The sequence below is a fragment of the Procambarus clarkii genome, chromosome 65 (genome assembly GCF_040958095.1).
Source record: "Procambarus clarkii isolate CNS0578487 chromosome 65, FALCON_Pclarkii_2.0, whole genome shotgun sequence".
NCBI classification, from domain to species: Eukaryota; Metazoa; Arthropoda; class Malacostraca; order Decapoda; family Cambaridae; genus Procambarus; species Procambarus clarkii.
This window is the reverse complement of record NC_091214.1, coordinates 16793711-16865799: the sequence shown is the minus strand read 5'-3', so window position 1 is coordinate 16865799 and position 72089 is coordinate 16793711. Positions and strand designations below refer to the sequence as shown.

General features: G+C 41.6%; 2 protein-coding genes, 1 long non-coding RNA gene and 1 pseudogene across 6 annotated transcripts in view; 2 read left to right on the top strand and 2 right to left on the bottom strand.

Moving 5' to 3' along the window:
- The window catches only part of LOC123770999 (small ribosomal subunit protein mS40), a 10720-nt gene extending 2724 nt beyond the window's left edge, over positions 1–7996 (bottom strand). The window contains exons 1-4 of the mRNA XM_045763185.2: positions 7178–7996; positions 6086–6245; positions 1136–1233; positions 303–433 (exon numbers count right to left, since the gene is read on the bottom strand). Of these exons, the coding sequence (XP_045619141.1) occupies positions 303–433; positions 1136–1233; positions 6086–6245; positions 7178–7252 (464 nt within the window). The 5' untranslated portion in view covers positions 7253–7996. The remainder of the gene's footprint in view (positions 1–302; positions 434–1135; positions 1234–6085; positions 6246–7177) is intronic.
- Positions 7997–12598: 4602 nt separating this feature from the next.
- Positions 12599–28573, bottom strand: LOC123771000 (uncharacterized). Its single transcript, XR_006774427.2, has 3 exons — positions 28441–28573; positions 15356–15522; positions 12599–14285 (listed from the first exon to the last, which is right to left on the bottom strand). It is a non-coding gene; the product is annotated as an uncharacterized lncRNA (long non-coding RNA).
- A 2398-nt stretch (positions 28574–30971) lies between these two features.
- On the top strand, positions 30972–39363 carry LOC123763868 (folate receptor gamma-like; annotated as a pseudogene).
- Positions 39364–49620: 10257 nt separating this feature from the next.
- LOC138354936 (enolase-phosphatase E1-like) overlaps positions 49621–72089 on the top strand; it is a 117191-nt gene continuing 94722 nt past the window's right edge. For all 4 annotated transcript variants that reach the window (XM_069309453.1, XM_069309452.1, XM_069309455.1 and 1 more), the window contains exons 1-2: positions 49621–50022; positions 61693–61790. In XM_069309453.1, coding sequence (XP_069165554.1) covers positions 49963–50022; positions 61693–61790 — 158 coding nt within the window. In that variant the 5' untranslated portion in view covers positions 49621–49962. The remainder of the gene's footprint in view (positions 50023–61692; positions 61791–72089) is intronic.

Below are 72089 nucleotides of genomic sequence, written 5' to 3'. Positions count from 1 at the left end.
TACCGAATATATTTTTACCATCATATTAGAGATTATAAATTGTTATCAACAACACACTATTGTACACTGAAAAGCATAGATGATTATCAGGATGCAAACTTAAGCATACACAAAACATTTTGAGATGAATGGTCAAGAAGAGAAATTAGGAAATTAATTGCCCAATTTTTTAAATTAAAATGATAAAATTAGTTTAACAGATTAACTCCACAAATAAAAATTAATTGTAAAAAAAAAAAAATTACCAAAGAGGCAAACAACCTTACTGAAAAACAATTGATAAAACATGATGCAGTACTCACTGATAAGAAATTATTGCCCCAGTGTGTTCTGCGATAAACTGATTCAACAAATTAACATTACGATAGTCCAAGACAAGGAATTCATCCCGACAAATTGGACATGGGTTTCCAGTAGAAATCATTTTCCCACGCTGTAAAATTAAAACAATTTTAGTTGGCAATTATAACATTTGCAATGTACTTCTAAGAATATCAGATATTCATCAAGTATATTACAGAAAAAGTAATGATAGGCAGACAGAAGTATCACAGTCATGTGCAGAATAAGTATTGTAACATGGATGAAAATATTAAACTGTCCTATACATATGAAAATGAAAGTGATGACATTTAAATCCGTCCTGGAAAAGGAAATTCATTTTCATATTCAAGAGGGAGGGAGGGGATGGGGTATTTATCAGTCACTTAGATACAAAAAAAAAACAAGAAACAGCCTTTGTCTACATATCAGACAGCATATCTGAACCCAGCTCTCTGAACCTCTAGAAGGGGAGCCAGTTTCTTGTTCTGGTCCACAGTAGGATAAATGGAACTCCTGCAACTGCTGTGAGCCAGTAGTGAGAGGCCACCTCAGCAAGACAGCATCAGGGAGCCACCAACTGGCTCCCCATAAATGTCCCATTTGGCAAAAAATTATATTTGTAATTCACATTTTATAAGAGGACATAGGAAAATGCCATCTCATTGAAAGGCAAGGGCCTTGCCAAACTAATTATTTTGGCAGGTGATACAATTACCTCTTCTATAAAATTAGATAAATCGTATATTAACAAATTATGTTAGCATATCAATGCAACTATCCTAAGATATACTCTATAAAAAAAATAACTTACTATACATGTCTTCCTGGTTTTTCGTGGAGGAAGGCCACCCTTAAAGTTTCGACGATACTTTTTCCATACCGGCTCAGAACCATACGTAGTTTGATAAGCTGAAAGAAGGAAATATCCAGTACATTATTTTCCTTGGAATACAGTAACAAGGGAAAAAAAGGGAAAATGTCCACATTTCTACATTTTACAGAAAAAGAACCTGCATACCACACATTTATATAAAATACATAACTACTCTAATTGTCTCTGGAGGTAGCGGATCATCTCTTAGTGCATCCATAATGTCCTCCTGCTATGGAGTTGTGCAAGGACAGAGAACAAGAATAAATCTCTATGTGTGGTTAAATCTAATGGAGGAATTTCAAATGAGATTAATTACACGAGAAAGTAATCCAGAAAGAATTTTTTGTGCAAGAACTTGGATACAGGAAAGTGGCAAAATATATCGAGGAGCCTACATTATGCATGAAGTGTTCTCGCTGGGGATATACGGCTTGGAAATGTCAATTTGACCCCAGATGTCATTATTGTGGAAATAAGCGTGACTCACGACAGTGACTGTCAGGATTGACATAGACAAAACAATTTTGTCATCTTGCTACAATTGTTGAGGCATCCACAATGCTGGTTCCTCTCTGTCCTATGTCCTACAAATTTGTGCGATTCCAAGCCGGTAACTATAAGCAGGGTAAATGAGGCTCCGAAGGAAGGCAAGATCGTACAACAGGAACAAGGAAGAAACAGTGGAAAGACAACGTTTGCCTCTGTGACCAACTTTTGGGAGAAAGGCACGGCAACGATTAAAGATAGCCTAGTGGCAGTAAGAAACGAAGTCAAAAAAGTGTACCCTCATGGTGATGAGGTGCAGGGCAACGTCATGGATTTTGCGGTCGGTACATAGATCTTGGAATACCTAAAAAAAAGTTGGACAAGAGGATTGAAGCTCTTGAAAAATTAGCTATGGTAAACAGATGGTGTGTAGTGGGGAGTGATGTAGGGTGTGTAGTGGGGAGTGAAGTGGGGAGTGATGTAGGGTGTGTAGTGGGGAAGTGGGGAGTGAAGTGGGGAGTGTAGTAGGGAGTGAAGTGGGGAGTGTAGTAGGGAGTGAAGTGGGGAATGAAACGGAGGGAAAAGAAAGTAAGGAAGAGGATGGTGTATCACAGATGGAAGAGTTTCAGGAAAATGAACTATCCACTAATGACGGCAGTGTTCAACCCTGTGTGGTGGAAAATGTTGATGGAGAAACTCAAGAAAAATGGTTTACAAAAATAGAATTGGAAGACATTGTTAAGAATAGAGTTACCTTTTATGGTAGAAGGGGATGTACAAGTGCTGAGCAAGAAGAAATTTCAAAATGTTGGGAGTCTCTGACTAAGTGGATATTGCTTCTCAGTGACTTAAAATGTGTGTGGAGGGTGTGGACAAGGTGATGATGTCGATTATCAGTGAATTGGCAAACCACAGCAAAGTTCAGTGTTGGAACATAGAGGGAAAAATTACTGCATCTATTTTGTATTCCTCCCATTTTGGTGTTAATTGTTAATCATGCTCTGTAACATTAGAACATAAGGATCTTATTATGCTTTCACATGCATTATTCATTTCGTCCCACCTTTTGAAGTGAGAGGATTAATTCATTAGCTCCCCCACCTCTCATTACTCTAATCGCCAAAGCTTCATTTATCTCTGAAATTCTATCCCCAATACTCTAAGTTTAATCATATCATCATTATCTCAGTAATAGCATTTCTTGGGTTATGATAATAATCTTGGTATTATTCTCATGGCTTCATGTTGAATCTTCTCCAACTTATTTAGTCTGCCTTTATCAACACAATACATGACGGGGACAGCATAATCAATAAGAGATCTCACAGTATGCCATGTGATTACCACTGGAATGTGAAATATAGAATATAATTAATAATTGTGTACTGTATGGGTTTGTGAGCCCCCTTGAGGGACCTTATATAGAGGGTAGAAATAAGAACATAAGAACAAAGGTAACTGCAAAAGGCCTATTGGCCCATACGAGGCAGCTCCTATTTATAACCTTGTTGTTGTTTTAGATTTAGCTACTCAGAACAAAGTGTCCATGTAGCACGGGCTATAGTGAGCCCGTAAACATATTTATAACCACTCAATCCCACTTATATACATGTTCAACCCACGCTTGAAACAATCAAGGGGACCCCACCTCCACCACACCACGTGGCAACTGGTTCCACAAATCAGCAACCCTGTTACCAAACCAGTATTTACCCAGCTCTTTCCGAAATCTAAACTTATCCAATTTATATCCATTGGTCTGTGTTCTGTCTTGTGTTGATACTTTTAATACCATATTAATATCTCCTTTGTTATGTCCATTCAACCACTTGTAAACCTCTATCATGTCAACTCTAACTCTTCGCCTTTCCAGTGAATGCAATTTAAGCTTTGTTAATCTTTCTGCATATGACAGGTTTCTAATTTAGGGGATTAACTTTGTCATCCTGCGCTGGACACGTTCAAGTGAATTTATATCCATTTTATAGTACAGCGACCAAAACTGAACTGCATAATCTAAATGGGGCCTAACCAGAACTATATATGAAATATATAATTTAAATGGTCATACATTAAATTATCACTATATTATGAAATAGCCTAAGCTACTCTATCCTTTTGAGATGTACTTCATTTTCTCAATAAACTTACTTGAACTTGAACATGTGTGAATGATGGAAAAGTAGGAGTATAGCTCATCTGCAGCTCATACTGGTTATATGACCCATTAAATATGAAAGTCTTGGAGTCATTTTTGGATTGTATATAAAATAACTGCAATTTTACATATTTTCTTCTAAATATAATACTGTACATCAGTTTACAATGAGCAAATCCACAAGGGCAGTGACGAGGGTTCGAACCTTCATCTGAGAGGATCCCAGACGCTGCCTTAATCGACTGAGCTACGACATGGTTAAAAGAATTGGAGAGACTGCAGGATCCATGGTAGGTAAGGATGATTTCCCAGTTGCAATTCTTTTAACCATGTCGTAGCTCAGTCGATTAAGGCAGTGTCTGGGATCCTCTCGAACATAGGTTCGAATCCTTGCCAAGGCCCTTGTGGATTTGTTCATTTGATGCATCACGGTATTGTGATTTCTGTGTGTAATGAAGTGGGGGCGAAGAGGTAGGAGAGCCTATTGACAGAGCTTGGGTGCATGGAGGAATTGTGTAAAACCCTGGTTTGTGTCTCAGAGAGACTGCAGGATCCGTGGTAGGTCAGGATGATTTCCCGGTTGCAATTTTTTTAACCATGCTGTAGCTCAGTCGATTAAGGCAGAGTCTAGGATCCTCTCGGACGTAGGTTCGAACCCTCATCACGGCCCTTGTGGATTTGTTCATTTGATGCATCACGCTATTGTGATTTCTGTGTGTAATCAGTTTAGAATATTACAGCACCATTAAAGATTTTGAAAACATGCATTTGTAGTAATATTATACATTACAGTATATGATTGTTTCTCACTATACTGTATGTACTGTATTATGTATTGTTTAGGTTGCTTATTTATAGGCAATTATAGCTCAGCCAATCTGGCTCCCAGTATTCCACCGTGAAACATATTTCTTAAAACAGATGGCTGTACCAAAGCATCTTTCCAAGAAGATAGAAAAGTTTTAAAGAATTGAAGACGGCAATACAGGTGAGTCAACACAGATGTAGGTAGAGTAGTAAACTCCAAGAAAAAATGGAGAGAAACCTTCTGTGCAATATATTCTTTTTGTGTTCAATACTTTCTTTGCTTGGCAATTTGAATCAACTTATTTGTGAAGTTAGTTTATATTTATGTACCTGTGAATTATTATGCCTTAGAGATATTTATCACTATTATAAACACCCTTGTCTCATGAAGTAGTGGACTGGTTGATGAATATTTAATTTCTCTGGTGCTATAACAAGATCACTGATGTCATGTAAACAATACGTATAGTACTCATCAAACCTTTGGCTAAGATTAACATATCTTGGCTCAATCCACCCATCCATCCCTTCAGTCATTAAGCAATAATTGTATTACTTGAGTGTTAAACAAAAACTTAATTAAGCACTATAGCACTCTTCGAACATCCCTAGCATCCGATTTTTTCCTCTTGAGTCCGAGCATCGGACTGTGCTGGTGTCCAATAAAAAAATATTTGTATAAAATTCATTTATTATCCAATTGACTTCGGGATAGTTTCAAAATGAGCACCTTTAGAGTGCACACAATTTGATACCAAAATGAAAGATGTAAAACGAAACTTGATGTTAGAACACTTGAAAGATTATGAATACATTTTGGTCAAAATTTTAAAATATTTGTTAAAATTCTATTTATTGTGTTGTTATTATGGGACTAGTTTTAAAATGCGCACCTTTAAATTACAAACAATTTGATACCAAAATGAAAGATGTAACATGAAAATTTATGTCAGAACACTGGAAAGGTATAAATAATTTTGTGATGATGAGTGTCCAAAATTAAAATATTTGTTAAAATTCCAGTTACTGCTCTATTATTATTGCTGTCTCTCTACCGACCAGCCCAAGTATAAGCGTGTGATTACTGTACAGTACTGTAATAATTTGTATTTATGCTTTCAAAGATCTCTATGCACTTGATGCACACCACCTAATTTTGTAGTGAATTCAATCTATAAAAACTATGGTAGCTGAGAAAAATTACTCCCACATATCTTCTGGATTTTATTTTGCTACTTTAAGTGAATCAGCTGGTGCAACATGTAGCTGGAACATTGAAATCTTCCTTGTTCATCTTTTTACAGACATAATTCTCTTACAAATAATGTAGCCATATCATCCCCTTTTCTTTAATTTTTCCAGAATATCAACAGAACTTACAGGCATGAATCACAAGATACTCGGATGCAAACATAACACACAATACATATTTATACCTTCACTCTTCATGTACTTCAAGCTTGTCTCCAATGGAATGACTCTTGAACGGTCTTTGGTCGGATCATGTTCTTCAACCATCGTCTCTTCCTCGCTGGCCTTGCACTGTAATTTTGTGCTGGTAACCAAACTACATCGTATTGGATTGCCATCTGTAACCTGAAAGTGTTTCAAATTTAAGCATGAAGTTAATTGAGGAAATCATTTTAATGACTGAATAAAATACTTTGACAGTTAAATGTACATACCTAATGAAGAGGTATCACTGTGTGATACCATGCTATGTTCATCACACAGCATAAAATAGTTTAAAACCTTATACAGGTTATAGCAAGCAGTATTTCTGAATTCTGTAAAACTGATTATGCACCAAACAACACTTAAATATATATTGTATTTGAATAGCTCAAGCAGAAAATATAGTAATGAAGATAAATCCCAATGCATTACAAGATACTTTATAGTGCTCATTACCCAAACTGGGTAACTCTGAGTGACTTTATAGGACTGCAGATGATATGCTCGTCAACCACTGAAACACCTTTCAGTCATTGTTGGCCAATTTTAATTTCAACCACTGGAAGTTGGCTGATTTTAATTGTTCCAATTTAATCGCTATGCGTACTAGTGGCGAAACGTACCGAAAACATACCGAAACACTATGCCTACTAGTGGCTATAGGTACTGTATGTACTAGCTCTATCTATAAATCATTCAGAATGTTTGTAACTCTGCATCTATGTATGTACTTTTCCTAAATAAAATATTATTATATTATTATTATTAATCTTTGGGGGCAGAGTCCAGGCGTTGGCTCGGCCGAGATGGAGGCTGATGCTCTAAGTCTCACTTGATGGGATACGCAGCCGCAAGTATTAGTGTTATTCCCGACAAAGGAAAGGCTGGGCTTATTCGACACCTGGGCCTTCGTAGCTCATAAATCAACACCAACAGAACAAGGTTGCTTTATAAACTAAACAAATTGTGATTTAACGAGATTGCAAAGTTATCGCTCACACACACGAAGTAAAGCTGTACAGCACCGTACACAAGTGAAGAGAAAACATGGACTCCACATTATATCTCTATACCTGTAATAATGCCCGATTTCTTACAAAATCGGTGGCTGCAGCCCTGTAGCCGGAGATGAGAGACCTGAGGAACATGGTGATGCTGCCAGTGTTTATGTCTCAGACCCTGTTGGAATATAACCAGTCTATCAATCGGGTCAACCCAAGTGTGGCGTTTCCATGAGCGGGCGGCGTCCTTACCAACTCCGGATTATGTCTATTACATTACTAAACTTCATTTAATAACTATATGCCTGTTAAATAGCAGATTTTAATTGTTAATAGCATTATATTGTCGTTTTAATATGGAACACGTACACATATGCGAAACGACTAAAGCTGGTGTCCGAAGTGGTAAAAATATTAGTGTGCGATGTTGTCAATGTACGGAGTGTCTTGTATCCTTTTCCAAAAGGGTCGCCCATGTTGGAATCGGTGAACGCCCTAGTAATATTGTTGAAAACATCTTAATAACTTATTAAACCAAAGGTCTTTTTATGTCAGAAGAACGGCAGAAACTGGATCTATATATGAAAACTCTTTCAGGGCAAAATTTAAAGTAAAACTAGATTATGTAAAACTAGATTCTAGAACAGTCTCCGTGGTGTAGTGGTAAGACACTCGCCTGGCGTTCCGCGAGCGCTATGTCATGGGTTCGTATCCTGGCCGGGGAGGATTTACTGGGCGCAATTCCTTAACTGTAGCCTCTGTTTAACGCAACAGTAAAATGTGTACTTGGATGAAAAAACGATTCTTCGCGGCCGGGGATCGTATTCCAGGGACCATAGGATTAAGGACTTGCCCGAAACGCTACGCGTACTAGTGGCTGAACAAGAATGTAACAACTCTTGTATATATCTCAAAAAAAAAAAAAAAAAAAAAAAAAAAGATTAAAGTAAATTTATGTTTCTATCTTTCTTGAGACGTATAAAAATCTTACGTTTATTAACGATTCTGCGTGAAATAAGCATTGTTCTGAGATGAATATTGCGGATTTCCGGCTCTACGACCGATGAAAAATGCAACTTTTATACAACTACAAATATCTTTAGTTTTACTTTAAATTTTGTCCTGAAAGAGTTTTCATATATAGATCCAGTTTCTGCCGTTCTTCTGACATAAAAAGACATTTGGTTTAATAAGTTATTAAGAAGAAAACACGTCAATTTCTACTTTCTAATTGTGTTGTACATCGGTATATAAGAATGAAGGTAACTGCAGAAAGCCTATTGGCCCATATGTACATGTATTAGCGTCCTCATCCTTCCTATAAGTACTATTAAAACAGGTGAATGGGCTGCAATATCTTATTAATGCCATTACCTGTCAACTTGATATTACACAAGTTACTATGGTATAACGAGTTTAAATTGAAATGGGGCAGTGTAGTTCTCTAGCGACTTCTTGGATCAAATCTTGTGCATATCTTCCCAAAAACATAGCCTAAGGGTATTAGAAGCTGTTACATTTGTTGTTTACCTACGTAATTCTAAGAGATACTGTGTAGCTGTCCTTGTTGCTCGGAAGATGCGCTGACAATTATTGTATATATTTACTGAATTTACCCAAGGGCCACTAACTATCTAGTGACCTCGAAGAGGACAGAAAGCCGGCGGCTTGTTAAAGGGCCCGCCAATTGTTTTAATGATATTTTTTAGCTGGAATTTGGCATTTACAGCTTCAGCGGGTAGGCGGTTCCATGGGTTTATAGTCCTCTTGGTGGAAAAAAACATCTGTTTTCAGTCCTACTTGAGAGAACATACTCTCCAACACTATATCTGTGATTGTCCTGTTATCAGTGACTTCATACCAAATGGTATGAGGTATTTTGAGCTCTGTAATTACTTCATTCACTCAGGAATATTGGAAGATATTCTTGTGCTGCACCCAGATTTTGTCAGTGGAGGCTAATAGATCAGCATTAAGTATTTTGTTCTCTCCTAATTCCATGTATGACTGGCCATCCTGTGAGGTGAGGATGTTGGGTGAGCTTGTAGCTGGTTTTTGATCTACACTGTGTGGTCCTTGTTACGACCCTGGGTTCTCCAGTGGAAACCAGAGGTCAAAATTGAGCTATTAAACTTCCTGGTAGCACAGTTGGGCATCTAGAATGTCAATTGTTTGTATCTTCCCTGCCAGACGTAAGACTATTATTGTTTCTCAAAGAGCATTTAAAGACTGAGCTGGGGGTTGATTATTAAATAATAACATAGGCACCAACTTTGCTTACTAATACTTTCTAATCATTCATAAAGTAACAATACGTTGCATAGGGGAAGATCTTTAATGTGCTTAGCTGCACGATCAATTAGGCTCCTCCCGGCACCACAACATGAGGGAGGCAGCTGGTGGCTAGCTCGGTCTTCTCTCTGGCTGGTGTGTGTGGATAAGACCTACTCTGTGGCTGCTCCCCTACTCTCCTTCCTTCTCCTCTTACTTATTTCCCTTACCTGAAGTTCCTGTATCCTTAAGCTAAGTACAGGGCATTAGTGAGTGTGCCTACTCTGGTAGTAACGATTGGTGAGACCTGGGGATAGTATTTTGCCAGTGTTTGGGTACCCCTAAGTGTTGTGTTTTGTATTAGGGTCCCACGTGGTTTCACTACCCTAAGCTGCATCCAGCTTCAGTGCTTATCCAGTAGTACTTTACCCTAGCTTGTTATTAGTGTAAACCTTGTATCCTGCCTACGTGGACCAAGGCTTTTAACGTAAGATAGTGTGGTAAAGTTATTATTATTATTGTTATTGGTGTGAGTGTATATGGGGGGTTGTTAAGGGGTTAATAAATAAGTACATGAATTACAGAGTATCTCTTCTTCCAAGGTGGGAGCGCAGTGATCAACTCTTAGACTAACATATATGGTCTTGTAGCAAGTTATTACTACTGTGGATAGTTTATTTTGGGGGCCGGGCCTTTTAGCTCTCCCATATTTGATACTCTTGTCTTCTAACTACCTATACCCCTTAATAGTACCAGTACCCCATAGAAGCCCTACTCATATCATTTGTAACAGTCCTTTATACAGAATAGGGAAGCAGCACATTGCTGTGTATACCTAAACATGTTTAAAAATACATTGTTTGAGAGGAGTTTTGTAGAAACTGGTATGAGTAATTATAATGTTTCCATGATTCAGTGCTTACCTCTTGTGAAAATTGCTTAGAGTTGTTTAGTCAGAGTTGATTTGTTTTTTGTATTGAGGCTGGTATTTTCTAAATTGATTCCATGTACAGTATGTCTAACCATCCTGTGAGATGGGAGTATTAGATAAATTTATAGCTAGTTTTTTATCTACACTGTGTAATATTCCATATAGACTAGGGTAGCAGCACATTGCTGTGTATACCTAATCTTAATAAAAAAAAATCAGTAATAAAGATTTTCAATTATAGTTTGTATTACAAATACAGTACTGTATTATCCTTATTAAATCATGTTGACCATGGATCATTAAGATCTCATGTTGTATTACATGATCTCATGTAATACAAGTCATATTTCTTTTGAACTGCTAATCATTCATTAAATTGTGCATTATGTCTCAATTTTTCACTTCCTTGGATATACTGTAATATTTCTTTCATTATATTATTCATTTAAATAACTGCATCAATATTTTTACAGCTGACAGGATTTGTTTTCCCATACAGGTGCATTATTTGTTAAAAAAAAAATGGTTTATTGTTACACACAATGGTGCTACATAGCCTTCCCAGCTTGGTGCCTTCTTTTAATACTTACTGATTAAAAAATAAATAATAAATACATTTTATTCAGGAAAAGTACATACAGTTGATTTACAAACATAATGATGGATTTATAGGCAGAGCTAGTACATACAATACCTAAAGCCACTAATACTCATAGCATTTCGGGCAAGGTGTGGGGAAAAAAAAACAGACTAAAACTTAATAGTAATCGGGATTAGGTATAAATTGTGTTGAAAGAAGGAATAAAAAATACAAAAAGGGGGTTAACATAGCATAAATCAGCAATTGCACATGTTGGTGAACAGCGTTGTTTAAAAAATAGCAAGACATGGGTTGACATTTAGGAGGTAAGTTAGGTTACATGGAGTTAATTTGGCAGTACTTAGTTTAACTCTTAAACTGGTTGAGAGAGGTACAGCCTTTGACATGATTCGGGAGGTCATTCCACATTCTGGGTCCCTTGATTTGTAGAGCACTTCTAGTTTGGTTACACACAGCCAAATTGAGTAACAGGAAGAGGTCTTGGACACAAATTTGTTCCATGCTAAATGTAGAGGAATCAGCTGAGTATTCCTCAAATAAAATAAGTTGCCTCAGCTTATAAGGTAAATAAAATAAGCATTTCTCAAATAAGTAGCTGCCTCACCTCACTGCCTTACTGCTACATAGCCTTCCCGGCATGGTGCCTTCTTTTGATAATTGTTCCACACCCAAATTATATAACAGGAAGAGGTCTTGGACCCCTACTTCCCTCTCTCTTTTTTAATAATCTATATAGTCATAATTATAGCTTTAAGTATTCAATGAATAAAGTTTTTGACATTTTTACCCTTTTCCTTACCTAACATCATTTGTGCAGCATATTTTTATTTTATGTCTCGCCCAGATTTAATTTCAAAATAAAACCAAACTAAATAAATTAGAAATGGGTATGTATAGCTAAGGTACACCCTTACTACTAGGTGAACAGGCGCATTTGGTGATAGTAAATGATCCCATCAGGCAGGGCTCATCACCTTCTCTCATATTTCATGTTCAGTGTTTATTTACTTAATAACTACTGGTATAATATCTTGCTATTATAAAACTAATTCTACTATCATCAAACACATATTTACTTCGTTTCAAGCAGAGAATGCATATATAACTAACACGAAGGATTCCTCTTCACTAGATTCACCAGCTATAATATTTTGGTCATGTTCCAATATCATAAATCGATCCCAGTGTTATGTAGTAGAGAAAAAATTACTTATATCCAGTTTACGTAAAGCTACGAGTGGTCGAAACCACACTTAAATCCAGGAATGAACTTACGAAGGTTTTTCCACTTAGGGTAGTTAATTGAATACGGACGTAGCCGCCACGAAGGCGCTAAGACGGAAAACGCTCTTGGCTAAGAGGAAAAACCTTCCTAAGTACCTTCCTGAATCTGGCCCCAGGTCGTGTAACTTTTTGCACATCCTAGTCCATGGGTTAAGGTGCACATCTGTGGTTATCCACAACATTGGTTCGATCGTGCTGTCCTGCTCTAAAGATTATATCATTGATTTATCACATTGTGTACAATATCTTTATACATTTAATATTTTTTATGTTCGACATACAATACTGTGGTGTAAATACTTTCTAATGAAAGGATTCTAAATGGGAAATTGTAAACAACGCCACACCTTAGGGATGTCATGTGACTGAAAGCTTTATTGTACAGATTTTAATGGACAACAAGATCCACAGCATTCACCCTTTATTTGTGCACATGATAGGACATACATTTGTGCATAATTTGATGCAGAAATCCCATGGAAAAAGCACTGTTTGAATTTTTTAGTAATATTAATTTAAAATTATCAGTCTTGGAGGAATTCTGCATTATCTAGATGCCAAATTCATTGTACAGGTCACTGGCTAGATTAAAATCCCTATCTTGGACCAGGTTCCCATGTAGTACAAAATCCACTGAATTTATATTCAATATAGTATTGTATAGTGAATATTCTTTGCTTGAGCCAGTGAGCCCAACCACCTTACTGATACATCTCAGCGTAATACTGTAATGGGAAGGAGAGATACTGTATACAGTATAGTAACGGGAGGAACACGCAGTCAACAAGGTAGTACCGATAAAATCCTGATATACCATATAATTCAACATGACAAATGCACTATTGAAAGGAGAAGATAATTATATATTATGGTAAAAGGTTTACTATGAAATACAAAAGTACATATTTAACAATAATACATATGGCCTGCATTAATATATATTTTATACACTAAGTATAGTACTGTATAAACTGTTATACATACTGTACTTACAACCTGTAACTATATTTTAGAAATTCTAAATTCTGATACAGTCAAAATAAGAAATTAAGGAATTATATGTTTCCTTTGTAACCATAAAACAACAACTTTGCATAACTAAGCAAAATGGAAGAGGAGGCAGTCCTAAAAGAGGAATTAACAATTTACTGTAGAATCTGTCTTTATCCCCATGAACGCCCCTCTGATGGAGTAACCACAACTGAAACCTATTCAGGTAGCCCTATCTTAACATGCTCTTCTGATTTGTCCTCTTTCCTTTATGTCTAAGAATTATTAGCCAGCAGTAACTGGTTGGAGTTAATGTAATTTCATGATCAAAAAGATATTATGCAGTTGATGTCACCTCGAAGAAAACTATAAAATCAGTGCTAGTGACTGATAACTTTGCCTGTCATCCGATCAGGTGACAGCCTGGCTCTACTGAATGGACAGCACTGTACTGTACTCCAAAAGTCTCCCTTTCCCCATACTGACTGCCTACCATTCCACTCCCAATTCCCTTTCACTCTTCTATTTCTAACGTGGTGATCAAGTCTTCCTTTTATGTCTAATATGGAGGCTATCTACTGTACTAATGTGGTTGTCACTCGAGGATCAACTCGTATGGTACTTCATATTCCAGGATATTTCAAGCTTTGACCTTCATGCTATTGCCTTTTACACTGGCATGAATGACATGATAATGTTATGGGACAATACAAATTTGTCCATTTGTTAAAGAAAAAAAAAGACAAGCTGCTTACAAGAAACTTTTGGATGGGAAGTATAACACAAGAATTATATAGTGCAGGCTACACAAATTAAAAGATTAACAAACCAAGCCATTTTGTAACTCATGCACATCATCAAATGTTGGCACTGTTCCATATTGCACATCATAATACAAACCTGGCACCATAAGCTAGTTTATTAAAACTAAAATTGTCACTCATTCAGCAGTACAATTTTAATACAAGTATGGTGAGGCAATTATACATTTCCATTCAACCAAAAACAATCGATAATATAGAACTGTTTATATATTGGACCATGGAGGTGTCATTGGCTGTGGGTTTTGAAGGTAGGACATCACAACTGCAGAAATGGACAACCTGAAATGTTAATATAATTAGTAAATTATTTGTGACAAGCAAATAAAAGTATATTTGTTTAATTATGATAATTTACTTTGAAAATCAGAACTATTAGCCAGTAACAATGGGTTGGATTAATGTAATTTAAATTACATTCAATAACAAAAGACAATTATGCAAGTGTTGTCACCCTTAGGAAAATCATGAAGTCAATGCTATAGTGACTGACAAGTAAGCTCAGAAAACTACTGACAGGGCTCTCCCAAAAATCGTGTATGTGGTATGACTTGTATCTGATTTAATATGGTCTTATCTGTCAAAACTAAAAATTAAGTAAAAATCTTATATACCTTCTTGTATATAAATAAATAAATGAGCTTTGTTTAACCCTCGCCATTTCTTTTCAAACTCCAAACAAAATGGGAGTAAAAAATCATTTCAACAAGGCTAGTTTTCTGATAAAAATGTACTACTAAGTTAGACTTGGTTATGTTATATGGATTAGGTTGTTTTATCATTAATCAATACAATACAACAATACAATACAATTTTATTTAGGTAAGGTACATACATACAATAAATATTTACAAGGATTGTTTGAGTTATAGGTATAGCTAGTACATACAATGCCTAAAGCCACTATTACGCAAAGCGTTTCGGGCATGATAAACTTAAATGACAAGCTTAATACTAATTGAGCATAATGAGTAGAATGAAAACAAGAAATGAAAACATTATCATGATAACATTAAACATGATAATTAACATTAACATGATAACATTAAAACATTGAATCATTATCGTTTTAAGTCTGCTAACTAAGCATCTTGTATACGTAATGACCTATACCCCCTACAGCAAAAATACCGAACTATAATACCCTAAATCCCACCCATATAGGTGTACAGACAAGTAATTCTTTAAACATCACACCAAAGCATTGTACAGAGACAAGAAAACCCATGCCTATATAAGAACGAATTGTCCATATGATGACCTACTAACTTCCTCCCCCACACACACACAGATCCTCATCATTACACAATAATAACATCTTGCACTACAATATCCCCCCTACATTCACTTACCTAACAATCTTATCCACTCTCCGTGGGTCAGAGCTGTTGTTTGACGTCTGCATTTTGAGTGGGAATGTTGCTGGCGAGCTGCTCCTGTATGTCGTCTGCTGGTCCACAACAGTGCTGGTGGAGGCCGAGGGTTCCGGGCCACGGGGACCTCGGTTGCCAGATCCAAACTGCGGTAAATACCGAATTTGTAATAAGAGTAATATATATATATTATATATAATGTATATATTGTTAAATATGACCGAAAAGGTAAGATTAATAATTCTACCACGAATTTTCTCAATATTTCTTATGTTTCTTTTTTACTGTGGATGGTAATTGAAAAATCAATTCTCCAAAATTCATTTTTATTTCTAGTCTGACACGAGGCTTGAACGCGTTTCGTAATAACTTGTTACATTTTCAGAGACATTAGTTTATACACACACAACTGTAACCTGAGAACACTAAACAGAGTTTTACTTATGCTAACATTAAACAGCTTGTCTTATATACTCGCATTTGGGTGAGGTGATGTGTTGCAACAGTTTTGGAAGAGGTGAACAAACTTTTGACCAACGCAGAACACGGAACAATGGGTATAAATTGGATAAATGAGAGGGAAGAATGGAAGTATCTGCAAAGGGCCTATTGACCCATACTTCCTCTTGATGCTTCTATATTGGTACGGAGTCTTGAAGTGGGTAGAATATAGTTGTGCATCAATTGGCTGTTGATTGCTGGTGTTGACTTCTTGATGTGTAGTGCCTCACAGATGTCAAGCTGCCTGCTATCGCTGTATCTATCGATGATTTCTGTGTTGTTTGTTAAGACTTCTCTGGTGATGGCCTGGTTGTGGGAAGAGATATGTTTCTTAATGGAGCCCTGTTGCTTATGCATTGTTAATCGCCTGGAAAGAGATGTTGTTGTCTTGCCTATATACTGAGTTCTTTGAGGCTTACAGTCCCCAAGTGGGCATTCGAAGGTATAGACGACGTTAGTCTCCTTTAAGGCGTTCTGCTTTGTGTCAGGAGAGTTTTTCATGAGTAGGTTGGCTGTTTTTTTGGTTTTATAGTAAATTGTCAATTGTATCTTCTGATTTTTGTCTGTAGGGATAACGTTCCTATTAACAATATCTTTCAGGACCCTTTCCTCCGTTTTATGAGCTGTGGAAAAGAAGTTCCTGTAAAATAGTCTAATAGGGGGTACAGGTGTTGTGTTAGTTGACTCTTCAGAGGTTGCATAGTGTTTCACCTTCCTTTATATGATGTCTTCAACGAAACCATTGGAGAAGCCGTTGTTGACTAGGACCTGCCTTACCCTACAGAGTTCTTCATCGACTTGCTTCCATCCTGAGCTGTGGCTTAGAGCACGGTCGACATAAGCGTAGACAACATTCCCCTTGTACTTGTCTGGGCAGCCAACCCTATGCCCTACCAAGAACCCACCCGAAGCCGGACAGACACCCACCTGGAGCCCGAACAGTCACCCACCCGGAGCCCGCCAGCTGAGTGAACCGGGGCCCGCCAGTTGAATGAACTGGAACCCATCAGTTGAGTACCTGGAGCCTGCCCCGAGCCCGACCAAGAACCCACCCAGAGCCCTACCGAGAACCCACCCCGATCCCTACAGAGAACCCACCCCAAGCCCTACAGAGAACCCACCCTGAGCCCGACCAAGAACCTACCCTGAGCCCTACAGAGGTACCCCAAGCCCGAGAGCCCACCCCGAGCTTGACAACCGAGAGCCAACCCTAAGCCCTACCAAGAACCCACCCCCAAGCCCTACCAAGAACCCAGCCCCAAGACCTACCAAGAACCCAGCCCCAAGACCTACCAAGAACCCACCCCCAAGCCCTACCAAGAACCCACCCGAAGCCGGACAGACACCCACCTGGAGCCCGAACAGTCAAACACCCAGAGCCCGCCAGTTTAGTAAACCGGAGCCCGCCAGTTGAGTGAACCGGAGCCCGCCAGTTGAGTGAACTGGAACCCGTCAGTTGAGTACCTGGAGCCCGCCCCGAGCCCTACCGAGAACCCATCCCGATCCCTACAGAGAACCTGCCCTGAGCCCTACCAAGAACCCACCCCGAGCCCAACAGAGAACCCACCCTGAGCCCGACCAAGAACCTACCCCGAGCCGTACAGAGGTTCCCCAAGCCCGAGAGCCTATCCCGATCCCGAAAGAGCCCACCCCGAGCCTGACCGGGAGCCAACCCCAAACCCTACCAAGAACCCACCCCCAAGCCCTACCAAGAACCCACCCCCAAGCCCAACCAAGAACCCACCCCCAAGCCCTATCAAGAACCCACCCCCAAGCCCTACCAAGAACCCAGCCCCAATACCTACCAAGAACCCACCCCAAGCCCTACCAAGAACCCACCCGAAGCCGGACAGACACCCACCTGGAGCCCGAACAGTCACCCACCCGGAGCCCGACCAGTCAAACACCCGGAGCCCGCCAGTTTAGTAAACCGGAGCCCGCCAGTTGAGTGAACCGGAGCCCGCCAGTTGTGTGAACTGGAACCCGTCAGTTGAGTACCTGGAGCCTGCCCCGAGCCCGACCGAGAACCCACCCAGAGCCCTAACGAGAACCTACCCTGATCCCTACAGAGAACCCACCCCGAGTCCTATCAAGAACCCACTCTGAGCCCTACAGAGAGCCCACCCTGAGCCTGACCAAGAACCTACCCCGAGCCTTACAGAGGTAACCCAAGCCCAAGAGCCCATCCCGAACCCGAAAGAGCCCACCCCGAGCCTGACCGAGAGCCAACCCTAAGCCCTACCAAGAACCCACCCCCAAGCCCTACCAAGAACCCACCCGAAGCCGGACAGACACCCATCTGGAGCCCGAACAGTCACCCACCCGGAGCCCGACCAGTCAAACACCCGGAGCCCGCCAGTTTAATAAACCGGAGCCCGCCAGTTGAGTGAACCGGAGCCCGCCAGTTGAGTGAACTGGAACCCATCAGTTGAGTACCTGGAGCCCGCCCCGAGTCCTACCGAGAACCCACCCTGAGCCCGACCAAGAACCTACCCCGAGCCCTACAGAGGTTCCCCAAGCCCGAGAGCCTATCCCGATCCCGAAAGAGCCCACCCTGAGCCTGACCGGGAGCCAACCCTAAGTGCTACCAAGAACCCACCCTGAAGCCCTACCAAGAACATACCCGAAGCCGGACAGACACCCACCTGGAGCCCGAACAGTCACCCACCCGGAGCCCGACCAGTCAAACACCCGGAGCCCGCCAGTTTAATAAACCGGAGCCCGCCAGTTGAGTGAACCGGAGCCCGCCAGTTGAGTGAACTGGAACCCATCAGTTGAGTACCTGGAGCCCGCCCCGAGCCCTACCGAGAACCCACCCCGAGCCCGACCAAGAACCTACCCCGAGCCCTACAGAGGTTCCCCAAGCCCGAGAGCCTATCCCGATCCCGAAAGAGCCCACCCCGAGCCTGACCGGGAGCCAACCCCAAACCCTACCAAGAACCCACCCCCAAGCCCTACCAAGAACCCACCCCCAAGCCCTACCAAGAACCCACCCCCAAACGCTACCAAGAACCCAGCCCTAATACCTACCAAGAACCCACCCCAAGCCCTACCAAGAACCCACCCGAAGCTGGACAGACACATACCTGGAGCCCGAACAGTCACCCACCCGGAGCCCGACCAGTCAAACACCCGGAGCCCGCCAGTTTAGTAAACCGGAGCCCGCCAGTTGAGTGAACCGGAGCCCGCCAGTTGAGTGAACTGGAACCCGTCAGTTGAGTACCTGGAGCCCGCCCCGAGCCCTACCGAGAACCCACCCTGAGCCCGACCAAGAACCTACCCCGAGCCCTACAGAGGTTCCCCAAGCCCGAGAGTCTATCCCGATCCCGAAAGAGCCCACCCCGACCCCTACCGAGAACCCACCCCCCAAGCCCTACCGAGAATTAACCCACCCCCCAAGCCCTACCGAGAACCCACCCCCCAAGCCCTACCAAAACACACCCTCAAGCCCTACCAAGAACCCAGCCCTAATACCTACCAAGAACCCACCCCAAGCCCTACCAAGAACCCACCCGAAGCTGGACAGACACCCACCTGGAGCCCGAACAGTCACCCACCCGGAGCCCGACCAGTCAAACACCCGGAGCCCGCCAGTTTAGTAAACCGGAGCCCGCCAGTTGAGTGAACCGGAGCCCGCCAGTTGAGTGAACTGGAACCCGTCAGTTGAGTACCTGGAGCCTGCCCCGAGCCCTACCGAGAACCCACCCTGAGCCCGACCAAGAACCTACCCCGAGCCCTACAGAGGTTCCCCAAGCCTGAGAGCCTATCCCATGATCCCGAAAGAGCCCACCCCGACCCCTACCGAGAACCCACCCACCAAGCCCTACCGAGAACCCACCCCCCAAGCCCTACCGAGAACCCACCCCCCAAGCCCTACCGAGAACCCACCCCCCCCAAGCCCTACCGAGAACCCCCCCCCCAAGCCCTACCGAGAACCCCCCCCCAAGCCCTACCGAGAACCCACCCCCCCAAGCCCTACCGAGAACCCACTCCCCCAAGCCCTACCGAGAACCCACCCCCCCAAGCCCTACCGAGAACCCACCCCCCCAAGCCCTACCGAGAACCCACCCCCCCAAGCCCTACCGAGAACCCACCCCCCCAAACCCTACCGAGAACCCACCCCCCAAGCCCTACCGAGAACCCAGCCCAAAGCCCTACTGAGAACCCAGCCCAAAGCCCTACCGAGAACCCAGCCCTACCAAGAACCTACCCCAAGTTCTACCAAGGACCCACCCGAAGCCGGACAGACACCCACCTGGAGCCCGGACAGTCACCCACCCGGAGCCCGACCAGTCAAACACCCGGAGCCCGCCAGTTTAGTAAACCGGAGCCCGCCAGTTGAGTGAACCGGAGCCCGCCAGTTGAGTGAACTGGAACCCGTCAGTTGAGTACCTGGAGCCTGCCCCGAGCCCTACCGAGAACCCACCCTGAGCCCGACCAAGAACCTACCCCGAGCCCTACAGAGGTTCCCCAAGCCCGAGAGCCTATCCCTATCCCGAAAGAGCCCACCCCGAGCCTGACCGGGAGCCAACCCCAAACCCTACCAAGAACCCACCCCCAAGCCCTACCAAGAACCCACCCCCAAGCCCAACCAAGAACCCACCCCCAAGCCCTACCAAGAACCCAGCCCTAATACCTACCAAGAACCCACCCCAAGCCCTACCAAGAACCCACCCGAAGCTGGACAGACACCCACCTGGAGCCCGAACAGTCACCCACCCGGAGCCCGACCAGTCAAACACCCGGAGCCCGCCAGTTTAGTAAACCGGAGCCCGCCAGTTGAGTGAACCGGAGCCCGCCAGTTGAGTGAACTGGAACCCGTCAGTTGAGTACCTGGAGCCCGCCCCGAGCCCTACCGAGAACCCACCCTGAGCAAACCAAGAACCTACCCCGAGCCCTACTGAGGTTCCCCAAGCCCGAGAGCCTATCCCGATCCTGAAAGAACCCACCCCCAAGCCCTACCGAGAACCCACCCCCCAAGCCCTACCGAGAACCCACCCTCCAAGCCCTACCGAGAACCCACCCCCCAAGCCCTACCAAAACCCACCCCCAAGCCCTACCAAGAACCCAGCCCTAATACCTACCAGGAACCCACCCCAAGCCCTACCAAGAACCCACCCGAAGCTGGACAGACACCCACCTGGAGCCCGAACAGTCACCCACCCGGAGCCCGACCAGTCAAACACCCGGAGCCCGCCAGTTTAGTAAACCGGAGCCCGCCAGTTGAGTGAACCGGAGCCCGCCAGTTGAGTGAACTGGAACCCTTCAGTTGAGTACCTGGAGCCCGCCCCGAGCCCTACCGAGAACCCACCCTGAGCCCGACCAAGAACCTACCCCGAGCCCTACAGAGGTTCCCCAAGCCCGAGAGCCTATCCCGATCCCGAAAGAGCCCACCCCGACCCCTACCGAGAACCCACCCCCCAAGCACTACCGAGAACCCACCCCCCCCAAGCCCTACCGAGAACCCACCCCCCCAAGCCCTACCGAGAACCCACCCCCCCAAGCCCTACCGAGAACCCACCCCCCCAAGCCCTACCGAGAACCCACCCCCCCAAGCCCTACCGAGAACCCACCCCCCCAAGCCCTACCGAGAACCCTCCCCCCAAGCCCTACCGAGAACCCCCCCCCCAAGCCCTACCGAGAACCCACCCCCTCAAGCCCTACCGAGAACCCACTCCCCCAAGCCCTACCGAGAACCAACCCCCCCAAACCCTACCGAGAACCCCCCCCCAAACCCTACCGAGAACCCACCCCCCAAGCCCTACCGAGAACCCAGCCCAAAGCCCTATCGAGAACCCAGCCCAAAGCCCTACCGAGAACCCAGCCCCAAGCCCTACCAAGAACCCACCCCAAGCCCTACCAAGGACCCACCCGAAGCTGGACAGACACCCACCTGGAGCCCGAACAGTCACCCACCCGGAGCCCGACCAGTCAAACACCCGGAGCCCGCCAGTTTAGTAAACCGGAGCCCGCCAGTTGAGTGAACCGGAGCCCGCCAGTTGAGTGAACTGGAACCCGTCAGTTGAGTACCTGGAGCCCGCCCCGAGCCCTACCGAGAACCCACCCTGAGCCCGACCAAGAACCTACCCCGAGCCCTACAGAGGTTCCCCAAGCCCGAGAGCCTATCCCGATCCCGAAAGAGCCCACCCCGAGCCCTACCGAGAACCCACCCCCCAAGCCCTACCGAGAACCCACCCCCCAAGCCCTACCGAGAACCCACCCCCAAGCCCTACCAAAACCCACCCCCAAGCCCTACCAAGAACCCACCCTAATACCTACCAAGAACCCACCCCAAGCCCTACCAAGAACCCACCCGAAGCTGGACAGACACCCACCTGGAGCCCGAACAGTCACCCACCCGGAGCCCGACCAGTCAAACACCCGGAGCCCGCCAGTTTAGTAAACCGGAGCCCGCCAGTTGAGTGAACCGGAGCCCGCCAGTTGAGTGAACTGGAACCCGTCAGTTGAGTACCTGGAGCCCGCCCCGAGCCCTACCGAGAACCCACCCTTAGCCCGACCAAGAACCTACCCCGAGCCCTACAGAGGTTCCCCAAGCCCGAGAGCCTATCCCGATCCCGAAAGAGCCCACCCCGACCCCTACCGAGAACCCACCCCCCAAGCCCTACCGAGAACCCACCCCCCCAAGCCCTACCGAGAACCCACCCCCCCAAGCCCTACCGAGAACCCACTCCCCCCAAGCCCTACCGAGAACCCCCCCCCAAGCCCTACCAAGAACCCTGCCCTAGTACCTACCAAGAACGCACCCCAAGCCCTACCAAGAACCCACCCGAAGCTGGACAGACACCCACCTGGAGCCCGAACAGTCACCCACCCGGAGCCCGACCAGTCAAACACCCGGAGCCCGCCAGTTTAGTAAACCGGAGCCCGCCAGTTGAGTGAACCGGAGCCCGCCAGTTGAGTGAACTGGAACCCGTCAGTTGAGTACCTGGAGCCCGCCCCGAGCCCTACCGAGAACCCACCCTGAGCCCGACCAAGAACCTACCCCGAGCCCTACAGAGGTTCCCCAAGCCCGAGAGCCTATCCCGATCCCGAAAGAGCCCACCCCGACCCCTACCGAGAACCCACCCCCCCCAAGCCCTACCGAGAACCCACCCCCCCAAGCCCTACCGAGAACCCACCCCCCAAGCCCTACCAAGAACCCTGCCCTAATGCCTACCAAGAACCCACCCCAAGCCCTACCAAGAACCCACCCGAAGCTGGACAGACACCCACCTGGAGCCCGAACAATCTCCCACCCGGAGCCCGACCAGTCAAACACCCGGAGCCCGCCAGTTTAGTAAACCGGAGCCCGCCAGTTGAGTGAACCGGAGCCCGCCAGTTGAGTGAACTGGAACCCGTCAGTTGAGTACCTGGAGCCCGCCCCGAGCCCTACCGAGAACCCACCCTGAGCCCGACCAAGAACCTACCCCGAGCCCTACAGAGGTTCCCCAAGCCCGAGAGCCTATCCCGATCCCGAAAGAGCCCACCCCGACCCCTACCGAGAACCCACCCCCCAAGCCCTACCGAGAACCCACCCCCCCAAGCCCTACCGAGAACCCACCCCCCCAAGCCCTACCGAGAACCCACCCCCCCAAGCCCTACCGAGAACCCACTCCCCCCAAGCCCTACCGAGAACCCCCCCCCAAGCCCTACCAAGAACCCTGCCCTAATACCTACCAAGAACCCACCCCAAGCCCTACCAAGAACCCACCCCAAGCCCTACCAAGAACCCACCCGAAGCTGGACAGACACCCACCTGGAGCCCGAACAGTCACCCACCCGGAGCCCGACCAGTCAAACACCCGGAGCCCGCCAGTTTAGTAAACCGGAGCCCGCCAGTTGAGTGAACCGGAGCCCGCCAGTTGAGTGAACTGGAACCCGTCAGTTGAGTACCTGGAGCCCGCCCCGAGCCCTACCGAGAACCCACCCTGAGCCCGACCAAGAACCTACCCCGAGCCCTACAGAGGTTCCCCAAGCCCGAGAGCCTATCCCGATCCCGAAAGAGCCCACCCCGACCCCTACCGAGAACCCACCCCCAAGCCCTACCGAGAACCCACCCCCCCCAAGCCCTACCGAGAACCCACCCCCCCAAGCCCTACCGAGAACCCACCCCCCCAAGCCCTACCGAGAACCCACCCCCCCCAAGCCCTACCGAGAACCCCCCCCCCCAAGCCCTACCAAGAACCCTGCCCTAATACCTACCAAGAACCCACCCCAAGCCCTACCAAGAACCCACCCGAAGCTGGACAGACACCCACCTGGAGCCCGAACAGTCACCCACCCGGAGCCCGACCAGTCAAACACCCGGAGCCCGCCAGTTTAGTAAACCGGAGCCCGCCAGTTGAGTGAACCGGAGCCCGCCAGTTGAGTGAACTAGCTGGAACCCGTCAGTTGAGTACCTGGAGCCCGCCCCGAGCCCTACCGAGAACCCACCCTGAGCCCGACCAAGAACCTACCCCGAGCCCTACAGAGGTTCCCCAAGCCCGAGAGCCTATCCCGATCCCGAAAGAGCCCACCCCGAGCCCTACCGAGAACCCACACCCCAAGCCCTACCGAGAACCCACCCCCCCCCAAGCCCTACCGAGAACCCACCCCCCAAGCCCTACCGAGAACCCAGCCCCAAGCCCTACCGAGAACCCACCCCCCAAGCCCTACCGAGAACCCAGCCCCAAGCCCTACCGAGAACCCAGCCCAAAGCCCTACCGAGAACCCAGCCCCAAGCCCTACCGAGAACCCAGCCCCAAGCCCTACCGAGAACCCACCCCCAAGCCCTACCGAGAACCCACCCTCAAGCCCTACCGAGAACCCACCCCAAGCCCTACCGAGAACCCACCCCCAAGCCCTACCGAGAACCCACCCGAAGCCGGACAGACACCCACCTGGAGCCCGAACAGTCACCCACCCGGAGCCCGACCAGTCAAACACCCGGAGCCCGCCAGTTTAGTAAACCGGAGCCCGCCAGTTGAGTGAACCGGAGCCCGCCAGTTGTGTGAACTGGAACCCGTCAGTTGAGTACCTGGAGCCCGCCCCGAGCCCGACCGAGAACCCACCCAGAGCCCTACCGAGAACCCACCCTGATCCCTACAGAGAACCCACCCCTAGTCCTACCATGAAAACACCCTGAGCCCTACAGAGAACCCACCCTGGGCCCGACCAAGAACCTACCCCGAGCCCTACAGAGGTACCCCAAGCCCGAGAGCCCATCCCGAACCCAAAAGAGCCCACCCTGAGCCTGACCGGGAGCCAACCCTAAGTCCTACCAAGAACCCACCCCGAAGCCCTACCAAGAACATACCCGAAGCCGGACAGACACCCACCTGGAGCCCGAACAGTCACCCACCCGGAGCCCGACCAGTCAAACACCCGGAGCCCGCCAGTTTAATAAACCGGAGCCCGCCAGTTGAGTGAACCGGAGCCCGCCAGTTGAGTGAACTGGAACCCGTCAGTTGAGTACCTGGAGCCCGCCCCGAGCCCTACCGAGAACCCACCCCGAGCCCTACCAAGAACCCACCCCGAGCCCTACAGAGAACCCAACCCCCCCGAGCCCTACCAATAACCCACACCCCCCCCGAGCCCTACCAAGAACCCACACCCCCCCGAGCCCTACCAAGAACCCACACCCCCCGAGCCCTACCAAGAACCCACACCCCCCCCGAGCCCTACCAAGAACCCACACCTCCCCGAGCCCTACCAAGAACCCACACCCCCCCGAGCCCTACCAAGAACCCACACCCCCCGAGCCCTACCAAGAACCCACACCCCCCCCCGAGCCCTACCAAGAACCCACACCTCCCCGAGCCCTACCAAGAACCCACACCCCCCCGAGCCCTACCAAGAACCCACACCCCCCCGAGCCCTACCAAGAACCCACACCCCCCCGAGCCCTACCAAGAACCCACACCCCCCCGAGCCCTACCAAGAACCCACACCCCCCCAAGCCCTACCAAGAACCCACACCCCCCCAAGCCCTACCAAGAACCCACACCCCCCAAGCCCTACCAAGTACCCACACCCCCCCAAGCCCTACCAAATACCCACACCCCCCCCAAGCCCTACCAAGAACCCACACCCCCCAAGCCCTACCAAGAACCCACACCCCCCCAAGCCCTACCAAGAACCCACACCCCCCCAAGCCCTACCAAGAACCCACACCCCCCCCAAGCCCTACCAAGAACCCACACCCCCCCCCCAAGTCCTACCAAGAACCCACACCCCCCCCCCAAGTCCTACCAAGAACCCACACCCCCCCAAGCCCTACCAAGAACCCACACCCCCCCCAAGCCCTACCAAGTACCCACACCCCCCCAAGCCCTACCAAGTACCCACACCCCCCCAAGCCCTACCAAGAACCCACACCCCCAAGCCCTACCAAGAACCCACCCGAAGCCGGACAGACACCCACCTGGAGCCCGAACAGTCACCCACCCAGAGCCCGCCAGTTGAGTACCTAAAGCCTGCCCGGAGCCCCGACCGACAACCCACCCCGGAGCCCCGACCGACAACCCACCCCGGAGCCCCGACCGACAACCCACCCCGGAGCCCCGACCGACAACCCACCCCGGAGCCCCGACCGACAACCCACCCCGGAGCCCCGACCGACAACCCACCCCGGAGCCCCGACCGACAACCCACCCCGGAGCCCCGACCGACAACCCACCCGGAGCCCCGACAGAGAACCCACTTGGGGCCCGACAGAGAACCCACTTGGGGCCCGACAGAGAACCCACTTGGGGCCCGACAGAGAACCCACTTGGAGCCCGACAGAGAACCCACTTGGGGCCCGACAGAGAACCCACTTGGGGCCCGACAGAGAACCCACTTGGGGCCCGACAGAGAACCCACTTGGGGCCCGACAGAGAACCCACTTGGGGCCGGACAGAGAACCCACTTGGGGCCCGACAGAGAACCCACTTGGGGCCCGACAGAGAACCCACTTGGAGCCCGACAGAGAACCCACTTGGAGCCCGACAGAGAACCCACCTGGAGCCCGACAGAGAACCCACCTGGAGCCCGACAGAGAACCCACTTGGAGCCCGACAGAGAACCCACTTGGAGCCCGACAGAGAACCCACTTGGAGCCCGACAGAGAACCCACCCCGCGCCCAACCTTTCATGGAGAAAATTGAACACCAGGCGACAAAAATAATTGCAGAATGAGGTCTAGTTTCATACCATGAACGGTTGAGGGTCACAGGGCTAACAACACTGCAAACTAGGCATGCCAGGATGGATCTCACCGAAACTATTAAAATATCGACTTGAATCGACTTGAGAATGGTCCAGGACGGACCGAAACTCGTCGTCCCTTCAACTTCTAGTGTGTGGTCTGGTCAACATACTTCAGCCACGTTATTGTGACTCATCGCCTGCCTATTAAAATATTGAACAGTTTCGAAGATATGGATCCAGAGAACAACTTCAAAAGGTCAGATGGAACACAAACAAGGAACAACAGTTTCAAGTCCAACAAGCCGCAGTGTAGGACTGAAAACATGAGCTATATTTTCACCCACAGGGTTATAAACCCATGGAACCGCCTATCTGCTAAAGCAGTAAATAACATAACACTTGAATTGTAAAATCCAATTTGAAAAAAAATCTGAACAAATGGGGGATCTGATCTGCTACCAGAAATTTTAGCCAAATATCCCCAGTCTGCTAACTGTAGGTAGTAACCGAGTGATTGTAACCTAATCCACCGCTGCCCACTGGATGGGGGGCGGTGTGAAGGACAAACAAATTGTGACACTAGCTCTCCACATATGTCAGTTGCTTAATTTAGAACCTGTACTTGAGGTCGATCTCGAACCCATTGTTGATGTGACGACTTATATTGAATTTTGTAATAGCTCATCAAGATTGTAACATGCTTAGCTAAATGAATTGTGGGGTTCAGTCCCTGAGCCCATTATGTGCCTCTGTAACCCTTTCCACTACCGCCCAGCAGAGGTACAGCAGGTACTCAGAGAGAACTATCAACATCAGAGGCCCGAGACTGTTCAACACGCTTCCACTACACATAAGGGGCATAACTGGCCAACCCCTCACAGTGTTCAAGAGAGAACTGGATAAGCACCTCCAAAGGATACCTGATCAACCAGGCTGTGACGCATACGTCAGGCTGCGAGCAGCCGCGTCCAACAGCCTGGTTGATCAGTCCAGCATCAGTTACAGTCTCCGTGGTGTAGTGGTAAGACACTCGCCTGGCGTTCCGCGAGCGCTATGTCATGGGTTCGTATCCTGGCCGGGGAGGATTTACTGGGCGCAATTCCTTAACTGTAGCCTCTGTTTAACGCAACAGTAAAATGTGTACTTGGATGAAAAAACGATTCTTCGCGGCAGGGGATCGTATTCCAGGGACCTGCCCGAAACGCTACGCGTACTAGTGGCTGTACAAGAATGTTACAACTCTTGTATATATCTCAAAAAAAATAAAAAATAAACTAACATTGATAGGCATTGTTCGAAGCAAACTCCATACACAAAACCCCATTATATTATATAATTCTATATACTGTGTATATATAAGATATAAATATGTCAAAAAGAATTATCACTCTTACCTGGAGCAATGTTGCTGATGTCGGAAATCAGCGATACATGTTGTCGCGATGGCGGCAGCGACGTTACTGAACGCCTGAGCCTTCAACGACCATCCGCCGTTTGAACGCCATTTTGAAATTCCAGGCGTACTACCCGAAAAGTGCGTAAACTAGTATTTGCGTGCATTATAGGCCATTCCAAGAAACCTTATTGCTATGAATATCTTGTTATCTAACAAACGAATTATTTATGTTAATATTTTTAGCATATATGTTAAATTAGGCCATTTTTCATTTAGAGGGGGTATATATATATAGCTATTTACATTTTAAGTTTGAAAAATTACCGTACAAAATTGAATGCAAAGATAAGATAAGATTTATTTATACAACCCTGTTTGGAAATTAACTCCTTTTACAATGAAATAAGACGCAAATAAGAACCTCAATTGTGTAGTGAATTTATGCATTTTGTTTTGATTAACATATTCAGAGATTTGAGTAGGGGTACCGAGGGGGTATCTTATGATAATGAGGTTTCAATGCTTGGAGTCAATAATCAAAGTGAGGCTTCACCACTGTAGCGAGTAAGCCTTATACTTGCTCCATTATCTCATCATCTTAATGGCATAACTAATTAGCACTAACTACACAAGCTATAATCCTATCCCTATTTACAGGTAACGGTTTCTGCCCTCCTATCTTATTGTGAGGTGTAGTCATTGTATATAAGCAAGCGATTTGAGAATAGCAAAAACACCATCTGGTCACCACTTGGTCCGGGAGACATCTCCCGTCACGCAGGGTGCAGTCGCGCCTCCACAGATCTCCAGTATCAGCTCTTGATACTGGTAATGGCTCAAAAGGGCCACCACTTACGAGCTATTCATGCCCGTGCCACCTTTTGGGTGGCTTCATCTTCATAACACATTCACAAGGGAGACATCTCCCGTCACGCAGGGTGCATTCGCACCTCCACAGATCTCCAGTATCAGCTCTTAATACTGGTGATGGCTCGAAAGGGCCACCACTTACGAGCTATTCATGCCCGTGCCACCTTTTGGGTGGCTTCATCTTCATAACACATTCACAAGGGAGACATCTTCCGTCACGCAGGGTGCAGTTGCACCTCCACAGATCTCCAGGATCAGCTCTTGATACTGGTGATGGCTCAAAAGGGCCACCACTTACCAATTCATGCCCGTGCCACCTATTGGGTGGCTTCATCTTCATCTTAACACAAGGGAGGGATGTCAAGGGAGACATCTCCCATCATGCAGGGTGCATTCGCACCTCCACAGATCTCCAGTATCAGCTCTTGATACTGGTAATGGCTCAAAAGGGCCACCACTTACGGGCTATTCATGCCCGTGCCACCTCTTGGGTGGCTTAATCTTCATCAATCGAATAGCAAACCTCGATCGGGAGACATCTCCCGTCACGCAGGGTGCAGTCGCACCTCCACAGATCTCCAGTATCAGCTCTTAATACTGGTAATGGCTCAAAAGGGTCACCACTTACAGGCTATTCATACTCGTGCCACTTCTTGGGTGGCTTAATCTTTATCATCAATCAATCAATCGAATAGCAAAGCAGTACAATTTCAAGTCAACAATGTAGCACTCGACGTGTACAGTTCTAATCGACCCAAGATGCTACAGCCTCGACACAGAGCAGACAGCAGACTACGACCTCATCGAGCTACAACGCTCTCCCACATAGAGCTCCGCGACTCCGGCCACACTCAGCTCTCTGCTCTGCTCCAAGCCCCGTCTCAACGTCTACGACACTGCTGTATCTAGGACTACTAAATAAATATGAAACTAACTAAACACTGTATCTAATGTACCCAACAACGTAACATAACCGTACGTTACAGCGCTTTCCCCCCTGAGAGTTCTCTTCCCTTCCCTTCTCTGATACGAGAGCGCTTTGTTAACAAACAAAGTAATACAAACAGTGCGCTAAGCATTGTTAATGGAAGCGCTAATAATTATATGATGAAGTGTTATGTATTTATTCAGACGAGAACAGCAGCGAACACAAACCAGCGCATATACGAACAAATTGGTTTGGAAGTACAAATTTCTCAGTGAACGAAGTTGTTTCTGTTTTCTCCTGCCCGAAACGCTTTGCGTAATAGTGGCTTTAGGCATTGTATGTACTAGCTCTATCTATAAAGCCAACAAACTTTGTAAAATCTCTTTATGTATGTACCTTTACCTAAATAAAAATTATTATTATATTATTATAGCCCGGTATCCGAAATTGCAGTAGACGACTTGTTTAGTTTAGTTCATTTATTATGCACCCCATACCCATCTTGTGGGCGGTAGTGAAAAGGGTTACAGAGGCACATAATGGACTCAGGGACTAAACCCCACAATTCATTTAGCTAAGCAAGTTACAAAATTCAGACGACTTGACCAGTCCCCCTCGAGGCCGACCATAGTGTGTTCGAAGCTCGAGTGAGCGAGACAGCGAGGCGAGGGGCTCCCCACCACGATCACACCATCACTCTCCCCTCCACCTCTACACTACCGGTGTTAATGATGGCAGCTTTCCGTCACACTCCCTTGACCTTCGTCAGGTAATGAAAGGCGGCGGGGAGGTGTGGTTTCAAACTGCTTGATGTCTTTGAGATTCGTTGTATAGTGTCCGCGGTGTCTTGGCGATACAATTGGGTTTTATATTCGTTTGGGGGAAACTTTGTGGTATTGGTGTAGAAAGGACTTCCCCAAGGGAGCCACCATCTCTAGTAGTCTCGACATGGCCCAGAAGCCGGCGGCTTGTCTGGTGTTCTCAAACATGGCCAAAGTATTGCCATCAAACTTTGCACCTCACACTGCCACAGCTTTCCCATATAATTTTCAGACTTCAAATAAAGTACAATGAGAAATTGAGTGAAGCGTTCTATTGTTAATTAAATCGTGATGTTCCTAATCATTGACTACCTTTTAATCCACTTCTTGAATCTGTGCATCTATGGTCTAAACCTCGACTGGCCATTATTTATTAAGTTGTCTTATTCCTCCCCAGAGAATGCTAGCAAAATATTGATGCTGTGAACTATTGATTAAACTATTTCTCTACCAAAAATTCTTTAATGTCTCAAAATTGATGTGAATTTCGTAAGTTTGACTAACAAATGGTCCTATGGTAAAGTATAAACCCTAGATTGTTGCTGTTGAAAATAACATTTTGTTTACTTTAATTTGAAAGCAAAATTACCTTTTTATAACCTGAAAGTGTAAAAGTTTGCTATACTACCTAGAAGTCCATAACTATTACTAGGTTAAAAAAAACTTAAAACTAATTGAACTTTTGCACTTAGTGTGTAAACAAAGGTCTTGAATATACACTAGTTAGGACAACTTGAATTTACTTAAATCTGGTATGTCGTCTACTTGAAAGTAAAGTCCTTGGCATGTGCTCGAACCTTAATAATGTGCTCCGGAGAGTGCGAGACATGTACTGTACTTAGTCATTTGCTATACTAAAGTTTATTTTGGTTGATTTTGTATACTGTGTAAGGTCTATAGACATACTAGTTTGTCCTTGACAAGCTAGTCCAGAAACTTCAATAGATGACTTTTACCTAGTTGTCCTAGAATCTTTGTCCTAGAATGTTCTGCTTAACGTTGGTCGTGACCATGACCATGGCTCAGAAGTAGAGATGTGGATACTCTAATAAACACTTGTATAGATTCTAAACATCACAAAAGTGCACCAGGACCAGAAGGCAGTCTGTTTACTACGGTATGGATAATTTCTTTTAACGTCTTGCTTTTTAATGTACAATATTGTCACTACAGTAGATTAAAAAAAAAATCTGAAGCCTTCAAAAATATGCTTTTAGCTGTAAAGAGCTTTTGACAGTAGTCAAACTTAATATCCTTTCTACCTAAATGATAAATTGCTTAACAGAAAGTACCTCTTTTTATATTTGATTTTTTTAGTGTCATCAGTGGAAGAATAGGTCCTGCTGTACAGAGAATACTACTAGACTTATTCACGAGTCTAGTCCTTACAACTTCAACTATGACCACTGTTCTCGAGTAGAGTCCATGTCCTCGGAATGTAAACGGCATTTCATGCTCGATCACTGCTTTTACGAATGTTCACCCAATGTTGGTCCATGGGTCGTGTCGGTAAGTATTGCAGAACGTCTAAATTCTATATTTTAAAGGACTTTTATTTAACTAGGGTTTCTGCATTGTTTTAATAACTTAAACATGTTTAAACAATTATTTTTAATCATTAAAAATTTAACATTGTGCAAAACTTAAAAGTCTATTTTATAAAGTTTTTATTTTGGTATTCTGAAAGTGACTTCCCCTAAGCATTTAAATGGCATAGTGGCTTTTTTTTTTTTTTTTTTTTTACCAAAAAATAAATTTGTCTAGACATGTAAGAGATTTGGCTCGCTAGTTCCTTTTGCAACGTTAAATAAATTTTCCCTGCAGGAAAATTGCTCGTGGCGGCGGGAAAGATACTGGGGAGTCCCTGTGTGCCATTGATTGTGAGCTTTGGTTTACTGCGTGTGCCAACGATGTCACTTGCACAGACAATTGGACCAACAATTTCAGGTGGTTGAATATGACGGGTGATTGCCCAACAAAAGGAAGCTGCTTGACAAATTACTGCCCTGTAAATTCTACCTGTCAAACATTTAAAGAAATCTATAGGACAGCCTGGAACTTCTGTGAAAAGGTATGTTGAACACAACTTTTTTTTTTTTTTTTTTTTTTTCTTCTTCTTCTTCCCTCCCCACCTTTCTTGATTCAAAGTTCAGTGTATTATTGTCCATGTGACTTGCCAATTTTATATTTTCCAAATGCCCTAAAATTGGCTATTCAATGTTGGTTTAAATTCATAGGCCTAGAGAGTAGACTGCCCTCTTAATATTTTTCCTACCAAGATGGGAAAGGGGTTACTGAACATCTACAAATATCACAAAGATTGATGTGGCTTGATTGTTTCCAAATTTCAGTTTGGCAACTTTAATTGTTAAAATATTTTGATGCTATTTTCTTAATAGTACCTGCTATAAGACTCTGCCTCCTGTGTACATGTCTATTGATACCCAGTAAAGGTGGTATCCCTTCCATATGACTTGCCAGACTGGCTTAATTATTACTAAAGTTGTTTACGCTTAACTATGCCACTTTTTTTTCCAGCCTTCTCCTTAAACACTGACACACCCAGTACCTGGTAAGGTTAAATGGTGTGCTTCAAAATTACCACTGTACAAGTGCATTTTTTCTCAATCAAGAAATGAGTTCATAAAAGTTCCTAAAGTCTTGCATAAACCATTCCCTTTAGTGAAGTTTAAAATATACCTGTACTTTAATACCTGCATTTTTATACAAAGTTGACTCTTCATTCTAGGTGTGGGACAATGCTTGGAAATATGCTGAACCGACAACACCATGTATGCACCTACAGTTCAACCAATCTGCCATCAATCCAAATGATGCTGTTGCTCTACATTATGCACAGATTATAGCTGGTTCCCAGATGCACAGCTGCAACCTAATGTGGTTTAGTATACAACTTGCTGTTTGGGCATTTATCAATAGAATATTGACAGTTGCATCCTAGACTTGGCTTGTTGCCATAGTTCATTAATTAACTCTTTACTTTTGACTATAAACTTGCCCTTGCTGAGGGGAAACGATTCTATTAAAATGTTTACAAAGAAAAAAAAAATTCTGAGTGTAATATCCTGATCACATGAGTAATAGTGTGCTGTATTCTGGTTCTGCCCTTGTGCCTTGTCTACCTCTATTAAATTATCTGAAATGTGCCAGAAATAAAATGCTTCTTTATTTCTATCAGACATCACCCAATGAAATTTTCGTAGATTCTCAACCACATTGGAGTTGTCAAACTTGCAGCCAAGGCCATTTTACTTGTTCTGTTTCACACGTCCCCTCTCCCCCTTAAAAAAAAAGTTAGTTTGGAAATCTGCCCAGTCATGTTCTGTGAATGTTGGCAAGGTCGTGGGCTTTGTTAAAACTAACAAACTGCACACCATCTCTTTTTCTTGTATAGTCTTTAATATTCTTTAATATAGTCTTCTTTATTCTTTAATATTCTTTAATATAGTCTTCTTTATTCTTTAGTATTTTAGTATTCTTCTTTATTCTTCTTCTATTCTTTAGTATAGTCTTTAATATTTAGATTATTCAAGATAATGGACAGATGGTGCTAGTCTTCCCAGCTTGGTGCTACCTTTTGATGACTGCCACAGATTGGAGAGATTCTTTCTCTGGACTAAAAATCTCTCGCTTCCTCATTACATGTCCCATGCATTGTCCTGTCTCTGCCACCATCTCTCCCTCCTTACCAAACTAGGAAGACCCTCTAGGCAATTTTTTCTTTCTTAAATTCTGCCATCTACATCTTGGTAATTTTGTGGCCACAGCTGCTGTACACCCTTCTCCTTGCTGCCCAATATTTAACAATTGTAGAGTGGATACAGAATTTAAAGTGTGTACATCAATCATCCACCCAGAATTGGCCAATTCTCCTTGCATATAGGCCAGAAGACTACTCTTCTGGCATGTCCTTGTAAATTCCTCCTCCATATTCTCCTTGGACCAAATGCATCCACAAAGTGCACAATTTTTTGTTAAATTCTGGTAGACTGACTTGCATTCACTTGCCATACTAAAAGGTGATCTTTCTGCACTTTAATATACCTGGGTTGGTGGGGAAAGGGTGACCTTTACCTCTAAAACTTCAAGAATTGCCTTATCGGGAAAAAAATGGGGCAAGTTTCATTTTAAGACCTTACTGGAAACTTGCTACTACCTTTGTCTCTCTTGCTTTCATGTTAAATTTGTCCTTTTACTGCTATAAACTTGCCCTGCTCAATGCCATTCTTCGCTCCATCTCGTACTATCCCACATGTGGCAGAGAATGCTTTTCTTTAGGTTCTGACTGTGCTTACTCCTAGTGCATAGCCTGGAAGTCCCAGCACACGTGTAGATTTTGACTGAATTAATTCGACAAAATTTTTGCCCAAGTCTGAAATCTTGTATTGGGTCAGATGAACACTGAAGGTGATCTATCCTTGGATACCTGGATAATAATTATTACAAATGGATAAAAATCTCCAAAGATGGTTACACACTTGCAACCGAATTCAATATCTGCTTTCTGTAAATTGGTGTCGACCTTGCCAGAAAATTACTAAAGACCCAGACAGATGTCACCAAGTCGCATCAGCAGCTATCCTATCACTACTCATCTTGCCAGTCAGCCCGACAGACATTCGTAATTCAATCATTTCAATCACAATCATTCACAATCAATCGCAATCACTAATTCAAACCACAGCTGGGAACATATTAGTGAAATAGTCTTTGGTATGAGTGTTGGGGGGGGGCCCCCCCTCCCCCTGCTCTACCCATAGCGCTGCTATTCAACAAATGTCTTATTTTTACTGATATCCTCAAAGCAAGAGTGAGGCCATTTCAAAAGGGGCAAGACAGCTGACCTAAATTACAGACCAATATCAAATCTACTGATGCTTTCAAAAATTTTCATTTGATGGTGCTACATAACCTTCCTGGTTTGGTGCCTTCTTTTTGATACTTCAAAAATATTTGAAAAATCGCTTACTGACTGCTCTATTTCTACTTTGAAAAACTTGACATTATTAAATCCCTACCAGTTTGGTACTCTTTTGGGAATGGATGCCAATGCCATTATTAGGCTGCTCAATATAATCCATAAAGCCCTTGTCAGAATAAAGTTCCCAATTGGCCTCTTTATTGACCTGTGAAAAGCCTTTGATATTGTAAATCATAACTACCTCTTAAACTTTACCATGGTATCAGAGGCCTAGCTCTGGATTATTAGTTCCTTTCTTGGTGATGCACCATTATGTAGCCATCAATAACTTGACCCCCCCTCCCCTATCTACCATTGACAGTAGGAATGCCACAGGGCAGCATCTTGGGGCCCTTTATTTCTTATATCAATGATTTGTTAAATGTTTGTAACATTCTTAAACCTATACTATTTGCTGACAATACTACCTTTCCTCTATTCTGACCCAAACTTGCCAAATATTGTCGATAATGAATTAATCCACTCGTGGATGTCTACCAACAAACTCGCTGAACATAGATAAGGCCTAATGTACTATATTTTATTTGGTAGTAAATTGCCAAATGAAATTCAACTTCAGGTAGACAATGTTAACATTGTCAAAAAAATAAGGGGGAAAAGTTATACATAGCCTATACATAGACACGACTCAACTTCAGCACCCACATAACGCAGTCAAAAGTCTTAAATGGTTGGTATATTTTCCAACATAGATTGTTCCCTCATTCTGCTCTTCGCATTGCACTGGGGTAATTTATACCTCTTGCATACGGTATCTGTGCATGGGATTCGACCACTGCAAATTATCTAGAGCCCATCATTACTCTACAAAAATCTATCGGAACTATAACTCTCTTCAGACAACACGCTTCACTATTGTTTAAGTCCCATAAGGGGGCCAGGAAATGAAATTTTGCACCTTGCTCAAACGCTTTCAAATTATTTGTACATAATCTACTAGGCACATGCTCCAACTTTATCTAAATAATCGCCAACGTAAAGTGGAAAAACAAAAAATGAAAAATATTTGTAGAAGTATTAAAAATTTAAGATTTTTAAATGAGCATCAAATATTAAATATCACAAATTGTTCATTTGGTGTTATTAGGCTCTCAGAAGAGCATATAATCTTCATTCTTATTAGTTATTATTATAGGATTCAGTATAGTTTACTGTAAAAAAAGTCAAATATGGCATTTGATATATGCGCCAAATTGTATACCAAAAAATTTATAACTCGACATTTAAGGTTTATGAAAAAACAATGAAATAGGATTGTAGAACAGACGACTGTGCCCATTTTATGTAAAAATGGTGAGAATCGGTCAAACTGGATTTTTGATGCCGACTCAAAGTGGAAACTCTAGTTGTAAAGATAATTGAATTTGAAGTTAATGATAATGAATAAGGTAGTTCTAATTCATTAATTTACTTGTATGTTTTAATAAACATGGTTTTTTATTCGTACTTGAATATGTGAGTTGTAGATCAATGTGTTGAAATGAAGTAAAGAAAAAATGAAGAAAAACAGATATAGGGATAATTATAATGATTTAGGGGATGTATGTATACTTTATATAAGTAATAAAGCCCTAATCTGGTCCCTAATTATCAAAAAAACCCTAAAGAGACAAAGAAAATGGTTTGAAATCTGAAATATCACCTCCCCCCCAAAAAAAAAGTCCAAGTACCAAGTTTTGCCAGTTGTGGCTGATGTATTTGTTGACCAATTAAATTCTAGTATCTTGACATAGTTAAGGACGGGTATGCACTCTACAGGATGTAAAAATTGCAACAAAATCAGATAATACACAAAGGAAGACAAAAAAAAATTAAAAAAAAATACATTTGTGGACACTGGTGAAAATAACAGATATTAACATTGGGCATTGTATTTATATGATATACTGTATATAACAAAACAGAGCATAATAACATACTTATTATTATTTGTTTTATTATGTATTACTCAGCAATGCTATAAAGGCACCAACTGCATATCCACTTTGTGAACACTTCTTACTACTATCTTCTTCTTTGAGTGTCGGACAGGTGCATCTCTTTATTACTGCATTATCCATCAGTTCCAATTAATAGGAGCTGTTCTTTTTTAAAAACATGTCTAAAATCAATATTGGGATGAAACTTTCATGATGCTGAAGCTAATAAGTTGGAATTTTGTTAAACATTTATTAGTAGTTTTCACAATTTTAATATTTTTTGATTACTGGGCCCCTTAACATGCTAAACATACTCACTCCACACATTCTCATGTGCTATTTACAGGTACAAAACCTTGTTCCTAAATGCTAATCTTGATCTGAAACGTTTCCTTGGCAGGTGTAATAGAACCCATGAGCACAACACCAGAAATAAACATATCTTTGATATCCCGAAAGTCAAACTAAATCTGTGCAAACACTCCATGGAAATAAAAGGACCCAGTCTTTGGAACTCACCCCCTGATGAATTAAAAAATTGTCCAACCTATTCCCTATTCAAAAGTAAAACCAAAGAGTATCTAATTTCTTCCTCATAGTTTCCTACCTCATGCTTCAAACTCAAACTTCATCTTGTACTACAGTACCCACTTCCCCAATATTAGTACTTAATACATATATCCTTACCAGTGTAATCATTGCTGTCAACTTATATTGTACTTATTTGTTGATATATATAACCATGCTACAATGTACCTTTTTTCATCTTGCCTAATAAGGACCTGGATCGAAAAGGACTGATTAAGGATCTGCCCGAAACACTATGCGTGTTAGTGGCTTTGCATGAATGTAAAAATACCAATCTTATGTAATCTCACCAACACATTGTACCTTCTTGCATTTAGATTATTATTATTATTATTACTGTATTATTATTATGTGCCTCTGTAACCCTTTCCACTACTGCCCACAGGATGGGTATGGGGCATATAATAAATTAACTAAACTCATGATTGTTCATCCTGTCAGTGAATGTGTGTTATGCACACAACACATTTAGATATATGTATATGTTATGTTGACTGTCAGCTTGACAGGTCATTACTGTGGTGATTGTGCATGCCATTATATTGACTCTCTAAGTATTCAGAAGGAACTCTTGTATTTCCCTTGAAACCAGCAGTGTTAGGAAAGCCGTTTGTCATTTACTGTCTAAGAAAGTGTTAATACAGGATTGGCCACAAGTGAACCATGTGATCGGTCAATTAAGGCATCCCGATGTCTCTCTAATGTGATATTAGCTTTTCTAACATCAATCATAGAATAATGTAAGCAACCTATATATTAGTAAGTAAGTTCTGTAAATAAACATTAGGTTTTATGACGGTGTTTGTGTAAAACCTTATTATATAATGCCACCCAACTAAAGTGCCCTCGGCATATACAGCCCCAAGCCCAAACGCCTTCAAACCTTCAGCCATACAAATTTTGGTGAGGACCCATTTCTTGCATTGGAGTGATTCTCACGACCAAAGTAATTTGGAATCAGGTGAAGCCTGTCAATAAGGATTACCCAACAGAAGGGTCAGTTTCTTGGCCTATTCCTAGACAAGAGACTCAACTTCAGCACCCACATACAACACATAACTAAGAAAGTCTCTAAAACAGTTGGTATACTCTCCAAAATCAGATATTATATACCTAACTCTGCTCTCATCTCACTATATTATGCACTAATCTATATCTATCTTAATTATGGTATCTGTGCATGGGGTTCAACCACTGCAAACCACCTCAAATCCATCATCACTCAGCAAAAATCTGCTGTCAGAATAATAACAAACTCTGCTTTCAGACAACACTCAGCCCCCTTGTTTAAATCCCTCAACATGCTAAACAAACTCACTCCACACATTCTCTTGTGTCACTTATATTTACAAAACCCTGTTCTTAAATGCAAACCCTGCTCTGAAACTCTCCCTGGACACATGTAATAGGACCCTTTATCACCACACCAGAAATAAATATCTCTTTGATATCCCCAGAGTCAATCCCCAAAAATAAAGGGACCTGGTCTATGGAACTCACTCCCTAATGAATTGAAAAGCTGTCCAACTTTTGCCTCATTCAAAAAAAAAAAAAAAAAAAAAAATTACCTAATTTCATCTTCATAGTTTCCTACCTTGTGCCTTAAAATTGCACTGTATCTAGTGCTACCCAATCTTTATGTACCTAATCCAAACAACTTTACCATTATGATCATTGCTGTCTTCTTATATGTGCTATCAATATGCTGTTTTGTGCCTATTAATCTTTGTTAAATTACTATCAAGCTATCAATACAATCAATCAGAGCTACCGATGTGCTTTAATATACCTACAATACAATACAATACAATTTTATTTAGGTAAGGTACATACATACAATAAATATTTACAAGGATTGTTTAACTTATAGGTATAGCTAGTACATACAATGCCTAAAGCCACTATTACGCAAAGCGTTTCGGGCATAATCCACGTGTAAAACCATCTTTGGTTTTTAACCATCTTTGTAAAACCATCTTTGGTGAGGCGAGTATTATGCGCTACTAATCTCTCTCATCTCATTTTTTTCTTGCAATGTATCTGTTATCATTTTATTAATTCCTCTAGAATTTACCTACTTAAAATTATCTGTTAGATTAAGGACCTGCCCAAAATGCTGCGCGTACTAGTGACTTTACAAGAATGTAATTACCATGCTATGTATCCTCAAAAACCCAATGTACCTTCTTGTATATAAATATAAATAAAAGGACCCTTACTCGACCAAGTACTCTCTGGGCTTGCACACATTGTTCCTGTAATAAATATAGAAAGGAGAGGGTTTTTTTTTCTGTTTTTTGCACCTGACAGAAATCTCCATCTAACTGAATAATTTACTCGATTAAGAGAGCAGGGCAGTGTATCATTATTTGTGTCAAGGCAACGCCCAATAATAACGTCACTAGTTAGGTAGCCAGCCCATTTTTATATAACATTTGTTATATCCTGCAATATTTAATTATTTCTTTATTGACACTTTAAATAACTAACACCTCACTTTTTTGGGTAAATTAAAGTTAAAGCAGAATTCCATAAGCGTTTGTTGTGGGCTGAACTAAGATTATTTACTAAGTGGATGGCACCTATAGCTGATCCCTTCCTGTGATTGGCTGTTGTGTGAATGTCAACAAAGAGTTTCTACCAATGATATGCCATTGATTATGCACCTCATACCATCTGTGGGCGGAGCTTGGAACCTCCTACCCGAGCACAACAACTCGCCTTATGGGTTGCTGTTTGGCTATTTATAGTGCGTTGGAAAAAAAAGAGATGGCGCTAGTGGTATTTTGTGGGGTAATTTGTTATAAGTGTAATTTGATGTCAACAGATGGCGTAAGCTGTACCTTATGGCTACTATTGCCCAGCCAGTTGATAGTGTTCTCTTTTGCCGACAGATGGCATCAGCTGTATCATTATTACCTCCGAATTCCCTTTTAAATACTGACCTACAAATCCCATAGCTTATGATACGCTTTTATATAGTTTGTGATAAGGATTAGGTAACTGGAATTCTGCAATGTTCTTATAATGTTATTTGTCTATTTGTACTCACTGAATTTGTGCGACCCTTGAGGGACTTGAAGTAGAGGGGGGTAGAAATAGCCTAAGCTACTCTATCCCTCACATAGACACCTCAATACACACCTCATCCCTTTGTGTGTATTTTACCTCAATAAACTTATTTCAATTCAATTTCAATTACTCTATCCCTTTGAGATGTATTTCTTTCTGATCTCAATAAACATACTTGAACTTGTACAATGGAGTAAGGGAGTATGGCGAGGCTAGGCAACAAGTTGCTTAGTCTCAACGTCTACGACACTGCTCTATCCAAGACTACTAAATAGGCCCATTATATTGAAAATAAACGGTAAAAATATAGTTAATATATATAAATATTTAGGCATATATGTTGGATATACCCATGTGAGTTTGGAAGCTGAGATGAACAGACTGTTAGTTCAAGTATGTTTATTGAGACAAGAAAAAATACATCTTAAAGGGATAGAGTAGCTTAGGCTATTTCTACCCCCCTCTACTTCAAGTCCCTCAAGGGGCGCACAAATTCAGTGAGTACAAATACACAAATCACACTACAAGAATCCCATTTAACATTGCAGGTTAATATAGTAAGCACAGCATATAAGTGTTACACTCTTGGGGCAAAATTTTTGTAGCTCCTAGGTATACTGTCTATCGTATTTCACGTCCTGTTTCACTTTCCATTTCACGTCCTGTTTCACTTTCCGTTTCACTTTCCATTTCACGTCCTGTTTCCCTTTCCATTTCACGTCTTGTTTCACTTTCCAGTTCACGTCCTGTTTCATTTTCCATTTCACTTCCTGTTTCACCACCATCTTCACCCCGTCTACCCTCCATAACTAATTTTTCTAATGCCTCAAGCCTCTTGTCTAGTTTTTTTTAGATATTCCAATATTTGAGTACCAACCTCAGAGTTCACTATATTGTCCTGAACCTTGTTTCCACATGGTTTAATTTTTTCAGCTGCATTTCCTACTTTCCCTAGGCTCGCCTTAAGTGTCTCCGTTCCTTTTTCCCACACATTGTTCATAGGCGCTGCCATTGGCTTCCAGCTGTTTCCTCTATGATCCTGCTGGACAATCTTTCCTTTCTTCGAGAATACATCTATTCTACTTGTAGCACCCGTCCTAGATTCTCTCAGATGAGGCTTCATGCGGCATAGATAGGAACCAGCATTGTGGCTGCCTCGACAATTGCAACAAGATGGGACGATTTTTTCACCGTTTTTAATCTTGACTCTACACTCTCGAGAGTCTTGTTTCTTACCACAGTACCGACACCTGGAGTCAAACTGGCATTTCCAAGACTGTTGGGTCAATGTCGGAAAAGATTACAGCCTCTGAAGGCCTTGGCATGCTGTGGAAAGGGAGTGGGAGTCCCTGTACTACGAATGATATACTTGAGTACTGTAAGATCTCTTATTGATTATGCTGCACCTGTCATTTCTTGTTTTGGTAAAGGTAGGATGGGCAAGTTGGAGAAGGTACAAAATGAAGCCATGAGAATTATCTTAAGATGCCCAAGAAATGCTATGATTGAGATAATGAGGATGGAGTTGAATCTGCAGAGTATTGGGGATAGAATTGTAGAGATAAATGTAGCCTCTGCCATTAGATTAATGAGAGGTGGATGAGCTAATGAATTTATCCTCTTGGTTCAAAAGGTGGGAAGTAATGAACAGTGTATGATGAAGAAGAGAGTATATATGAATAACTTATGTTCTAATGTTATAAAGTATGATGTTATTACAGAGTGTATTGCTGTGCCCAAGAGAAAATTTACACCACCATGGGAGGATTGTAATGTAGATGTAGTAATTACTCCCTTGCATAAGAAAAAAAGTATGTATGAAATAGGAGAGCTGAGGGCAACATATGATTGTATAATTAGAAAACTGCCTACGGAAAACACTCTACATGTACATGTATATTATCCCCAGGGCCGGATGAAGTGTTTGCTAGGGTGCTTAAAGAATGCAAAGAGGAGCTTTGTGACCCACTGTCAACCATATTTAATAAATCAATAGAGTCAGGCAGAGTGCCAGAGTTTTGGAAAGTTGCTAATGTGATACCAGTTTTTAAGAAAGGAGATAGATCACTTGCGTCTAACTATCGACCAATTAGCCTAACGTCTATTGTGGGAAAGTTACTCGAATCTATAATAGCAAATAAAATTCGTCTTCATCTTGAAAAACATAAATTAATAATTGAGTCGCAACATGGTTTTATAAATGGCCGTTCATGTTTAACAAATTTGTTATCTTTTTATTCTAGCATTGTTGAGGCAGTTGATAGTGGTAAGGATTGCGATGTTGTATACCTTGACTTTAGCAAAGCTTTTGATACAGTGCCACATGAAAGACTGATTAAAAAAATAGAGTCTCATGGTATTGGGGGTGCTATATTAAGCTGGATTAGGGCATGGCTATACCAAAGGAAACAGAGAGTTAGTATAAATGGAATCAAGTCAGAGTGGGAAAATGTTGTAAGTGGAGTGCCTCAAGGCTCTGTCCTGGGACCTCTGTTGTTTATAATATATATAAATGATTTAGATTCAGGTTTGAGTAGCAACATTTGCAAATTTGCCGATGATACGAAAATCGGTAGGGAAATTAATTCGGAGGAGGACTCACTATCACTTCAAGTTGATCTAGATAGGGTTTTGAAATGGTCAAAGGATTGGCAGATGCAGTTTAATGCTGATAAATGTAAAGTTCTGAGGTTAGGTAATGATGATAGAGTTACAAGATACGAGCTAGATGGTGTTGTGATTGCGAAGTCGGATTGCGAAAGGGATCTGGGAGTTATGATTAGTAAGAATTTAAAACAAAAGGATCAATGCATAAATGTTCGTAATAAGGCAAATCGGACACTTGGATTTATTAATCGCAGCGTTAGTAACAAGACACCTGGTGTGGTTCTCAAGCTATATCTTGCTCTAGTTAGGCCCCATTTAGATTATGCAGTTCAGTTTTGGTCGCCATATTATAGAATGGATATAAATTCACTTGAACGTGTCCAGCGTAGGATGACTAAGTTAATTCCCCAAATTAGAAATCTTTCATATGAAGAAAGATTAACAAAGCTTAAGTTGCATTCACTGGAAAGGCGAAGAGTTAGGGGTGACATGATAGAGGTTTACAAGTGGATGAATGGACATAACCGGGGGGATATTAATAGGGTATTAAAAGTATCAACACAGGACAGAACACGAAACAATGGATATAAATTGGATAAGTTTAGATTTAGGAAAGACTTGGGTAAATACTGGTTCAGTAACAGGGTTGTTGATTTGTGGAACCAATTGCCGCGTAACATTGTGGAGGTGGGGTCCCTCGATTGTTTCAAGCACGGGTTGGACAAGTATATGAGTGGGATTGGGTGGTTATAGAATAGGAGCTGCCTCGTATGGGCCAATAGGCCTTCTGCAGTTACCTTTGTTCTTATGTTCTTATGTTCTTATGTGATGGGTCAGTAGCTAGGGATGGGAAGGCAGGATGTGGAGTCTTGATCAGGGAGTACACTGACATCGGCACTGTAGATACTGTTATTGGACTCCGCTTAACTGACAATGTCTCTTCAACGCAGGCTGAACTCCAAGGTGTATTAGCAGGATTACAGGAAGTAGTCAAATGTGGTAAAAATGCTTGCTTCTTTATTGACAGCAGAGGAGCGTTAGAGTCTTCAAATAGCAGACGCCCAGTATATCAGAATATTGTGATAGAGTGTAGAGAGAATGTTAAGAGACTAGAAAAAACTGGGTATAAAGTAAGATTCATGTGGATCCCTTCACATGTGGGAATACTGTTGAATGAGGTAGTTGATGACATAGCGAAGAGAGCCACTGAAAAAACTCTTGTTGATGTTGTATGTCAGTTAACCTTGAAACAAATAAAAACAAGACTCAAGGTGATTCAGGAGGGTGAAGAAATGATAAAGAGAATGGCAATGGTGGACAGTAGTAACACACTTAAGAATTATTCAATAATAAATACAAATTCGTCCTTCACTTATGGTAAAGGAAAGTCTACTTGGAAGGATTCAATTTACATGAGATTACGATTAGGATATAAATATATCTGGCAATACGGTGTTGATGTCAGTGAAAAAGATAAGGAGTGTAAATTATGTAGTATGCCGTACGCCCACACCTTAGAACATTATGTATTAGAGTGTCACCTTATTGAAAAATATAGAAATAAGGAAATAAATAGTGTACCACATCAAATTGTTTGGATGTGTGATAATGGTATAATAGACAGTATACTTAGGAGCTACAAGAATTTTGCCCCAAGAATGTAACAATTATATGCTGTACTTGCTGTATGCAATGTTAAATGGGATTCTTGTACTGTTATATGTCTATTTGTACTCACTGAATTTGTGCGCCCCTTGAGGGACTTGAAGTAGAGGGGGGTAGAAATAGCCTAAGCTACTCTATCCCTTTGAGATGTATTTATTGCTTATCTCAATAAACATACTTGAACTTGAAGGAGATATTAATAGGGTATTAAAAGTATCAACACAAGACAGAACACGAAACAAAGGGTATAAATTGGATAAGTTTAGATTTAGGAAAGACTTGGGTAAATACTGGTTCGGTAACAGGGTTGTTGATTTGTGGAACCAATTACCGCGTAACGTGGTGGAGGTGGAATTAACTTAGTCATCAATTAACTTCATCAATCAATCAATTAACTGTAGCTTCAAAAGAACATAAGAACAAAGGCAACCGCAGAAGGCCTGTTGGCCCATACGAGGCAGCTGCTATTTATAACCACCCAATCCCACTCATATACATGTCCAACCCATGCTTGAAACAATCGAGGGACCCCACCTCCACAATGTTACGCGGCAATTGGTTCCACAAATCAACAACCCTGTTACTGAACCAGTATTTACCCAAGTCTTTCCTAAATCTAAACTTATCCAATTTATACCCATTGTTTCGTGTTCTGTCTTGTGTTGATACTTTTAATACCCTATTAATATCCCCTTTGTTATGTCCATTCACCCACTTGTAAACCTCTATCATGTCACCCCTAACTCTTCGCCTTTCCAGTGAATGCAACTTAAGCTTTGTTAATCTTTCTTCATATGAAAGATTTCTAATTTGGGGAATTAACTTAGTCATCCTACGCTCCTACTTCTGTTTAACTCAACAGCAAAATGGGTACCTGGTTGTTAAACGATTCTTCATGGGGGTCGTATTCCGGGGAACATAGGATTACGCTGGTCTTGCCCGAAACGTTACGCGTACTAGTGGCTGTACTAGAATGTAAAAACTCTTACTCCAGCTATTAGTATCAACACAAGACAATGGGTATAAATTGGATAAGTTTAGATTTTGGAAAGACCTGGGTAAATACTGGTTCGGTAAGAGTTGATTTGTGGAACCAATTACCGCGTTACCTGGTGAAGGTGGGATCCCATGATTGTTCAAGCGTGGGTTGGACATGTATATGAGTGGAATTGGGGGGTTATAATTAGGAGCTGCCTCGTATGGGCCAACAGGCCTTCTGCAGTTACTTTTATTCTTACGTTCTTATTACTCTATATTACACCTTACCTCCGTACCTTTACCCTTCCTCTTATTTTCCTCTAAGATTTCTTGTCTCACCTCTCTTGCCTTACTTATGCCCGTGCCTTCCTCGTCTCTTCGCAGTTGTTAGCTGTTAATGGTCCAGGACGGACCGAAACGTCGTCGTCTCCTCAATTTCTAGTGTATAGTTTGGAAAAAAAATTCAGCCGCGTTATCGTGATTTTTATCTGCATACTCAGTTCTTCTTCTTGATGGTAGGTGCAGTTTGCATCTTTGGTTTATCCTCCCGATGACTGCAACTCAGGAGTTGCAGTCAGTCAGCTTCTTGTAGGGCTGCATCCTGGGCGGGGTCAGTAATTCGGCCTTAGGGGGGGGGGGCTATATAAGCCTAATGATATAAGTCTAACAAGCCCCGCTCCTGTGCCAGGTAAGTTACTGGCTCACCATAGCCCATGCTACTTGGAACTTGTTCCGAGTAGCTGAATCTATAACAACAACAAAGTCTCGATATAAGCCTAATGATATCGGGAGACATCTCCCGTCACGCAGGGTGCAGTCGCAGCTCCACAGATCTCCAGTATCAGCTCTTGATACTGGTAATGGCTCAAAAGGGCCACCACTTACGGGCTATTCATGCCCGTGCCACCTTTTGGGTGGCTTAATCTTCATCAATCAACCTAATGATATAAGTCTTAACGATATGTCAAGTCGATATATACAAGAGTTGTTACATTCTTGTACAGCCACTAGTACGCGTAGCGTTTCGGGCAAGTCCTTAATCCTATGGTCCCGGGAATACGTATAAGCCTAACGCGTGTGAGTACACTCTGGCTTCTTGTCCCCCAACACAATTAATTATAATAATAAAAATAATATTTTATTTATGAAAAGTATATACATAGATGCAGTTATAAACATTCTGATTGATTTATATATAGAGGTAGTTGTGACAAGCAATTGTCACATTCCACATTCTGGGTCCCCTTGATTTGTAAAGCATTTCTAGTTTGATTCGTACTCTTGGAATATCAAATAGGTATTTGTTTCTGGTGTGGTGCCCATGGGGTTCTGTTACAACCTTCTAAGAAGCTTTTAAGGTCAGGATTGACATTACAATTCAGAGGTTTTATTATTTGTATTATTATTATGAATTATAATTGTTGTTCTTAACTACCTCCCAATGGGCATCATTGGCTATAAGCGACCGACTTAATGTACAGTAATGTATTTCGAAATTAGGGGGTAGAAATAGCCTAAGCTACTCTATCCCTTTAAGATGTATTTCTTTCTTGTCTCAATAAACATACTTGAACTTGATTTCGAAATAAATTAAACATCAATCCGTAATATTATTAAAACAACAAAAATACATATAATAGCATTTCACACTCAAAATACTTGGATGTATTGAAATTTAGTAATGCGAATAGATACGCGAATTCAGAGACATATGACAAATGTTTCGAGAGATGTGTAATTATTTATTTCATTCAAACTTATCTGATTCCAGAAATTCTAGCCAAATATCCCCGATGTGCATTGACTATTGTAACTAGCTCATCAAAACTAACTTGCTTAGCTAAATTAATTTTGGGGTTCAAGTTCAAGTATATTTATTGAGATAAGAAAGATATACATCTCAAAGGGATAGAGTAACTTAGGCTATTTCTACCCCTTTTCCTGAGTCCCTGAGCCCATTATGTGCCTCTGTAACCCTTTCCACTACCGCCCACAAGATGGGTATGGGGTGCCTTTAAATAAACTAAGTTAACAAACAAATAAAATTATACAAACTACGCTAAGTACAATTCAGCCTCCATTACATACACACACACTGATTTTAATGTAGATATGTTGATGTGCTTATCATAAATTGTATAAAGATGTTAAGGCAGGAAAACTTTTTTATTTATTAAATTGTATAGGGACAAATTACAAGACGCTAACTTACATATTACTTGAAGACATGCAACAAGTATATGATCATGTGCCATCTATTTATTCATATTCTTAACTTATCAACTTCTATTGTCTCGTTTTGGCTCATTTTACTGTCTTGGAAGACGAGAACAGCAGCGAACAAACGCCAGCGCATATGAATATACGAAATGGTTCGCAAAAATGCCTATCAAACCGAAACGGTTATGTACGTCCCGAATTATCTCACTGTGGATGTTATCTAACACCACAAGCAGCCTCCATCACCAAGTCCTCACATTTAGCATAATCCAACACTATCCCGTCAGCCATGTTGGCAACTCGATCCTCCTAAAGAGCTATGAAGGAATGTGGGAAACGAAATTATTAAAGAATTCTAGGTATTTAACTGTTTATTAGAAATAAATATATAAAACCTGTGGAAATAATATAAAAACTAATTTATCTAATAAACTAAAGTGACGCATTTGAAATTAAAATTTATTTGAGTAGATTTGTTTTATACCACTGATCCCCGCCCCTACGGAGCTCAGAGCCCTCCTCCATGGAGCTGATGTACAGGGGCAGGAAATTCTGGATTTTTAAAATGTGATTTCTCTGCTCAAAACAGTGTTTTATGTACCGCTGTTATTGAATAAATATTCCCCAATATACAAAGAACACGGAGATATATGTTTGATGTTGTAACAATTGTTGATCTTGCTGATGGACCCGGATAAAATCTATGGCCGATATCTGGGAGTAGCGAAATGGCTACCTGCTGCGTCTTAAGATGTTACGCTGCAAGATACAAGTGACTGTGTTTAAAAGTGTGCGTGTTGCAGGCAAGTTGAAAGTGACCGTAGGATAAGCCAGCCAAGGTTACAGGAAGATGGACGCACCGTCAACCAGCACGGCGGCCACCACGGCCAACTCCGCCTCCGCCCAGAAGGTAGCTATGTCCGCCTTTCGGGGCCATTTTGACGCCCCAGTGTTCATGTCATTCACTTAGTCCCGAGTGTTAGCTTATTTTGGCCGTGTTTGAGCCTCGCTTGGGTTGTAGACACCGGGCATGTTTGTGTATGGGTAACGGGTGAGAAGTTAACGGAGAGAGTAATATGAGGTAATGAGGCGGCTGCCTGGGAGGGGGTCATGAGGGCCAGAGGCACCCATGACCCCCTCGTGACCCCCGCGTGACGGGGTCAGGTCAAGTCGCCCCCCAGCACACACACCCATATCCTGGTGGTGTTATGTTACATTTCGTGGGTTGGTTACTAATGTCCAGTTTACAATATGGTTGTGTTATTGCTTATTTTTTTGTTTTAAGGTTCAGTACTAGCCTACTAGCTCGAGGGGTTGAGCTTTGGCTCTTTGGTCCTGCCTCTGGGCAGGACCAACTGGTATACAGGTTCCTGAGCCTAAGGTCCTAAGAGCCTGAGCCTAAGGGCTTCGTTCGGTAGTACTGTTGGGTTCGTTCCAGACACACAATTGTGAATTCCGGGTTCAAGTCCCGGACAGGGAGAAATGATTGGGCACATTTCCTATCGTCTAATGATCGTGTTCACCTAGTAGTATACAAGTGCCCAGGAGCTAGTTTTGTGGTGTTACATCCTGGGGAGGGTCAGTAGTTTGACCTTGGTGGGACCTCGATATAAGCCTAACATTATATATATACTCTGGTTGCCTGTCCCCCGACACAATGAATTATTATTATATTTGAAACTGGACAAGGTCTGCGCCACCGCCTCACTTCAGTGTTCACACTACGAACAATTCTGATATGTGACTCATTTGGGTTCTTAGTTTTCACCTGTATTCCCTCGTTAGAGTACTGCCCATATGCTAGATAGTTTGTCCTTATCTAACCTATCACTTCCTCTGAGAATTTTGTAGGTGGTAATCATGTCTACCCTAACTTGTCGTCCAACAATGTGAAGCTTAATTCCTATTGCCTTTTCTCATAACTGTTACACTCCAAGACTAGTCAGGCAGCATTCCTCTGAATGTTGGTTTTGTGCTTGACTAGATATGGACACCATACTGGAGCTGCATACTCCAGGAATGGTCAGACGTACATGATATGCAAGGTTCTGAATGAAACCTTAAACAAATTTGAAAAATCCATTATGTTGGCCAACTTAGCTTTTGCTGCTGCTGATCTTCCACATTTGATATGAAATTCAGCAGTACTCTTCCTATTCCACAGATTTCATTGAGTAAATGTTGACCAGACTAGAAGGTGAAGGGACGACGACGTTTCGGTCCGTCCTGGACCATTCTCAAGTCGATTGTGTAAAATGTTGTTAAAGTACTAGTGTTCAAATACAAAAGCCAATCCTGTTATCTATCAAACTAACATTAGGAAAAAGAACAAATGCAAGAAAACAAACCCGATATAAAATTTGTAACATACAGTAAATCAATTAAACAAGTGGGGGTGATATTCCTCCCAAACTCAGACCCCAAATCAGACCCCAAATCACAGTACCTGCCCCCCACAGCATCCACCTACACGTACTTGAAATAAACAGCAATGGCTGCACTTTTTGTCTTGCATGCAATGTAATAAAAGAGTAGAGTTCCCAAATTATATAAATTGCCAATTATGCCTTGCAGTCGATTTTCCAGAAGCTTTTAAGAAAACAAAGAATGGCAAATTATTCAATATTCTGGATTTGCGCCGATAATTACACTTTCCTTCTAAGAAAGCAGAATTTCTGAAAAGTAGTTTGCAAAGAATAGGATTTCCTTTCTGACAGCATCTTCACAAATGTCAGAAAAATGGAAACAAAAAGTAAAGGGCACCCAGGTATGTGGACATGTTGGTGACTGCATGACGTGCAAAATTAAAGTTTAGGTTATGAGCGAACAAGGTATGAGCATAGATCCAGTCTTGACAAATGAATCCAATACAAAATGATGTCCCTGACTTTCAAGAAAGTTTAAAAATATCTTCTTACAGATGTGTGACAATATTGTCTTAAACCAGCAAATAGTAGAACCTTTTTTAAAACAACCAAGAGGAGGGATGGCCAGCCTTTTTTTAAAGTACACACATTGACAATAGTCTTCAATTATCTCGTGCCCATGGGAATATTGAGCTGCAGATTATAATTTATTACAGTACAGCACTGCATTTGCATTTCACCATCTATTATGGAAACAGAAATTACTGTACTTGAAGAAACTCTTAAAGAAGTTTGTTAAGGCAACCTTTAACACTTCTGAATTGTGTTAAATGGTACAACTTTAGGAATTGCATGTTAAAAATACCTAGTAATTCCCAAAAAGTAAAAATTAATGAATTGGTAACAATAATAATGAACGTTTTGTAGAAAAAGGGAGTCCTGTTGCGTATTTGTTTTTTTATTAATAAAAGTATAACAAAAGACATTGAACTAAATTACAGCTTTCTAGAAAGCCTTTTAAAAATTATTAATATTTAGTTTTTTACAACACAATTGAAATATAAAATGTTAAAAATAGTATTTTACCTTATAAGCAACATGAAATTATATGCTTAGGGCAACATCTGATACGGTACATGATTTGATGTTGGTATCACATGCATAAAGAAGTCATTTGTGTTACCAATCTTCAGTGTGTTCAGGGGTTCACTGAAAATAAAATCATACTATATCTTCTGGATTTCACTAATTTCTTTGTTGTCATCTGTGAAAGTTCCATTTCCCTTGTGCACGAGCCCAATGCTAGTTTTTGTTCTAGATTTTCGATGAGAAAAAAGTATTTTGGATTTGTCTGTTTTATTGATGGACTTTTTCTTTGCCGCTCCTGGATTTTATAAGATTTTTGTGGCTTTATTTAGTTCAATCATTTCCATTTCTCTAATGCCTTCCTTGTCATTCTTGGGATAGGGTGAGGTGTTTTTCAGCTATTTTTCTTTGCCTACAGAGGGAATCCCCATTGTCATTCAAATTTCCATTTTTTTCTTTTGGTAGTATGTGGGTTAAGTAAACCTCAGAATTACAGAGCCAACATTTTCAAGACATTGATTTAGGTTTGCATTTTCTCGCTCTTCCCAGCTTATTTCTGTGAAATCTTTGTTTATAAGTTCCCAGTTAATGTTTTTATTATTAAAATTGAATTGGCTGAATTCTCCTTCTCAAAGATTTGGGACTAGCTGTGCAGGTCTATTGCCCTTACTTGTCCAAACTTCCATTATGTTGTGATCTGAGAAGTAGGTACAGTATTTGAAATCATTGTTCCTGATTATTTCATTATCATTTGTGAAAATAAGGCCTAGTGTGTTTTGTTTTCAAGTTCTGCAATTTGCTGGTTTACGACACATCATACATTCATTAGAGGTCATTTGTGCGACTTCATTTAGACTACTTTCTGAAATTCTCTCAGATATAACTATTTGCCACATTCTTCCATTTTAGGTGCCTTAGGTTGAAGTTCCCAAGCAAGATGATGTTTGGGGATGAGTTTGTGAGGTTTTCCAAGCAATAGTCTATTTTCAACAGTTGGTTTTTAAACTACTGTACTGAGGGTTTGCCTCCAGTGATTTATGTACAAGCACCACATTTAGGATCTCAATTTTGATTATCAGCACTTCCACCATATATCATTTGTGGGGTTAAGCAGATGAGTGTATCTTTGATTCACAGGCTGACACTACCCTTTAGCCTGGTTTTCCCATCACCCCTAAAAAGATACAGTAGTACTCCAGTATCCACATTTGACTATTTCATAGTCTTCAAGATGGGCAGTCTCGGTTAAAGTATTTTTTTTATTTATTTAATGAGCTCTTATAAAGTTCTGGGTGGAAAAAATTGCCACTTGGAATATTTACCTTTAATAATAACATTTCTACACTTTCTTGGGTGACATTTTCAAGTTCCATTTGTTCTTCCCAATATTCCATATTTACATATACTGTACAGTACCCATATTTATAATATTGACAGGTTTTGGGTTATTGTTTAGTTTGTTTCTCTTGGCTTGACTGTATTGAGTCCATTTCTACCTGGGTGCCAGGTACAATTTGTTTGCAAGGTTTTGAGGTTTCCAAGCAAGCATTTAGCTATTTTACATTTTTTAAGGTTATGAGGATCAATGTCCCCGTGGCCCAGTCTCTGACCAGGCCTTGTAGTTGATGATCTGGTCAACTAGGCTGTTGGATGCCACTGCTTGCAGATAGACATAAATTACAGCCTGGTCGATCAGGTATCCTTTGGAGGCATTTATCAAGTTCACTTTTAAACAGTGAGAGAGATCAGCTAGTTTAGAGATAAGGCGTTGAAAAGTTTTTTGCTCCCAGTTTTATAGAATTCTCTTAATATTTTCGGTGCACTTTATTTTTTCTTTGGGGTTGTTTTGCACATTCTGCCATGCATACTGACCTTGCAGAGAATTATTTTAGTGTGCTGTTAATTTGGCACCAGTACCAAAGTGTACAGAGTAATTTAGATATTTTATGAAATGGATTCAGACAGTAAAAGTTCTTTGCATGCTCTCCAGGTCAGAAACTTCAGCTTTTAATGAGACTATATTATGTGCAATAATATTCCAATATAAATAGCATTAGTGTCTTAATAAAAAGCATCATCATTGGTTTGGCATTTTTGTTTTGTTTTGAAAGATTCTTGTTGTCCAATCTGTCATTTTTCTTACAGTTGTAACAGCTACTTTATTGTTCTTTAAATGTACAGTAATCTCTTCTGAAATGATAGTTCTTGGGTCTTTCAGTTGCATTTTTTTATATAGCAGACCACAAACAAGGCACGTTGAAGTGGTGACATTGATCCTCAGAACCTTCACAAAGTAACCAAAGGGTGTTTGCATTATTTATATGGCTCTTGTTCTGATTTCTTAACATGACAAAGGAGCTGGAATGTGTTTATTGAATATCATGTTGTTTCCTGTAGCCTATTTAATGATTTGGTATAATCAGTTTCGAGGTTTTCTATGTTGTGTGCAGCTTCAACTCATAAAAATCCTAGTGTGGTTTGCAAAGTTTGTCTCCTTATTTATATCTGATGTGAGAATGAAAAAAAGTACTGGAGGAAGTACGGTATACTGGGAGACAGCATTTCACAGGTGACGATAAGACATTTTATTTGGTTGGTTATTACTCTTTGGGTTCTTTTAGTTAAGAAATTAAATGATCATACTCCTACTTTGAGAGTTATTCCTTTTGTGCAGTTTTGTCTGCAATTACACCATAGTCAAATTTGTAGAAAGCTTTACATTGTGTATATTTCTTTGATGTTTTGCTTGGCTTCCATGGCTTGTTTAGGAACTATTTTTTGGTCTACTTCAAGGTACAGTGGGGGTTAGGGTGACATCGAATATAAGTACAGGTATCATTGTATCATAAGTAGGTAGGGATCATGTTCTTGAAAAATTGTTTTGGGTTGCCAATCTTCTGTGTATTTAGTATTCATTCATTTCTTTGTTACAATCGGTGAATGTTAGATCTCCCTTGTGCAGGGCAAAATACCTGATGTAATTTTTGCTTGAGACTACAGTATACATAACAAAAAATATTAAGGTCCACTCAATTTCTCTAGTGTATTTTTGCTCTCTCTGACTTGTAAATTTATACATGATTGTTGCAGTGTTAGTTCAATAGCTTCAATTTCCCTACATGGTCTTCCTTGTCATTTTTGGAAGAGAGTACAGCTTTTTGGTAGTTTTGTGATTTGTGATCCTTACTTATAGAGAATTGATTTCATTGCATTCTACATTATTTATTTTGTGATGTGTGACTTAAGTATTTGTCTAGTACTGTACCACTATGCATATTCTCATGAGGCATCCCAAGTTTGCATTATTTAACTGTTCTTCCTAGCTTGTTTGTGTGTGAGGTCTGTGATTTATTAGTTCCAAGTTAATAAGTTTATTATCAAAATTGAATTTGCTGAATTATTCTCCTCTTGGATTTAAGAAAAGTATTTTTTCTGTATTTGTCTGAATTTCAATTACAGTTTGATCTGAATAACGTGCTGTATTTATAATCAATACGTTTATTAGTGTATCACTTTCCGAAAATAAGGTCTAGGATATTTTCTTCTTGTTAGGTCGACTATCCGTTGGTTAAGGCAAATCTGCTATAAGCCTTTGAGAGCTCATTTGTATGTTACTGTTCATTGAGACTGTTTTCAGGGATTCTCTCTGAAATAATGCTACAGCATTTGTCCCATTTGTTATTTAATATGCCATAGATAGGTGGCACAGATCAAGATGGAAACTGGATTTTTTTTAAGCAGTACAGTACACTATTCTATTTTTATTAGTTAGTCTTTTAAACAGCTGGGGACTTGCATCTGGTGATTTATGTACAAGAACAATAAATACATTTTCTGGGAGGGTTTTTGTGAAGCCTCCTTGATGCTAGCAGCCTGAATAGGCCCATCCAATTCAACCCATGCCAAGCCCTTGTGAATCATTATAGGACTACTGAGAGGGATGGGGTTACCTCACATTGATTTCAGGGATCAATGTTCCCATGGCTCAGTCTCTGACCAGGCATCCTGGTTGATGGAAAAGCTGGGTAATCTTTAATCTTTGCTAAAACACTACACTTCTTGTTTAGTGAATTTGTACACAGTTTTGGGTGGAAATATTCACAATTTTCAGAACATGTTCCTGTATTTAGAATATTTCTGTAGTTTTTGGGTGGTTATATTTGCATGTACCACTAGTTGTTCTTGATAGCCCATATTTACACACACACCCCATGCATCATATCAGCAAGTTCCACATTCATGCTTTGTTTGATTATCATGGTTTATTTACACTACACTCTGGGTGACTACTGATAGATTTGGGAGGGGATCCTGCAGATTTTTGTTCTAACTCACTACCTTTTGTGTTGGGTCTGCCCATCTGGATCTGTGCTTGCACTTTGTTCATTAGTACCCTCTAACACTATTTTTGCTATATAGTCCATCTGTATCTCCACATACCTGGGTAACTTGTTCCTTTCATATGCATTTCTCTGCAATTTCTGAGCATGCAGTAATGAGGGAATTTCTATTCTCTTATTAAAAATATTTTTCAGAACATTTGCTTCAAAAAGAAGCAATTATCCTCATAAAAAATTCAGAATACAGTATTGAGTTACATTATTAGCCATTCCTCTTTTCCTTGTAAGTAACTGGAAGTTTGACACAATTAGTGTGTGACTGCAGATCACAATTGACAATTTATATATTTTGTGTAGACTACATTTTCGTTGCATTTTGTACAAGACACGGCTGTGGCCATAGTTGTTTATTTCAACTTGGTTATACAGATATTGTTGGTGTTGGTATCACAGTGTTCGTGATAGCCTTTGTAGTGGGCTTAATGTTGTGGTCTTCAATTTGAAGAATGATTTTCTCCATACAGTAAAACCTTAGGTGGTTGGGTTGGTGGCTACCTCACTACTTGCTTAGCCACACCTTGTCTCGAGTCACTGTCTGCCTTGACCTTGTCCCAGGTCACTGTCTGCCTTCACCTTGTCCCAGGTCACACTGCCTTCACCTTGTCTCAAGAATGTAATAGAGAAATACTGTAGAAACAATTGAAGTAAAGCAACAAGAATCTTGTCGTCTTTGCCCAGGAGAGGCAAAGAGAGTAAAAAGCAATCAGTAAAATTTACTATTTACTACCTGTAGACAATTTCAGGGATCTGTGGTCCTGTCTCTGACCAGGCCTCCTGGTTGCTGGTGTGATCAACCAGGCTGTCTGATGCAGCTGCTCACAGCCTGACATCGTCGCAGCCTAGTTCATTATGCTTGAGCTAGCTTAGCCTAGCTCAAGCATAATAATTTAGATATCCATTCTCTTTTTCAAACTGTTGGTCAATTTGGGTAAAATGTGAAAAATATTGCTGAGACTGTGAAGCACTTTTACTGTATTGATACCAGAATTATTCCTGGCAAAAAGGGCTTTGTGACAATTAGAAGAGATGGTGCAAAAAGAGCACATACAGGTGGGGCTAGTCTTAAATAGTCTTGCTGTAGTGTATGTTCACTTCAGAGGGTCACATCCTGATGTGAAGATTGGTATTTGATCTAGTATTTGATTTGATTGGTATTTGGGGGACCTGACGACTGAGTGGACAGTGCTCAGTGTTTGTAGTCCTGAGGGTCTGGGTTCAATCCCCAGTGGAAGAGGAAATAAATGGGCAGTTTCTTTCACCCTGATGCTCCTGTTCACCTAGCAGTAAATAGGTACCTGGGAGTTAGACAGCTGCTATGTGCTGCTTCCTGGGGATGATGTGTGTACGTGTAAAATTAGGATTAAGGATTTGCCCAAAATGCTATGCGTGCTAGTGGCTGTACAAGAATGTAAGAACTCTCGTATATTCACTGTATAAATAAATAATAAAATAAATAAAAGCATTTCAAAATTTGCATGTAATTACCTAAGTGTAGTTTCAGGATGAGAGCTACGCTTGTGTTGTGCTGTCTTCCCAGTACTCTTTGTCGTATAACGCTTTGAAACTGACGGTTTTGGCCTCCACTATCTTCTCACTTAGTTTGTTCCAACCGTCTACCACTCTGCAAAAGAAAATTTTCAAATATTTTTTCAGCACCTCTGTTTTCTTGGCGTGAATCTGTGTCCTCTTGTTCGTGAAGTTGCTTGTTTCCTCTGTCAATTTGTTTTATTCCTGTTAGTATTTTGTAAGTGGTAATCATATCACCTCTCTTTCTTCTACGTATCTTCTAGTTTTGGCATGTTTAACGCCTCTAGTCTCTCCTTGTAACTCTTGTTTTTCAGTTCCGGAAGCCATTTTATAACATGCCGTTACATCTTTTCCAATCTATTTATGTGCTACTTGAGATTTGGGCATCATACAACTGCTGCATATTCCAGTTTTGGTCTCACAAAAGTCATGAACAGTTTCTTTAGTATTTCACCATCCATATATTTAAAAGGAAGTCTGACCGATGCATACAGTCTGCTTGATACCTGCTTCCTCTCACAATGTTTTCCTATGGCGAAAGCTTACTTTCCAAAACCACCCCTAGGTCTCGTTCTTTATTGGATTTCTGTAATTCCTTTCCACATAATTTGTAAGTTGTGTGTGGTCTATTTTTTCCGATTCCACATTCCATAATATGGCATTTATTCACATTGAATTTCATTTGCCACTTGATGCTTCAAGCACTTATTTTATCAATATCAACTTGAAGGGCATTACAATCGTCTGTCTCCTATCTTCCTCCCCAGTATCTTAGCATCATCCGCAAACATGTTCATATAATTATTATCACTACTCTCTAGGTGTTCAACCCATTTGGCTTTAATTTTTTTTTTTTTTTTAGTGTTGACTACCACACCTGTTAATGACTTGGGTATAATTTAGAGGTTCCTCTCGACTATCATTTTTATAAATTGGCATAGTTTGCCTTTTTCCATATACTGTATCTGTTAAGATTCCTGTGCACAAGGATGTCTGGAATATCAACCCTTATGTTGTGCAATACTTACATAGGTGATGGGAGTAACTTTCACGGAATGGAGCACATCATACATACTCGAATGAGGGTCCCGCGCACGATTTAAATGTCTCGTTGCTACACGGGGTTCACATCAGCTTCATCAGGGCTCTAGTAAACGGACGCCATTTAAAAAAAAAAAAGTGGGCAACATTCTCGGGGTGTGAAAGCCTCAGTAGTGAGTGAGCAACCAAGGCTGGTGCACACAGCATGAACTAACAGCACTGCTGTTTGTCTTGTGACCACAGCATCGCCTAAAAATGTCAAAATATATATTTAACTGGTGCTATTTAGCGATGATAGTATTACAGAAGACCCCCGACTGATAAAAATGACCAGGATTCTGATAATAGCAGGATTATGGTGATAATTACCACTGTGTGTAGTATGGTGGGAGGAGTAATGCTGAGGGAAGGAGGGAGGTAGCATCGTCTGCTGACTCGTGTGACCATCTATTATTGTCTGGACTCACCATACCAGCTTAGCGGTTCGTTATGGTGAAATGTAGATACCTACAGTATATATAACGTGTGTAATAACAGCAAAAGGAGTATGTTGGGAGGAGCCATTTTGGTGAGGGCGGTGGTGTCGTCTGGACTTGTCAGCAGTTTTTTGTGGTACTATGTTGTTTGGACACCATACCAGCTTAGTTGTACAGTTACGGTAAATAAAACATGTAGATACTTATATATGATGTGTGTGTGTATAGTGTAAAAACAACACAAACAGTATAGTGGGAGGAGGAATGTTGGCAAGTGAGGGGGAATGAGTGTCACCTGACTGTGTGGCGACCTCAATTATTGTCTTGACTCACCATACCAGCTTAGTTGTACAGTTGGTTCACACATTTTATTATATAATACTACTGAATAATATTACTGCAAAAAAAATCTGACATTGAAATAATTAGGTAATAATATCTTTGTGGCAAATCCAACCTGTCAGTGCAGGTGGAGCAGACCGCCAGTCGAATGAATGTACCTGTTCCCCGTTATCAATCTCTGGATTTTATCTTTTACATGCTTGCTTTTAATTATTTATATAAAAGGCCTAGATCTGTTTTATATTTGTCCCCTATACCTTTCTCAAAGTTCCTTTCTGCCTCTCTTCTCATTTTTGTGTAATTGTTTCTTGCTTGTTTGTAATGCTGAAATGTTTGCGGGTTAGGCCTCTTTTGATATTGAACCCATTTTCTTGTCTTTTCCTCTCTGACCCTCTCACAATTAACCATCCCCATCATATGAGTAGTTTTTTATTACTTCTGTTCTCAAAGCCATTCCAAATTGAAACTTATATTAGAGAGAGAAAAGTCATTTAACTGTATAACATATGATTCATAATTTTTTTTTTTTTTTCAAACAAAAACATAAAAAAATTTATACACCTTTTTCTATGTTCAAGGTCAAAGCTCATGTCATGGGATCTTGAAATTTAAAATTCAATATTTAATATAAAAGTGTTTTAATGAAAACAATGCTTCCTTAGCTTCAAAGCAAGAACAATATGAAGATTTTACCTCAATTAGAAACCGATATGATTTTTTTGTTTTGTTTGTGCTTGTAAGTAAAAATTTAGTACCGGGTACTTTCTTCATATTGGCAGCCCTGCTGTATGAATATTGTGCATTACTGAGCACTAAAATTTTGCATATGAAAGTTACTTCATGGCTTCTAGCATCCCACCAAATTTCATGATAATCTGAGATGGTCAGGTTGAAAAGTCCAATGATGCTGAAATATATGTACGTGAAAACCAGTCAACCTGCCATATGTGAAGGCTTTGGTATATAGTTAGATTAAGTTTCATCCTGTTACTAATATGATTATAACTTCGTAACCTAGCACTAAACAAAATTCATTTTTAATTGAAACAAATAACAAGCTCCTCAAATAATTTAGTTTTGGGTCAGGTTTCAGATGCACTGCCGTAAAATAGAAGATCTTAGCTTGCTGTTTCATTAGGAATATCCATGACTTTCCTAATGAACACTTGTCATCAGAATGTTTACTGTCAAATTATGGATGGCAACTGGGATTAACTTTGTTTTTGTCATCCTACTTTGTAGATTTAAGGAATTAATTTCTCAACCATATCAATGCAATTTAAGCAGTTTTTGTTGGTGATAAAAGTTTCCTCTCTAATAATGCATTTTTCTCTCATTCTAGCCCAAGATTGACCCTTTGCAACTGTTAAAATGCCTCAGTATTTTGCTAAATCCTCGAGGAGGGATTCGAGGTGAAACCGAGGTTCAGCGTGTTAAAGGGTGAGTACTGTACTTAAATTTGCTTTAATTAACCCGAGGGCTATCACCTGTTAATAAATAGCTGACTAACCCTTGGTGAACTCACAAAAATTCTTGAACATTTTTTCGTTTTACATTGTTAATTAGCATCTAAGAAGCGCAAAAATTCAAGTAAACTATCTCGACCTCTTTTTGGTTTAGTTGTAGTGTTAATGCCTGGAGAAGTTGCATTTTTTCAGTTGAAATTTGGTGAAGAGCCACACGGGAATAACTTTGTGGCTGTCTTGTGGAGGTTTTTGGGATCAATGGCCGGTTGGTCGTCCGGTCATTTAGCCAGTTGGAAGCAGCTACTCGCAGTCTGATGTATGAATCACAACCTGGTTGATCAGGTATTCTTTGTAGGTGTTTGTCAAGTTCTCTCTTGAACACTGTGAGAGGCTGGCCTGTTGTACCCCTTATGTGTAGCGGGAGTGTTGAAAAGATTTAAACGGCCCGCGGATACACAGGGCCTCACCTTCATCAGGGCTCTTGTAAACAGACGTCATTTTTTTTTTTTAATTGTGGGCAACATTCCTGGGTGTTAGGGCCTCGGTACTGAGTGAGCCACCATGGCTGATGCACACAGCATGAGCTCATAGCACTGCTGTTCATGGGACCACAGCATCGCCCAAAAATGTCAAAATATATATGTACATGTTATTATTTAGCGATAATAGTATTACAGAAGACCCCTTGAAGACTGTGATAAAAATGTCCAGGATTCTGATAATAGCAGGATTGTTGTGATAATTAGCGCTGTAGTAGGAGTAATCTTGGTGGGGAGAGAGGTAGCGTTATCTGCTGACTCTGTGTGACCACCTTTTACTGTCTGGACTCACTATACCAGCTTAGTCGTTAGCTACGGTGAACAAAACCATGCAGATACTTACATATAACGTCTGTATATAGTGAATAAAAGCAAAAAAAACAGTATGGTGGGAAGAGAATGTTGGCGAGTCAGGTGAGGTGAGGAGGGAGTTGCAGCCAGTAGCGGGGTAGCTGGTGTGTGGTGGTCACTTCTTGCTGCTGTTTGACTCGGCATATCAACTTAATGGTTCCTTATGGTGAACACAAATGTAGATACTGTACATATAACGTGTATATATAGTGTAATGACAGCAAACGGAGAGTTGAGAGAAGCCATTTTGGTGAGGAAGGTGGCGACATCTGCATGACTTGTCATGCTGGGTAAGGTGGCTACTATGCTCTTTGGGCACTATACTGGCTTAGTTGAACAGTTATGGTGAACAAAACATGTAGATACTTATATATAATGTGTGTATATAGGGTAATAACACCACAAACAGTATACTTGAAGGAGGAATGTTAGTGCATCTGACCTTGAACCAGTGAGGATGGGAGGGAGGGAAAGAGCATGAGGTGTGGGTTGCCACCTGTTACTGTCTGCTGTCACCATACAAGATTAGTGGTTCGCTATGGGGAACACAAATGTAGATACTTATATATAACGGTTATATATAGTGTGATACCAGCAAAAGGAGTGTTGGGAGAAACCATTTTGGTGAAGGAGGTGGCATCATCTTTCTGACTTGTCATGCTGTATAAGGGTGGCCACTATGCTCTTTCTGCACTTTACCAGCTTAGATGAATGGTTATGGTGAACAGAACATGTAGATACTTATATATAATGTCTGTATATAGCGAATAATAGCAAAAACAGTATGGTGGGAGGAGGAATATAGTGTAATAACCAACAAAGTATTTGTTCACTGTTTTATGAACATCATAATTGAATCAATAATATGCACACCATAATTTTGAGTACAGTGATGATTCACATATTTTATTAAGTAAATATATCACACTACACAATATTGAATAGTATTACAGCAAAAAAACGTAGACAAAATCAATCAGAGACATTGAAGTTATTAGGTAATTATATCTGTGGCACCCCACCCCCCCTCATCCCCCACCTGACAGCTTCGGCAGCAGAACTGCCTCGACACTTGCTGAGTCTGCGCCTCTTTTTTGCCAGACTTCCACGACCCATTGCGGCCAAAGTATGCTACTTACGATTTGTTTATTATTTTTCCCGTGATCAGGGAACACGAAAGGTTAAGGAGAAACATTTTAAAACAAATTTTTATGCACCTGTGGGTGACAAAGGCCAAATAGCCCTTAGCAACACAAGGGTTAATACCAACCTGGGTGAGGGATGGATGGCGGGAGTGAGGTGGAGGTTTTGTTAGTGCGGTGAAAATAGAAACAGGGATGGAGGCACTGATGGAGAGATAGGAGCAGTGAGGGGGGAAAAGGAAGTGAGGGAGGGATAGAGGCAGTGAGGAAAGTATGACATAAGTGTCAGGAGTGGATGTGGATGTCAGTAGTGTGGGTGTATGGAGTGGGTTTGGGCATCATTAGTGTAATGACTGTACCTTGTCACAGTCATTACACTAGTTGGAAGGCACTATTCCTCAGGCAGTCCCCATGGCAAAGTGGTTACACATTCGCCTGACGGTTCGCAAGCACTTTGGTCTGGGTTCGTATCTTGGCCGGGGAGGATTTACTTGGCGCCAATCCTAAACTTGCATTTGTTCACCTAGCAGTAAATGGGTATGTGGTTGTTAAATGATTTGGGGGTCGTATTCCAGGGAAAATTAGGATCAAGGACTTTCCGAAACACTGCATGCAAGTTGCTGTACAAGAATGTAAGCACTCTTGCATATACAGTACTGTATAAATAAATAAATAAAAGTAAATTGCGAGTGGAATGGGTGTGGATGTCGGTAGTGGTTGATGGTATCTGGAGTGTGTGTGGATGTTTAGAGCAGGTGTGGGTGTTAGTTGCTTAATCATTTATTTTTAATTTTTGCCCTGGAGCAGGCTAGTTACTAATTGTAAATAACAAAACAATATCTGTGCTGTATCTGGTTGATTATGTATTCATTTAAATATTTACAAGAAAATAAAATGGGGTTTGACTCAATTTAAGACTGTATGACATCCTATGGCCAGTAGGGTGAGCTGGGGGGGGGTTGAACATGGAGACTGAATCTGCTGGATTACTGAATCTACTGGGCTAAATGGGCCTACTTTGTCCTACTTTTAGACCTACTGGCCTAAAAGTTCATATCTACATTTGAAACTGTGTGGAGTCAGCCTTCACCACATCACTGCCTAATGCATTTCATCAGTTAACTACTCTGACACTGAAAAAGTTCTTTCTAACGTCCCTGTGGCTCATTTGGATACTCAGTTTCCACTGGTGTCCCCTTGTTCGTGTACTATCCACATTAAACAGTTTATCTTTATCTACCCTGTCAATTCCTGAGAGTTTTGTAGGTAGTGATCATGTCTCTCCGAGCTCTCCTGTCTTCCAGCGATGTGAGGTGCATTTCACGCAGCCTTTCCTCGTAACTCATGCCACTTAGTTCTGGGATTAGCCTTGTGGCATACCTCGGAACTTTTTCGAACTTCATCTTGTGCTAGACAAGGTACAGGCTCAATGGAGGGGCTGCATGTTCCAGGATTCATCTTACATATGTGGTATACAAGGTTCTGAAGGATTCCTTACACAGGTTCCTGAAGGCAGTCATGATGGTAGCCAGCCTTGCATACAGTGCTGATGTTATTCTTTTGATGTGGATTTCAGGAGACAGGTTTGGTGTGATATCAGTTTCTAGATCTTTCTCTGTCCGTTTCATGAAGGACTTCATCTCTCATTCGGTATCCTGTGTCTTGCCTCCTGTTTCCACTGCCTAGTTTCATTACCTTACATTTACTTGGGTTGAACTTTAGTAGCCGTTTGTTGGACATATGCCCATGTTTGGCTTTCCAGTGCTCTTTGTCTAGTCTGGCAGTCTGTGACAATCGGTCTAGCCTCTGTCTAGACCCAGTTTGCTTAGACTGTCTAGACCTAGTTTGTCTAGCCTGACAGCCTGTCAGGCCTGGCAGTATGTCTAGCCTGACACTGTTTAGACTGACAATGTCTATACTGACAGTCTGTCGAGATTAACAATGTCGAGACTGGCAATGTCTATACAGCTGTACTGACAATGTCTATACTGACAATGTCTGTACTGACAATGTCTATACTGACAATGTCTATACTGACAGTCTGTCGAGACTGACAAAGTCTATACTGACAGTCAGTCAAGACTGTCTATACTGACTGTCCAGACTGATAACCAAGGGCCTGACAGCTGAGTGGACAGCTCTTCGGATTCGTAGTCCTGAGGTTCCGGGTTTCATCCCCAGTGGAGTTGGAAACAAATGGGCAGAGTTTCTTTCACCCTGATGCGCCTGTGAGTTAGACAGCTACTACAGGCTGCTTCCTGGAGATGTGTAACAAAATGGAGGCCTGGTCTAGGACCGGGCCGCGGGGACGCTAAGCTCCGAAATCATCTCAAGACTGACCGTTGTCTAGACTGACTTGGTAGACTTGGCAGTTTGTCTAGCCTGACAGTCTGTGTAGACTGACAAAATATATATATATATATTGTCTAAGGCAGCGTCTGCGATGCTCTCGGACGCAGGTTCGAATTCTCGTCATGGCCCTTGTGGATTTGTTCATTTGATGCATCATGCAATTGTGATTTCTGTGTGTCATCTATACTGTTTTAAAAAAAAAAACTAATATTTTTTTAGCCTGACATTCATTTCAAAATCATTTTTGTTTCCTTAGCTTGAATCTATGTCTTCTTCTTCTTGAAGTTGCTTGTTTTAGGAATGCCTTTGTCAATTTGGTCATTTCCTGTTATTATTTTGTAAGTGGTGATCATGTCACCTCTTTTTCTTCTATGATCTAGCTTTTAATGCCTCTAGCCTTTTCTTGTAACTCATGTTTTTCAATTCTGGAAGCCATTTTGTAGCATGCCTTTGCACATTTTACAGTTTATTTATGTGCTTCTTAAGATATGGGCACCATACAAGTGCTACATATTCCAATTTTGGTCTTACAAAAGTCATGAACAGTTTCTTTATTATTTCACTATCCATATATAAATGCACGTCTGAAGTTGGAAAGCAACACATATGCTCCTAGCACAATATTCTTTGTGTTCCACTGGTGACAGTTTATTATCCAAGACCACCCCTAGATCTCACTCTATTAGTTTTTTTTTAATTCCTTCCCTCATAATTTATAAATAGCGTGTAGTCTATTTTTTCCGATTCAACATTCCATAACATGACATGACAATATACAAGGTTAAATGAAATACATGGTACAGGGCACAATCAGACTTACTCATTGAAGGAAAGCAACATGTAAAAGATCTGGGAATTATGACATCTGATGACCTGAAATTTAGTGTATTTACCAAAGTATAGTTACAGGATGAGAGTTACACAAATCTCAATAGCATGATGTATCAGATGAACAAATCCACAAGGGCCGTGATGAGGGTTCGAACCTGTTATTGTTGGGAACATCCCGTGCGTAGGTTCGAACCCCCTCATCACGGCCTTTGTGGATTTGTTCCCAGCCCTCTTTATCATATAATGCTTTGAAACTACTGATGCTTTTGGCCTCCACCACCACATCACCTAACTTGTTCCAACTGTCTACCACTCTGTTTGCTAAAGTGAATTTTCTTATATTTCTTTGGCAGCTTTGTTTAGTTTAAATCTATGACCTCTTGTTCTTGAATTCCACATCTCAGGAATTCTACTCTATCAATTTTGTCAATTCCCGTTATTATTTTGTATCTTGTCAGTGATCATATCACCTCTTTTTCTTCTAGTTTTGGTATTTTTAATGCCTCTGACCTCTCCTCGTAGCTCTAGTCCTACAGTGTTGGGAGCTGTGTGTGTGTCTTTTATCTATATGTATAAAAATGTAAATGTTCGTTCGTTCAGAATCACTAATCTCCGAAAGTTCTTCACCGATTGCTTTGAAATTTTCACACAACGTTCCAGCAACCTTTCCCTGTCCCCCAGTCCTCCCCACCATTCCCCTCTCCCCTGTCCCCTCATCCTCCCAACCATTCCCCACTCCCCTATTCCCTCGTCCTCCCCAACTATTTCCCACTCCTCTATCCCCTCGTCCTCCCCACCATTAACCTTTCCCCTGTCCACTTGTCCTGCCCACCATACCCCACTCCACCGTTCCCTTGTCCTCCCCACCATCTCCCACTCCACCGTCCCTTTGTCGTCCCCACTATTTTTCCATCACCTGTCCTCTTCCTCCCCACCATCCCCCCTCCCCCCTACTCCCCTTGTCCTCTCCACCATTCTCCATTCCCCCATCCCATTGTCCCCACCATCCCCAACTCCCCCCCCCCATCTTCTCGTCCTCCCCACCAATACCCTTTCCCCTCGTCCTCTTCACCATCTCCCTGTCCTCTCCACCATATTTTATATATATATATATATATATATATATATATATATATATATATATATATATATATATATATATATATATATATATATATATATATATATATATATATATATATATATATATATATATATATATATATATATATATATATATATATATATATATATATATATATATATATATATATATATATATATATATATATATATATATATATATATATATATATATATATATATATATATATATATATATATATATATATATATATATATATATATATATATTATATTATATTATATTTATACATATACAGTGGAACATTGAAAAACAAATTTAATCCGTTCCGGCACTGAGCTCATTATGTGAAACGCTTGTCTTTCAACCCGAATTTCCCCATTTAAAATAATGGAATTAATTAATCCGATCTACCACCGAAAAACATCAATATGATATGCGATGTTTTAAATAATGGAGCAGCCTACCTTACATTCACTGAACAAACCTTCATGACATTTTTCTTTATATATCCAACTTGTACATACCAGAGCCCTGGTATGTACAAATTGGAACCCCATATAACCCTCAATATAGCACGTCAATACAATATAGCATACATTTAACCTGTGTGGCACTTTTGTATATCTTCTAGATCTAAATATTAATAGGAGCTGTATGGGCCAATAAGTCTTCTGCAGTTACCGTCTTTCTTATATTTCCTTTCCTTCACCTTTTCGTGCTGGTCAGGTAATCTGCCCTGGCGGGTATAATGCTTTGAAATTACAATACTGACGGTTTTGGTCTCCCACCTTCTCACCTAACTTGTTCCAACCATCTACCACTCTGTTTGCAAAAGTGAATTTTCTTATATTTCTCCGGCAGCTTTATTTCGTTAGTTTAAATCTATGACCTCTTGTTCTTAAAGTTCCAGATCTCGGGAATTCTTCCCTATCAATTTTAACGATTCCTGTTACTATTTTGTATGTAGTTATCATACTGGCTCTTTTTCTTCTATCTTCTAGTTTTGGCGTATTTAATGCCCCTTACCTCTCCTCGTAGCTCTTGTCCTTCAGTTCTGGGAGCCACTTAGTGGCACATCTTTGACCTTTTCCAGTTTGTTGATGTGTTTCTTAAGATATGGGCACCAAACCACCACTGCATATTCCATTTTTGGTCTAATAAAGGTCATGAATAATTTCTTTAGCATTTTGTCATACATGTACAGTATTTAACAGCAATTCTGAAGTTAGAAAGTGTGACATAGGCTCCTCGCACAATGTTCTTAAATTCTATCCTCAGGTGATATTTTTCTATCCAGAACCACCCCTAGATCTTTTTCTTTATCAGAATTCTTTAAAGATTTCTCACATAATTTTAGGTTGTGTCGAGTCTATGTTCAATTCCACATTCTATAACATGGCATTTATTCACATTAAATTCCATTTGCCAAGTGGTGCTCCATAAACTTTCTTTGTCCAAATCGTCTTGAAGGGCATCCTCATCTAAGTTTCTTATCTTCCTTATTATCTTAGCATCATCAGCAAACATGTTCATATAATTCTGTATTCCATCTGGTAGATCGTTTATGTAGACAGTGAACATTACCGGTGCAAGAATTGAACCCCATGGTACTCCACTAGTAACATTTCTCCAGTCCTATACATAGCATCTGAATACTTCCCTCATTTTTCTGTAAAAAAATTTCATCGATGTTAGAAGCCTACCTGTCACTCCTCCAATATGTGCCAGTTTCCAGAACAACCTCTTATGAGGAACTGTCGAATGCCTTTTTTGGGTCCAGATGCAGTCAACCTAACTATCACTTTCCTATAAAATCTCTGTGGCTACCTACCATGTGGTAAGGCTCGATCATAGAAACAGTGACTATTACACTTGTCAATGATACAGGTCTATAATTTAGTGGGTATTCCCTGCTGCCACTTTTGTAGATTGTAACTATGTTAACCTTTTTCCACACATTTGCTAGGACTTGTACGCAAGGATGTCTGAAAAATCATTTAAAGTGGAATGCTGAGCTCAGGTACATATTCTCTCAGAACCGATATTGAAACTCCTGAGCCAACTGCTTTGTTCTTACTTAGCTCCTTGAGTATTTTTTCTTCATCTCAATACACCTCTATATGCTCTATGTTGTTCTCTGGCATTCTTATTGTGTCTGGGTCTCCTTGAAGTTACCTTAGTGTTTCCAGGGCTTAGTGTCCCCACAGCCCGGTCGTCTACTAGGCCTGAAGATTTCATGCCTTTGAAGATTTCATGTATCTGAAGATTTCATTTTGCACAAACACACTTTGGAACTGTTCATTTAATGTTTCACACATTTCCTTTTAATTTTGTCAATCTATTTCTTATTTTCAACCTCTGAATATTATCCTTTACGTACCTACAATTTGCCGTTGATGAATTTATAGAATAGGCCTGGTTCTCTTTTACATTTGTCCGCTATCCCTTTCTTAAAATTTCTTTCTGCCTGTCTCCTCACTGCCGTGAAGTTGTTTCTTGCTTCTTTTTGTCGCTAATATGTTTGGGGATTTGGCCTCTTCCTATATTGATTCCATTTTTGTGTCTTGGTCTATGGCCCTCTTGCAATTTCTGTTGAACCATCCTGTGTGTAATAACAGCAAAAGAAGTGTTGGGAGAAGCCATTTTGGTGAGGGAGGTGGCATCTTCTGCATGACTTATGCTGTGTAAGGGTGGCCACTATGCTCTTTGGGCACCATACCAACTTAGCTGTACAGTTATGGTGAACAAAACATGTAGATACTGTACCTATATATAATGTGTGTATATAGTGTAATAACACCATAAACAGTATATTTGGAGGATGAATATTAGTGCATCTGGCCTTGAACCTGTTAGGGAGGGAGGGCACATCAGCTGTGTGTAATTACCTAAGTGTAGTTACAGGATGAGAGCTACGCTTGTGATGTCCCGTCTCCCCAGTGCTTTTTGTCATATAACGCTTTGAAATTACTGACGGTTTTGGCCTCCTCCACCTTCTCACCTAACTTGTTCCAACCGTCTACCACTCTTGTTTACAAAAGTGAATTTTCTTATATTTCTCCGTCAGCTTTGTTAGGTAAGTTTAAATCTATGACCTTGTTCTTAAAGTTTCAGGTCTCAGGAATTCATCCCTATCAATTTTATCGATTCCTGTTACTATTTTGGATACAGTGATCATATCCCCTCTTTTTCTTCTATCTACTAGTTTTTGCATATTTAATACTTCTAACCTCTCCTCGTAGCTCTTGCCCTTCAGTTCTGGGAGCCACTTATTGGCATGTCTTTGCATCGTGGCGACCTCTGTCAGTCTGAACTCGCCATACCAGCTTAGTTGTACAGTTATGATGAACAAAACATGCAGAAACTTATATATAACCTGTGTATATAGTATAATAACCGCAAAAGTATTTGTTTATTGTTTAATGAACGTAATAATTGAATCACTAATATGCATACCATAATTTTGAGTATAGATATGATTCACACATTTTATTATATAAATATATCACATTACAATATTGAATAATATTACTGCAAAAAACTAAGAAAAAATCAGACATTGAAATAATTAGGTAATAATCTTTGTGGCAACTCCCACCTGACAGCTCGATCGGAGCAGACCTCTGGCACTTGCTCTGTCAACGCCTCTTTTTTTTTTTTTTTGCCTGATTTTCCCACCGTATTGCGGCCAAAATATGCGACCTACGATTTTATTATTATTTTTCCCGTGATCAGGAAAAACACTTGGCGGTGTTGATGCCCGTAAGGCCCTGAGCAGCTTAAGGGTTAACCACCGAATGTCAGCAGCCTTAAAATATGACATTCCCGCTGTGCGCCGAAAATCAATTCTTTGCAAAAAAAAAAAAATCTTTTTCTCTTATACATAGTTAAAATATAAGTCTGATCACAGGAAACTAAAAAAAAATATATTGTATGTGTAGCTGAGATGA